The following is a 71618-nucleotide window of genomic DNA, read 5'->3' as shown; positions in this document are numbered from 1 at the left end:
GTGAGGGAAGGCCGACTCTGAGAGGTGACGAGGAGCGGAGTGTGAGGGAAGGCCGACTCTCAGAAGTGACGAGGAGCAGAGTATGAGGGAAGGCCGACCCTCAGAGGTGACGAGGAGCAGTGTGAGGGAAGGCCGACCCCCGGAGGTGACGAGGAGCGGAGTGTGAGGAAAGGCCGACCCTCAGAGGTGACGAGCAGCGGCGTGTGAGAGAAGGCCGACCCCCGGAGGTGACGAGGAGCGAAGTTTGAGGGAAGGCCGACCCCTGGAGGTGACGAGGAGCGGAGTGTGAGGGAAGGCCGCCCCCCGGAGGTGACGAGGAGCGGAGTGTGAGGGAAGGTCGACCCCCGGAGGTGACGAGGAGCGGAGTGTGAGGGAAGGCCGACTCTCAGAAGTGACGAGGAGCGGAGTATGAGGGAAGGCCGACCCTCAGAGGTGACGAGGAGCAGTGTGAGGGAAGGCCGACCCCCGGAGGTGACGAGGAGCGGAGTGTGAGGAAAGGCCGACCCTCAGAGGTGACGAGCAGCGGCGTGTGAGAGAAGGCCGACCTCAGAGGTGACGAGGAGCAGTGTGAGGGAAGGCCGACCCCCGGAGGTGACGAGAAGCAGAGTGTGAGGGAAGGCCGACCCCGGAGGTGACGAGGAGCGGAGTGTGAGGGAAGGCCGACCCCCGGAGGTGACGAGAAGCAGAGTGTGAGGGAAGGCCGACCCCCGGAGGTGACGAGGAGCAGAGTGTGAGGGAAGGCCGACCCCCGGAGGTGACGAGGAGCGGAGTGTGAGGGAAGGCCGACCCCCGGAGGTGACGAGGAGCAGAGTGTGAGGGAAGGCCGAACCTCAGAGGTGACGAGGAGCGGAGTGTGAGGGAAGGCCGACCCCCGGAGGTGACAAGGAGCAGAGTGTGAGGGAAGGCCGACCCCCAGAGGTGACGAGGAGCGGAGTGTGAGGGAAGGCCGACCCCCAGTGGTGACGAGGAGCAGAGTGTGAGGGAAGGCCGACCCTCAGAGGTGACGATGAGCGGGTGGGCATAAGCGGACAAGATGCACGTAGAATGCCAACTCACCCTGTACCTTTGCAGTCATCCACACCTGGGGAACTCCTATGCTCTTATTTTATGTATACGTGTGAGTGCATCTCTTCATATTAAATTCAATGTACTATACCACTCTCTCTTTTCTATGGAGGCATACTGATCACTGAGGACAACGGGATTACCTATACGCTACTCACGGCTGGCAAGGCGGATTAGACCTTTAGAGATAATGGGAGAGAGGAGACAGGAGAGTGTGTGAGTGTGTGAGTGAGTGTGAGTAGTGATATTGATAGTTACTGCACTAATTCTATGCTGTATATTTCAGCACCGGTTTTTTCACTCAGATTCGCTTCCTAATTGAAAACTTGACATTTAGAATAAAACATAAAAAATATGAACATAATGGGGCACTAGATGCTGTTGGACACAGAGGTCACCTCTGAAGGTGGACTTCAGTCCCATTTAAGGGAGTCTAAAGGTACCTCATCCAGAACTGCCAGGCCTGGGAGGCAGCCGGAATGAAGACATACACTTGCCAAAGGGAGAAGATTGGTGGGCGAGAGGCACCAGCTGCCCTGCCCGGCCTTGGTAGCCGTAAGGAAAGCGCATGTGCCCAGCTTTGTATCGGACGGGTGGGGCCTAGTTAGGTGACTAGTTACCCAAGACCTCACACCATATGGGTTTTTCCTACCCTGCGGGTTGGCCGGCAGTTGTGTTTGGGTAATAAAGCTGTGACCTAGCTTACCCCCAGTGTCGTTCTTCTTATTCTGGGGGAGGCAGGCTGCAGGGGTTGCTGGTCTCTGCCGGTTGCGAGAGCACATGGTCAGCACAGCAGCAGCAGCCTGCTGTGCCAGTTCCGTGCTGGGGCACAGGGATCACTAGAACCTCTTAACGTTGAGGAAACACCCTTTGCTACAGTTACAAATTATGCCGGGAATGGCTGGAAATGTTCCCCCGGAGGCTGAAGAATGAGCTACAAGGAGGAAGTGTTAAAGCAGCCAAAACATACGCATTTCTAGACTGAGAGCTCAGGGAACACCGCGTGTGCCCGACTCCAGTCCTCAAGGGCCACCAACAGGTCATGTTTTAAGGATATCCCTGCTTCAGCACAGGGGGCTCAATCAGTGGCGCAGTCGAAGACTGGCCACCTATACTGAAGCCAAAAGTCGAACACTTTTACTGTATTGCGATACAAATTTTCATTTAACCCACATTTTAGTTTTGGTGAAAATTTTAAACAGTCTAAAAAAAAAAAAGTTGTTATTTTGATTTCCATGTTTAAGGTGGAAAGATGTTTCGCTGACCGCGTGCGCTGACCGCACTATCTGGCCGTGCCACACACCAGCCGCGGTGCAGCTTAAGCACAGATAAAGCCTACATCGGGTGTCTCTCCGGTTAGCAAAATGCTGCAGACGCCTCAGGCAGTGAAGAGGTTAAAATGCAACACTAGATTAGAGCAATACCAGGTGAGACGGCGTCGCCGCGCTGACCCACAGCGTCCTGCTGTAATCTGACATGGGATCCTCGCCTTATCTCGCCGCGCTGACCCACAGCGTCATGCTGTAATCTGACATGGGATCCTCGCCTTATCTCGCCGCGCTGACCCACAGCGTCCTGCTGTAATCTGACATGGGATCCTCGCCTTATCTCGCCGCGCTGACCTACAGCGTCATGCTGTAATCTGACATGGGATCCTCGCCTTATCTCGCCGCGCTGACCCACAGCGTCCTGCTGTAATCTGACATGGGATCCTCGCCTTATCTCGCCGCGCTGACCTACAGCGTCATGCTGTAATCTGACATGGGATCCTCGCCTTATCTCGCCGCGCTGACCCACAGCGTCCTGCTGTAATCTGACATGGGATCCTCGCTTTATCTCGCCGCGCTGACCCACAGCGTCCTGCTGTAATCTGACATGGGATCCTCGCTTTATCTCGCCGCGCTGACCCACAGCGTCCTGCTGTAATCTGACATGGGATCCTCGCCTTATCTTGCCCGCTCTGCTCTATAACTCTCTCGCTCTACAGACTCTGGCAAATAACACCGCCCCTTGCACCGGGCGCCTCGGGATCCGAATATGCAACTCATCTCAGCGCCACGTGAATCGCAGCTTCCTGGGAGGTATCTTACACATTACAGCCAGCGAGACTGGCGCTGCGCGGAAACGCCTCTTACTGCAGGGGCGCTCAACACCAAGACCCCCCCAACAGGTCAGGATTCCAGGATTTCCCAGCTTCAGCAAAGGTGATGCAGTCTTTGACTGAGCCTCTGATTGAGCCACCTGTGCTGAAGCAGGGATATCCTGAAAACCTGGATGTCAAGGTTTAGGATTTAGATGTTGGCACACTAAAACATAAACGGAATGCCAGTCCCACATTTTACAGATTACGACACACACAGGGGGGTCCTTCTCCAGAACCCCTTATAAAAGCTGCACCCCGCCCCCCAAATATCACACACGTGTTATTTAGGGAGAGAAACCAAACTAGGTCTCGTGGTGGGAATTTTCTTCTTTCCTAAATCTGGTCCTTTGATAAATAAGTGCAATAGGAGAGAGAAATGGCAGAGCACAACCGGAAATATCCAAAAAAGTTAGGAGGAAAGTGCGTTATCCATAGAAATATTTAATGGTCAAGAATGCAAAATGCCTTGATAAAAGTGCTCTGCGTAGCACGAAACATGTTGGTAGGGTAATGCCTTGCCATTTTTCCATTCTTGACCATTAAATATTTTTATGGATAACGCACTTTCCTCCTAACTTTTTTGGATATGATCAATTCAGGAAATGGTTCTCGGGGTGTGGTGTGTGTGTGTATATATATAAGTAGCTGATATACCCGGTGTTGCCCGTGATTTACCCTTCTTCACAGCTGGCCCATGTTCACAACTCCGTTCCCCTTCACAGCTCCGCCCCCCACTCTTCACAGCTCCGCCCCCCCCCCCTCCTTCACATCTGCGGTCTCCCCTCCCTGCACCCCACATCACTCTCCACCCCTCCTGGCCCCCACATCAGTGTCCCCCGCCTTGCACATCACATCACTCTCCGCCCTTTTCACCTCACATGACTCTCCCCCCCCCTTACACCTCACATTACTGCCCCCCCCTGCATCACCCCCGGCTCCCACCACATCACCCCCCGGCCCCCACCACATCACCCCCCGGCCCCCACCACACCACCCCCCGGCCCCCACCACATCACCCCCCCGGCCCCCACCACAGACTGTCACACACACACACAGACAGGAGTAAGAGGCAGTGTAACACACACACAGTGTAACACACACACACACAGTGTAACACACACACACAGTGTCCCACACACCCACACACACACACACAGTGTGTGTCCCCACACACAGTGTCACACACACACACACAGGGAAAAACACACACACACACGTTACCTCTCCTTCCGTCCGCCGCCATCTTACTCCGCGAGGGAGGAAGGGGGTCCTTCCGGGCTCCGCCATCTTAGGTGCTGCGTGTCCACTGCCTGTCGGAGCACCGGGGGGGAGGTGAGTGGAGCCCCGGGGGGGAGGTGAGCGGAGCCCCGGGGGGGAGCTGAGCGGAGCATCGGGGGGGAGAGCTGAGCGGAGCACCGGGGGGAGAGCTGAGCGGAGCTCCGGGGGGGGGAGCTGAGCGGAGCACCGGGGGAAAGAGCTGAGCGAGCTCCGGGGGGGAGAGCTGAGCGGAGCACCGGGGGGGAGCTGACACGGGGAGAGGAGGAGAGCGCGGAGGCGCGCGGCACGTGCTTGAGAGCCGTGGGGGGTGTCCCGGGCGCTCGCTCCGCTCCCCCGCTGACTGTAGCGGCGCATGGGGGGGGTGAAAGCGGGGGAAACAGGGAGACACGGGGAGAGGAGGAGGTGCGCGCGGGTCACGATAACTTGGAGGGTGTTTGTGTGTGTGTGTGTGTGTGTGTGTGTGTGTGTGTGTGTGTGTGTGTGTGTGTGTGTGTGTGTGTGTGTGTGTGTGTGTGTGTGTGTGTGTCGTCACTCCGCCTCAGGCCAATGAGAGGTGCGGGGGCGGGCGGGCCAATGGACCAATGAGATTTCCCCTAGGGACACAGGAAGATGCAGACAGGCATACAGTGCTTTCACTCATATATAATAAGATGGGGAAAGGCGGGGTTGCAGACCTGCCTAAGACATGCAGATGAGCATACAGTTGTATTTACATTTGCATATTTGCTTTGCTGGGGAGGGTTTTTGTCACTTTTTTTACTCACCATAACTTAACTCAGTATTATGGTTGGCCCATCCGTTAGCTTCTTTGCATACCCAGTTAATCAACCCCACACTGATGAGACCCATTAAGGTCGAAACAGCTGTCTGTGGGTGCCTTGGCCCTTTGGCTTAGATCAAGGCGATATGAATGCTCCTCTCGGCCTGCACAGCTATGACCAAATGCAGTACCATCCTATCTGGGGCTTCAGTAGGAAAGGTCTGTGGCAAGCATTTGGCCCTCTAGCTCGTTGAGAGGTGGTGTCCAGACCGCGGACCACAGAACCCCTGAGCCTTCGGGCTAAGGGGGGATGGCATTCGAACAACCAGCCCTTCGGGGCAGGGGTGCACCCGCACAACCCTCGAAAGAGGGGAGATGATGCGAACTCCCTTGCGGGCCTCAGGCCAGAGGGAGGAAGAGACGGATGTCCTGAATCCTAACGGAGGAAGGCATCAATGTCCCTGGAGACCTAGGCTTTCGGGCTGAAACCTCCAGGGAAACTGTGCACTGAGGGCGGGTTTGACTTTGGTTGGACAGTCCAAGGGCAAGCTCCCTATCCACTGAAGTAGACTGGGACCCGATGAGCGAGAGGGGCAACCCTCTCGGGAGGAAAAAAAAAAGCTGTCTGTGGGTGGTTTTCTGGGTATGCACCTTAACCCTGGCTGTGCTCAAAGCTGTGACCATGCAGCAAGCTTAAGCCTATAGGGAACCATGTTAAAAATGGTTTTTGAAGCAAAAAGTGGCACTGTGTGCTCATTTGCATATTATTTCCCAGAATCACTTGCTGCAGTGGAAGTGCTGTGTGCTGGGTGATAATGGGGAAAGGCAGGGTTGCAGACCTGCCTAAGACATGCAGATGAGCATACAGTTGTATTTACATTTATATTTATATATATATATATATATTTTTTAATATATATATATATACAGTGGTTGACAAATCACCAAAAAAATCTACTCGCCACCTAGTACCAAACGTTTGCTGCTTGGGCCAATAGGCGCTCGCCCGGGGGTTAAATCCACTCGCCCGGGGCGAGCAAATGTGTAGGTTTGTCGAACACTGTATATATATATATAATCAAAAAATAAATAGATGATACCGTTCTGTGGCTAACGAAATGCTTTTATTTGTGCGAGCTTTCGAGATACACTGATCTCTTCTTCCGGCGATGTTACAATGAATGAAGCAAGCAAAAGCTATGCTATAAACAGTGTCTATTGGAATGGTATCTGTGCTGGTCCTTCCCCCGGTGTGGATGTGTTTTATGGCTGGAGGTGTCAAAAGGTTCCTGAAAGCAAGTGATGAAAGAGTGTGTATGTGTATCAGTGTGAATTAACATGAATGGAGAGCCCACAGTATATACAGTGCTTTACAAAAGGTGTGTGTGTGGAGTGGGAGCGGATATAAATGGTGTGGGTGGGTGTGGAAATGTGAGAGTTAGTAGCATAACTAAACGTGTGTGTGGATACTGTGTGGTACCTATTGGTGTATAGGGATGGAAAAACAAGGAGTATAAGTATGTGTGAGAGACAGCTGTGTGTGCATACATATAGCACAGTATGTACAGACATGGCCTATAGCGCTCATGGGAAAAGAGTTCACTTGTGTCAGTAATGACTCATAAAATTTCGATCTCTGTTTAGGCCACTGCTAAGTGTCCCGAACAGTTGCATAAATTTGTATTCATGCAACCGTCTCTCTTTCGGTGTTTTAAGATTACCTTTGAGTATGGCAACCCTCAGATCGTTCATCTTATGGCCAGAGTCAGAGAAATGTTCGCCAACAGGACTGTCTCTTGTTCCGCGTGTGATGCTGTGGCGGTGCAGGTTCATTCTCTTGTTTAGCCCTTGCCCTGTCTCACCTATGTAGTAGCAGCCCCCTGGGCATTTCATGCACATGATAAGGTACACGACATTGCTGGAGGAACAGGTGAACCTTCCTCTGATTTTGTATTCCCGATTCCTGTGTGGTATTTGTATTGTGTCCGCTGTGTAGAGCATTGCGCAGGTTTTGCATCTTGGGTCCTGGCATGGTTTTGTCCCGCATTCAGTTGTACTGCTGAATACTTTACTCCTCACCATAATATTCTTGAGATTATGGGGTTGTCTGTATGATAATAAGGGTGCTTCAGGGAAGACCTGTTGCAGTCTTGTATCTTCCTGGAGGATGGGTTGTAGTTTCCTGGAGATCTTGCGTAGGGCTCCTAGGTGTGGGTTATATGTGACCACCAAAGGTACCCTGTCGCTTGTCTCCTTCTGTTTGTATTCAAGGAGATCAATTCTTGGTATTCTGGTGGCTTTGTGAATTTGCTGGTCTACAATTCTGTGGTTGTACCCACGGTTTACAAAGTCTGATCTCAAGGCTTTAATCCGCTGGTCTCAGTCTGCTGTGTCAGAGCATATCCGGTTGTATCGTATGGCTTGACTGTAGATGGTTGCATGTTTGGTGTGTGTCGGGTGGAAGCTGTTGTCCCTCAAACAGCTGGCTCTGTCTGTAGGTTTGCGGTATACAGAAGTCTGTAGTTGGTTGTTCTTTATAGTAATGGTGGTGTCTAGGAAATGTACTTCATCCGGAGAATGGGTGAGTTTGAGGTTGATGGTAGGGTGGAACGTATTGAAGTTGTCATAGAACTGTAGGAGGTCCTGTTCGCCAGAGGTCCAAATCAGGAGGATGTCATCGATGTAGCGAAGGTATGTAAGGGGTTTCAAGTGACAGGTGGAAAGAAAGTCACTTTCCAGTTTTGCGCAGAACAGATTGGCATACTGTGGCACCATCCGAGTACCCATAGCGGTCCCGGATGTCTGGAGGTATGTGTCATTTCCAAATGTGAAGTAGTTATGGGTCAGAATAAATTCGATGCATTTAGTCACTGTCTCTGTGAGTGGCTCCTGCGGTCCCAGAAAGTATCTGCAGGCTGAAATCCCATCCTCGTGGGAGATGTTTGTATAAAGTGACTCTACATCCATAGTTGCTAGTAGTGTTCCTGTTGGGAGTGGGCCAATGGCATTCAGTTTGTTTAGCAGGTCGGTGGTATCCTGGATATAGCTGGGTGTGTTCCTGACAAGTTTTAGAATGCCCTCCACCCAGCCAGAAATATTCTCGGTAAGTGTGCCAGATCCAGAGATAATAGGGCGCCCAGGGTTACCCTCTTTGTGAATTTTAGGGAGCATGTAGAATGTACCAGGTTTTGGGTTAGCTGGTATCAGGTCCAGAATTTGTTCTCTTGTGCGGATCGGGAGTGTTTTAATGATCCTGTTGAGTTCTCGCATGTATTTTTTAGTTGGATCCTCCTGCAGTTGGGTGTAAAACTTTGAATCAGAGAGTTGCCTGTGCGCTTCCCGCAGGTAGTCTGTGGTGTTCATTATGACCACTGCTCCTCCCTTGTCCGCAGGTTTGATTGTTATGCTATGGTTGGCCTTTAGCTATTCTATGGCTCTCCTCTCCGTCAGATTATACGTTTGTTTCCTTACTTTGTCCAGGATGGTGGTTTTGGTTTCGCCAAAACCACCATCCTGGACAAAGTAAGGCGCCAAAACCACCATCCTGGACAAAATAAGGAAACAAACATATAATCTGACAATGATGGAGAGGAAAGCCATAGAATCGCTAAAGGCCAACCATAGCATAACAATCAAACCTGCGGACAAGGGAGGAGCAGTGGTCATAATGAACACCACAGACTACCTGCGGGAAGCGCACAGGCAACTCTCTGATTCAAAGTATTACACCGGATCCAACTAAAAAATACATGCGAGAACTCAACAGGATCATTAAAACACTCCCGATCCGCACAAGAGAACAAATTCTGGACCTGATACCAGCTAACCCAAAACCTGGCACATTCTACATGCTCCCTAAAATTCACAAAGAGGGTAACCCTGGTAGCCCTATTATCTCTGGATCTGGCAAACTTACCGAGAATATTTCTGGCTGGGTGGAGGGCATTCTAAAACCACTTGTCAGGAACACACCCAGCTATATCCAGGACACCACTGACCTGCTAAACAAACTGAATGCCATTGGCCCACTCCCAACAGGAACACTACTAGCAACTATGGATGTAGAGTCACTTTATACAAACATCTCCCACGAGGATGGGATTTCAGCCTGCAGATATTTTCTGGGACCGCAGGAGCCACTCACAGAGACAGTGACTAAATGCATCGAATTTATTCTGACCCATAACTACTTCACATTTGGAAATGACACATACCTCCAGACAACCGGGACCGCTATGGGTACTCGGATGGTGCCACAGTATGCCAATCTGTTCTGCGCAAAACTGGAAAGTGACTTTCTTTCCACCTGTCACTTGAAACCCCTTACATACCTTCGCTACATCGATGACATCCTCCTGATTTGGACCTCTGGCGAACAGGACCTCCTACAGTTCTATGACAACTTCAATACGTTCCACCCGACCATCAACCTCAAACTCACCCATTCTCCGGATGAAGTACATTTCCTAGACACCACCATTTCTATAAAGAACAACCAACTACAGACTTCTGTATACCGCAAACCTACAGACAGAGCCAGCTATTTGAGGGACAACAGCTTCCACCTGACACACACCAAACATGCAACCATCTACAGTCAAGCCATACGATACAACCGGATATGCTCCGACACAGCAGACAGAGACCAGCGGATTAAAACCTTGAGATCAGACTTTATAAACCGTGGGTACAACCACAGAATTGTAGACCAGCAAATTCACAAAGCCACCAGAATACCAAGAATTGATCTCCTTGAATACAAACAGAAGGAGACAAGCAACAGGGAACCTTTGATGGTCAGATATAACCCACACCTAGGAGCCCTACGCAAGATCGCCAGGAAACTACAATGCATCCTCCAGGAAGATACAAGACTGCAACAGGTCTTCCCTGAAGCACCCTTATTATCATACAGACAACCCCATAATCTCAAGAATATTATGGTGAGGAGTAAAGTATTCAGCAGTACAACTGAATGCGGGAAGAAACCATGCCAGGACCCAAGATGCAAAACCTGTGCAATGCTCTACACAGCGGACACAATACAAATACCACACAGGAATCGGGAATACAAAATCAGAGGAAGGTTCACCTGTTCCTCCAGCAATGTTGTGTACCTCATCATGTGCATGAAATGCCCAGGTGGCTGCTACTACATAGGTGAGACAGGGCAGGGGTAAACAAGAGAATGAACCTGCACCACCACAGCATCACACGCGGAACAAGAGACAGTCCTGTTGGCGAACATTTCTCTGACTCTGGCCATAAGATGAACGATCTGAGGGTTGCCATACTCAAAGGTAATCTTAAAACACCGAAAGAGAGACGGTTGCATGAATACAAATTTATGCAACTGTTCGGGACACTTAGCAGTGGCCTAAACAGAGATCGACATTTTATGAGTCATTACTGACACAAGTGAACTCTCTTCCCATGAGCGCTATAGGCCATGTCTGTACATACTGTGCTATATGTATGCACACACAGCTGTCTCTCACACATACTTATACTCCTTGTTTTTCCATCCCTATACACCAATAGGTACCACACAGTATCCACACACGTTTAGTTATGCTACTAACTCTCACATTTCCACACCCACCCACACCATTTATATCCGCTCCCACTCCACACACACCTTTTGTAAAGCACTGTATATACTGTGGGCTCTCCATTCATGTTAATTCACACTGATACACATACACACTCTTTCATCACTTGCTTTCAGGAACCTTTTGACACCTCCAGCCATAAAACACATCCACACCGGGGGAAGGACCAGCACAGATACCATTCCAATAGACACTGTTTATAGCATAGCTTTTGCTTGCTTCATTCATTGTAACATCGCCGGAAGAAGAGATCAGTGTATCTCGAAAGCTCGCACAAATAAAAGCATTTCGTTAGCCACAGAACGGTATCATCTATTTATTTTTTGATTATTGAAGCGCGGCTAACACGGTACTGATACCTCTACATGTATATATATATATATGCAAATACAACTGTATTCTCATCTGCATGTCTTAGGCAGGTCTGCAACCCCACCTTTCCCCATTATCACCCAGCATACAGCACTTCCACTGCAGCAAGGGATTCTGGGAAATGACATGCAAATGAGCACACAGTGTCACTTTTTGCCTCAAAAACCATTTTAACATGGTTCCCTATAGGCTTAAGCTTGCTGCATGGTCACAGCTTTGAGCACAGCCAGGGTTAAGGTGCATACCCAGAAAACCACCCACAGACAGCTGGTTTTTTTTTTTTGTTTTTTTTTGAAAATTCTTTTATTATGCAGCGAATCTTTACAACAAGATTATAACAGTACATAAATCATTTTCCAAACGAAAAAAAAACTGCGACGTTAACAACGGCGCAGTGCATATCCCACACAACTCACATACATTTTTTTTAATGGTTTCCCCAAAAGTAAAAAAAACTGTGCCGAACACGGCGGTGCAGTGCATTTATACGTATGCACCGCACCACAGACATGACATATCATACACACATTATCTCTAACTTTATTGCACAGAAAAATTTTTGGGGCGGGGGAGTAAGGGGGGGGGGTGGGGAGGGGGGTGTTTAGTCCTCGTCCTCAGGGCCGTCAAAGATGGAATAGTCCTTGAGCAGGCTGTGGAGCAGCCTGCGACAGTCCTGTACCAACATCCTCTTCTTCCCCTTGATCAAACGTTCCCTGGCGAATAGTAAAACGTCCTTGAAACAGCACATTAGACGCCAACCGGCTTCGATTGCATCCTCTGTGTGTGTTCCTGTGAAAAGTCCGTGGAACACGGAGTAGTACGTGACGCACTTCCTCGGTATCCAGTCCTTTAAGTCAGTGTCCAGCGCGCGCAGCAAGGCCTGCGCAAAGGGGCAGTTCCAGAAGAGGTGTATGATGCTTTCCTCCACTGGGTTGCACCTGGGGCAGTGCCTCACGAGGCTGAGTTTACTCTGGTACTTGCCCGCATTCACAGGGAGTCCCCCGTGTATGGCCTGCCAAGCAATGTCTTTGTGTTTGTTCATTAGTCTTTCTGATGCCACATTCCTCCACACCGTTCCAAAGGTTTTGGGGTGGAGACCTGGGACCGATTCCATGATGTCTTTAGCCCTGATCATTTTGTAGATGACCTTGGGCTTCCACAGGTCTGGTTTTACTCCCTCCAGATTGTTCTGCCTCACAAACTTCTTCACGTCCTTGTAGAACCAGGGCGTGCGCCAGCTGTAAGGGATGGAGCTGTCCCACTTGTCCCACCCCAGTGCTCTCCAGAGCGGCAGGAGTAGGAGGCGGGACATGGAGTAGCCAGAGGAGTCTTTGTCGCAGTCTCTCAGTGTGATCCGCACACAGTTGCTTACAAAGAAGGCGTGCAGCATAGTGGGGATGTCGGGGATTCCTCTACCCCCCTTGTGCGGCTCTTTGTACATCACCTCGCGCTTTCCCCTCTCAAACTTGGCCCCCCAGACAAAGCGGAACACAGCCATGGAGATCTCCTGGCAGGTTCTGGTCGAAGGCGGGTATGCCTGGGCCACGTACTGCAGGACAGGGAGGATCTCGTTCAGCAGTACCAGCTTTTTCCCCTCAATGGTGAGGGGTCTGAGGCGCCACAATCCGATCTTCTGCTTCACTCTGTTCAGCCTCTCGTTCCAGCTCTTCAGGGCAGCGGCCTCGCTCCCCACACCAAACCAGACTCCAAGGATTTGAATGAGGCCTGCTCTGATGGGGAAGGGGAGGGGGTCGGCAGTCAAGTTCCAAAGCCCAAATAGCTTGGTCTCTGACTTCCCGCAGTTGACTTTTGCTCCTGAAGCTTTCCCGAAATCCTCGCACGTCTGGACCAGCGTCTTCACCGACCGGCTATCTGCGCAGAAGATGGTGACGTCATCAATGTAGAGCGAGCACTTCACTTCGCGTCTCTGGGGTCCTGGCACGACGATCCCTCTGATCTCTGCGTCTCGTCTGATGCACTGGGCGAAGAGCTCTATACAACAGACAAAAAGGAGAGGTGAAAGAGGGCAGCCCTGCCTAACCCCTGAGAGGACAGGGAAGGGGTTAGTCTTCCATCCGTTCACGATCGCCACACTGCAAATGTCAAGGTACATCAGGTTAACATAAGAACAGAACATCTCCCCCATCCCATACTCACGCAGCACCCTGCCCATGAAATCATGGGAGACACGGTCGAAGGCCTTCTCCTGATCAAGGGTGACCAGGGCCGCGTGTACACGGCGGTCTTTGATGTAGTGGACTGCGTCTCTGATTAGGGCGAGGCTGTCTGCGATCCTGCGTCCGGGGATGCCGCACGTCTGGTCTGGGTGGATTCTCTGGCTGATGACCTTCTTCAGTCTGTTCGCTAGGACTTTTGCTAGGATCTTGTAGTCCGCGTTCAGGAGCGAGATGGGACGCCAGTTCTTGAGGTCGCACCTCTCCCCCTTCCATTTGTACAAGAGCGTCAGCATTCCTTCCCTCAGCGTTGGGGGCATCCTACCTTCTGCTTCCAGTTCCCTGTAAAGCTCGAGCAGGTCCGGGCCGATAAGGTCCCACAGCTTCGTGTATAACTCAGCTGGGATACCATCTCCGCCCAGCGTCCTACCCGTCTTAAAGGATTTGGTTGCAGCGTGGAGCTCCTCCAGCATCAGGGGGGCGTTCATGGCTGCTTTTCCTGCCGGGTCGATGGTGTTTGTAATCCCTGACAGGAATTTGTCAGCCTGGTCTCGGTCTGATGCTTTTGGGGAGTAGAGGTCTTCATAGAAATCTTTCACGACTCCCATGACTTCCTCCTTCCCCTGCTGCACGTTGCCATCTTTGTCTCGCAGCTCCCTCAGGGGCATGTGGGCAGAGTGGAGTTTCTTGAAGAAGAAGGCATTGCATTTCTCCCCCCTCTCGAGGTTCTCCACCTTGGAACGGAAGATGATTCGTCTGGATTCCTCCTCAAAGTGCTTTTGCAGGCTCTCCTTGGTTTCCTCCAGGTCGTCATCCACGTTCCATCCGCAGCGTTTGAGGTCGTGCAGGGACTGCAGCTTGCGCTGCAGGCCCTCGAACTCCCCCTTCCTCTCACACGCCAGGCGTCTGCCCTTTGCCTGCAGGAAGCAGCGGATCCTTATCTTCGTGAATTCCCACCACTCTGCAGTGCTGGGGAAACAGGCCTTTTCTTCTTTCCATGCTGTGTATGCTGTTCTCAGCTCCTCCATGATCTCCTCCCTTTCCAGCAGTGCGCAGTTCAGCTTCCAGGATCCTGGCCCTGGGGGGAAACCTCCTCCCAGGCGCCCCTGGAGATGAATGGCTCTGTGGTCAGAGAAATGTACTGCGACCATGGAGTGCTGTCTGTGCTGTACCTGCTTGGTGGTGAACAGGAAGTCAATCCGAGAACGCACGGAACCATTTGGGTGGCACCAAGAGTAGTTTGCGGCACCTGCTCCCATAGATCCCACTGCGTCCTTCAGGGATGCCTCCCCAATCATCGCCATGAGTAGCCTGGACGTCACATCTATCTTTGCTGATTTGCTGGGGGGCACGCGCCCCCCCCACCTCAATCGTGCAGTTGAAATCCCCACCCATCACCACTGCCCTGGAGGTTGCGAGCCAAGGGCGAAGGTGCTGGAAAAGTTCCAAGCGCTCATTTCTCCGGGGGGCGGCGTACAGATTGATGAGCCTAATCGGCTCCCCTGCCCACGAACCGTCTACGACCAGTAGTCTGCCGCAGACGAGTTCATGGACAGAATCAACAGTGAAACATCCCCCCCGGATCAAAATGGCTACACCCGCGTTCCTGCACCCGTTCCCCCCAGACCAGCTGTGAGACCACTGCCCGCTCAGGTGCCTGTAGGATCGAGAAAAAGGTAAGGCATATTCCTGTAGCATATACACATCACATTTCTGTAAAGAAAGGAATGTTAGTACTCTGGCACGTCTCATCCGCTCTCCTATGCTCCTTACGTTAATGGAGAAAATGTTAAAAACGCCATTAGTTTGGGGATAAAGGGTTGGACAGACATGCAGTGATACTAGTTACCATCCTCGCTGGCGTGGGTGGTCTTGCTGATCTCCTCGCACAGCTGGACTAGCAGATCCATGGTTTGCCCAAGGTTGTCATGGAGGAGGAGGGTCTCTGCTGCCTCTCGCCCCTCTCTTATGAGCTCTTCCACGGTCACCAGTGTCTCGCTAGGTGGCTGTTGTAAAATGGCCGCCTGCTCCTCTGCAATGGCTGCCTCCTGCATCTCTGCTTCCTCCTCCTCCAGGTCGCTTTCAAGGTCACTGTCAGCATCGCTGGAAGTGGGTGAGTCGCCGATTTGCATTTGGGCTCTCTTCTGCTCCAGCCCCTGGTGCGGGCTATCCGTCTCAGGGGCTCTCCTCTTTATTCCCTGCTTCTCCGTTCCGGTCTGGGCTATGAGGGTGGTATCTGTAGCAAGGGAGGAAGAGGGAGGGGGTGCAACAGCCTCGGGGCTGGGGAGAGGTGTTACAGAGGGAGGGGCTGCAGCCTCATGGGGCGTGGGGGGGGGCTGCAGTGGAGGGTTGGGAGGAGGGGGCAAGGGGTGGTGGGTGGGCGGGGAGGGTTGGGGTAGGGGGGAGGGTGGGGGTTGAAGCAGCAGTGGGTGTGGGAGGGAGTGTTGCTGCAGGGGTGAGGGTGGGAAGGGGTGGGGTGGGGGCTGCTACTGAAGGGGCAGCGGGCTCAGGAGCCGCAGCGGGCGCTGCTTCGGTGGCCTCCTTTTCCCTTTGCTCCTTCTGATACTTACCCCCTTGTGCCTTTACGGGTTGGTTTGCAGGGGGCTTCTTGGCTGCCTTCTGGGTTGCTGTCAGGGGCGCGCCCGGTGTTGCGCCTTTCGCCGCGGCCTCTGCGTAGCTCCTGACCCTCAGCTGGCAGCCCCGGAACATGTGGGTTGTCTCTCCGCACAGGTCGCAGGTTTTCTGGCGGGGACAATCCTTTGTTTCGTGTCCGGTGTTCTTGCAGTTTCTGCAGGCTTTCAGGGTGCACTGTTTCCACTGATGCCCCAGGTTCCCGCAATTACCGCAGGTCTGGGGCTGGTCAGGGTAAAAGATCCTCCCTGAGCTGCCCGCAAGTGAAAAACTGGGAGGGAGGTGGTGCAGCCGATCTGCCGCTTCTGGATTTGGCCACAAGCGAACTACCATGCTCCACTTTCCCACCCAGTACCCCAACTTGTCCTTGATCCTGCTCGGCTCCTTCACCACGGTGCAAGAGCGCCGCAGAAAGGTAGCAATATCCTTTCCAGGGATATGGGGGTTCCTCACCGTCACAGTGATCCTCTTCTCGTCCCTCTGGATAGGGCAGTTCACGTCGAACTCTGAGAAGGGGACCTCCTGTTTCAGGGTCTGGAAAGCCTCTCAGTACCTCCTGCAGGCTCCCGCCGTGGCGAAGGTGATGAAAAACAGGCCACCCCTGAGGTCCTGGATGCTCAGGATCTCGTCCGGAGTAAAGCCTGCTTTGCTCACCAGCTCCTTGGCAAAGGTCTCAGCGTCCAATAGAGGGCGCTGTCCGTCGACCTCCCTCAGCTGCATCACCACCGTCTGCCTCATCCAGGGTTCCAGGCGGGGGATCCTCCTGTTGCTGCTGCTCCCAGCTCCAGGGTTGGAGCTGGGGCCGCCGCTGCTGGTGCTGGCAGTGGGGGTGAGGCCGCTGGGGGTGGCAACATTGCCTGAGCCGCTGGAGCTGGTTGCCGCTGGGCCTCCTCCGTCCGTCTCCTGGCTGCTGGGGACCGTCTCCGGGGGTGCCGTGTGCTTCTCCTTCTTCGTCTTCTTCTTCTTCTCCTTGTGCAGGGTGGTCCCGGCGGGCTCCATGGCAACCTCCATCCTCTTGATCTTAGCCAAAAACCCACCCACAGACAGCTGTTTCGACCTTGATGGGTCTCATCAGTGTGGGGTTGATTTTAACTGTTTAACTGGGTATGCAAAGAGGCTATGGGATAGGCTAAACCATAATACTGAGTTAAGTTATGGTGAGTAAAAAAAGTGACAAAAACCCTCCACAGGAAAGCAAATATGCAAATATAGCTGTATGCTCATCTGCATGTCTTAGGCAGGTCTGCAACCCTGCGTTTCCCCATTATCACTCAGCATACAGCACTTCCACTGCAGCAAGGGATTCCAGTTAAAATCAACCCCACACTGATGAGACCCATCAAGGTCGAAACAGCTGTCTGTGGGTGGTTTTCTGGGTATGCACCTTAACCCTGGCTGTGCTCAAAGCTGTGACCATGCAGCAAGCTTAAGCCTATAGGGAACCATGTTAAAAATGGTTTTTGAGGCAAAAAGTGACACTGTGTGCTCATTTGCATGTCATTTCCCAGAATCCCTTGCTGCAGTGGAAGTGCTGTATGCTGGGTGATAATGGGGAAAGGCGGGGTTGCAGACCTGCCTAAGACATGCAGATGAGCATACAGTTGTATTTGCATATTTGCTTTCCTGTGGGGGGTTTTTGTCACTTTTTTTACTCACCATAACTTAACTCAGTATTATGGTGTGTACACACACACACACACACTATAATCCCCCCCCCCCCCCCCCCCCCCGTCGCGGTTTTTTTTCCGTTTGGAAAATGATTTATGTACTGTTATAATCTTGTTGTAAAGATTCGCTGCATAATAAAAGAATTTTCAAAACAAAACATACATACATACATACATACATACATACATACATACATACATACATACATACATACCTACCTACCTACCACACCCCGAGAACCATGGTGAGGAAGTGTGTGTGTGTGTGTGTGTGTGTGTGTATGTATATGTATATGTGTGTGTATATATATATATATATATATATATATATATATATATATATATATATAATATAATATTATAACTAATAAGTATATATTATTAAAAAATAGCACACAATTAACTAAATATAACAAACCATAACGTGATAGTGATAAAGAAAAAGTCCGAAATAAATGTTCCACTTTAACCAAAAAATCCAGAGAGAGAAGAGTCCCAGGTGAAGATCCAGGTAGATAAGAGTCCCAGGTGAAGATCCAGGGAGATAAGAGTCCCAGGTGAAGATCCAGGTAGATAAGAGTCCCAGGTGAAAATCCAGGGAGCTAAGAGTCCCAGGTGAAGATCCAGAGAGATAAGAGTCCCAGGTGAAGATCCAGGGAGATAAGAGTCCCAGGTGAAGATCCAGGGAGATAAGAGTCCCAGGTGAAGATCCAGGGAGATAAGAGTCCCAGGTGAAGATCCAGAGAGATAAGAGTCGCAGGTGAAGATCCCGAGAGATAAGAGTCCCAGGTGAAGATCCAGGGAGATAAGAGTCCCAGGTGAAGATCCAGAGAGATAAGAGTCCCAGGTGAAGATCCAGAGAGATAAGAGTCGCAGGTGAAGATCCCGAGAGATAAGAGTCCCAGGTGAAGATCCAAGGAGATAAGAGTCCCAGGTGAAGATCCAGGTAGATAAGAGTCCCAGGTGAAGATCCAGGGAGATAAGAGCCCCAGGTGAAGATCCAGAGAGATAAGAGTCCCAGGTGAAGATCCAGGGAGATAAGAGTCCCAGGTGAAGATCCAGGGAGATAAGAGTCCCAGGTGAAGATCCAGGGAGATAAGAGTCCCAGGTGAAGATCCAGAGAGATAAGAGTCGCAGGTGAAGATCCCGAGAGATAAGAGTCCCAGGTGAAGATCCAGGGAGGTAAGAGTCCCAGGTGAAGATCCAGAGAGATAAGAGTCGCAGGTGAAGATCCCGAGAGATAAGAGTCCCAGGTGAAGATCCCGAGAGATAAGAGTCCCAGGTGAAGATCCCGAGAGATAAGAGTCCCAGGTGAAGATCCCGAGAGATAAGAGTCCCAGGTGAAGATCCAGGGAGATAAGAGTCCCAGGTGAAGATCCAGGGAGCGTCTTTGCAGCTTCAGATATAAGTGGTACAGCCAACCACTACGAATCTAAGAACAAAAAACAAACAGAAGCTCAAGCTCCATAGCACGTAACTGTTTAAACAATAAAGTACATTTATTTAAATAAACTGCAGCCCAAAGGAAATGCACTTACAAGATTTAAAAAAAGGAACCATACGTGGGAGAGAAATCTCTGTGTGTAGTCATCTGCGGGGGTGAGGGGGTCCCAGATAGGCAGGGTACATCTGCACAGCTTGTAGCCACCACCAACTCCTGTCACAAGTTGGCGCCAAGGAACTGAGTCAATCAGTATCTCCACGTCCTCTGCTCTCAGTATGGAACAGTTGCCAGCACTCAAATTGCAGCTAGCTAGATTGCAGGGACGCCCAGGACTCCGTGTACACACACCCAGAAACGCGATGACGTCACCAACCCTTTAAATAAATGTACTTTATTGTTTAAACAGTTACGTGCTACGGAGCTTGCGCTTCTGTTTGTTTTTTTGTTCATATATTATTTATTTATTATTTATAAAATATTTTACCAGGAAGTAATACATTGAGAGTTACCTCTCGTTTTCACGTATGTCCTGGGCACAGAGTAAAACAAATAATACATGGTTACAAATACAGTTACATAAATGAACAAGGTATACATTATATACAAGACATTGCATGCACAGTTAGAGAAAATATATATTATGGGCGTATGAAACAGTTACAGACCAGATTAAAGTGTGAGACAGCCTTAGATTTGAAAGAACTTAAGCTGGTGGTGGATATGAGAGTCTCTGGTAGGTTATTCCAGTTTTGGGGTGCACGGAAGGAGAAGGAGGAACGTCCGGATACTTTGTTGAGTCTTGGGACCATGAATAGTCTTTTGGAGTCAGATCTCAGGTGATAGGTACTGCATGTGGTAGGGGTGAGGAGCTTGTTCAGGTAGCTGGGTAGCTTGCCCAGAAAGTATTTGAGGGTGAGACAGGAAAGGTGAACTTTGCGCCTAGACTCTAGTGATGACCAATCTAGTTCTTTGAGCATTTTGCAGTGATGTGTGTTGTAGTTGCATTGGAGAACAAAACGACAAATTGAATTGTAGAGGGTGTCAAGTTTGCTAAGGTGGGTTTGAGGAGTCGAGCCATATACTATGTCTCCATAGTCAATAATTGGCATTAGCATCTGCTGTGCAATACGCTTTCTGACCAGGAGACTTAGGGAGGATTTGTTCCTGTAAAGTACCCCTAGTTTGGCATAGGTCTTGGTTGTCAGGGTATCAATATATATATACACACACACACAGTTCCACGCCATAGTTCTTGGGATGGTGTGTGTGTGTGTGTGTGTGTGTATATATACACACACATACATACACACACACACACACACTTCCTCGCCATGGTTCCGCTCTTCACAATGCAGATGTATTCTGCTGCAGAAGAAAAAATTGTTTTTAAAGCCCTTCCATTGTGGAAGCCAATCTGTTTAGAACAGATAGTAAATGGAGATGCTTCTTTTTAACACAAACGGGCTCTGTGTTTATTGAACCTTCTGAGTGAGTGACCTCCATTTATTCCAAGCATTGTATTATATTCTCACCTCCCTCCCTGCAAACAGAAAGCAGCATCTTCACAGGTTGCTGGTGCAGGTGTGGCAATGCTGCACTCTGGTGGCACTTCTGGGTAGTGCACATTGTTATTCTAGCTGCATCATAAACTTGTCAGAAGAGATAAAAAGTCCTAAAGTTCATGTCAAGCTTCTATTTTTCATTTGGAAACCAATCTCAGTGATACCTCTATGGATTTTTTTCTGAGCACAGATCAAGCTGGCTGTAATGAGTTTTTTTTGGCGCCTGAAGTATGAGGGTGCGCCCTCGTGACTTGTTCAACTAGTGCCTTCAAAGGGCTGCAGGTTACATTAATGAACTGCAATAGCATGGGTGTTGTATATCAGTTTGCAGTCAGGGCTAAGAGGCTTATTTATAAAAATGGGAGAGAGGGGAAACAAAATTCAATGGGAGTTTGGAATTTTGCTTTAACCCTTTGCTACATGAGGGGCCAGCAATGCAGCTAAGGGGTTAAAGAAACAATGCATTGCATTTTAGAGGCCGGGTATGTAGCCCTGATTATGGCGTCTGCACCTGTCGTCCGACTGCAGTGGTTGTCCACTCATCTTATAGCCATGTGCCACGCCTCCCATAAAGCCACCATAAAGCCACTATCTTATAGCCATGTGCAACGCCTCCCATAAAGCCATATACCAATCTGCAGATGTTAAGCAACGTCATGTTATGGTTTCATTCCAAAATAACAATGATTACACCCTCTCAACCATCTAAAGGAGTGTGCAACCTTTTTTTTGTTAAGGAACCCTATAATTATATTGTGACATTTAATAGAACCCCAACCCTCTCTAATAGCGCATCTGAGATCTGATGCATTGTAAGGAACCCCAACTCTCTCTAATAGCGCGTCTGAGATCAGATGCATTGTAAGGAACCCCAACTCTCTCTAATAGCGCGTCTGAGATCTGATGCATTGTAAGGAACCCCAACTCTCTCTAATAGCGCGTCTGAGATCTGATGCATTGTAAGGAACCCCAACTCTCTCTAATAGCGAGTCTGAGATCAGATGCATTGTAAGGAACCCCAACCCTCTCTAATAGCGAGTCTGAGATCAGATGCATTGTAAGGAACCCCAACCCTCTCTAATAGCGCGTCTGAGATCAGATGCATTGTAAGGAACCCCAACCCACTAATAGTAAGTCTGAGATCAGATGCATTGTAAGGAACCCCAACCCTCTCTAATAGCGCGTCTGAGATCAAGCAAGCAAGACCAGCTGAACAAGAATTGTAAAACATACATGTCCTGTATGTTTTACAATTCTTGTTCAGCTGGTCCTAGCTGATTGGAGGGTGGCTCCTCCTACCTAGTTGAAGCTCCCTCCCACATTTAAATGGTTAAAAGCTCACTCCATTGCATCTCCCACTCTCAGGGGAACTTGCTTGCTTGCAGTTTGATTGTGACAAATCTAATACAGAGTGCTTTTCCTGGTAATGTACAGGTTAATAAGAGCTTCAATCAGACTTAAAACTATGCAACTAATTTTGACAGATCTACTATATATTTCTCAAAGTGTCCTATGTGTCGTTGTCTGTATGTATGTGTCTCCCAGGCCAATGAGAGTTGCTCCCGTGGCCCGGCCGCCCCCGCACACCTCTCGTTGGCCTGAGGCGGACACACACACACACACACACCTCTCCTCCTCTCCCCGGGTCTCCCGCTTTCCCGCGCTTTTTCCTCCCCCCCCCCCCCAGAGGGGGAGCGGAGCGAGCGGCCGGGACACAGCGGGGGACTCTCACCACCCATAGGCCACTCCCTCACCTGGCGCTCTCCCTCACCCCCCACCCGCTCACCCCCCCACACACACACACACAGAGCACGCGGCTCTCCCCTCACATAGGCCGCTCCCCCCCCCCACACACACAGAGAGCACGCGGCTCTCCCCTCACACAGGCCGCTCCCCGTCCCCAAAGGCGCTCCTCCGGCTGTCTCTGCCTCTCCCCGCGAGAGGCCCAGCACCTCCTCACCGGAGCGTCTCAGCCTCGCCGCGGAGGAGCCTGAGGTGGAGGAGGAGGGCGGCCGGTACCCGCGCGGCCGTGTGCAAGGTGAGTAAACGCAAGGGAAGGGGTTATTTAACGCGTCCCTGACTCCCCCTGCCCTTTGCCCCCCCTGCCCTCCCTCCCCCTGCCCTTTGCCCCCCCTGCCCTCCCTTCCCCTGCCCTTCCTCCCCCTGCCCTCTGCCCCCCCTGCCCTCTCTCCCAATGCCCTTTGCCCCCCCGTCCCTCCCTGCCCTTTGCCCCCCCGTCCCTCCCTGCCCTTTGCCCCCCCCGTCCCTCCCTGCCCTTTGCCTCCCCCCGTCCTTCCCTGCCCTTTGCCCCCCCGTCCCTCCCTGCCCTTTGCCCCCCCTGCCCCTTCCTGCCCTTTGCCCCCCCCGCCCCTCCCTGCCCTTTGCCCCCCCTGCCCCTCCCTGCCCTTTGCCCCCCCGCCCCTCCCTGCCCTTTGCCCCCCCGCCCCTCCCTGCCCTTTGCCCCCCCGCCCCTCCCTGCCCTTTGCCCCCCTGCCCCTCCCTGCCCTTTGCCCTCCCTGCCCCTCCCTGCCCTTTGCCCTCCCTGCCCCTCCCTGCCCTTTGCCCTCCCTGCCCCTCCCTGCCCTTTGCCCTCCCCCCCCCGCCCCCCCTGCCCTTTGCCCCCCCGCCCCTCCCTGCCCTTTGCCCCCCCGCCCCTCCCTGCCCTTTGCCCCCCCCGCCCCTCCCTGCCCTTTGCCCCCCCACCCCTCCCTGCCCTTTGCCCCCCCCCCGCCCCTCCCTGCCTTTTGCCCCCCCGCCCCTCCCTGCCCTTTGCCCCCCACCCCTCCCTGCCCTTTGCCCCCCCACCCCTCCCTGCCCTTTGCCCCCCCGCCCCTCCCTGCCCTTTGCCCCCCCGCCCCTCCCTGCCCTTTGCCCCCCCGCCCCTCCCTGCCCTTTGCCCCCCCCGCCCCTCCCTGCCCTTTGCCCCCCCCACCCCTCCATGCCCTTTGCCCCCCCGCCCCTCCCTGCCCTTTGCCCCCCCGCCCCTCCCCCCCCACCCCTCCCTGCCCTTTGCCCCCCCGCCCCTCCCCCCCCACCCCTCCCTGCCCTTTGCCCCCCCGCCCCTCCCCCCCACCCCTCCCTGCCCTTTGCCCCCCCGCCCCTCCCCCCCCACCCCTCCCTGCCCTTTGCCCCCCCGCCCCTCCCCCCCCACCCCTCCCTGCCCTTTGCCCCCCCGCCCCTCCCTGCCCTTTGCCCCCCCCGCCCCTCCCTGCCCTTTGCCCCCCCCCCGCCCCTCCCTGCCCTTTGCCCCCCCCCCCGCCCCTCCCTGCCCTTTGCCCCCCCCCCCGCCCCTCCCTGCCCTTTGCCCCCCCCCCCGCCCCTCCCTGCCCTTTGCCCCCCCCGCCCCTCCCTGCCCTTTGCCCCCCCCGCCCCTCCCTGCCCTTTGCCCCCCCCGCCCCTCCCTGCCCTTTGCCCCCCCCGCCCCTCCCTGCCCTTTGCCCCCCCCCGCCCCTCCCTGCCCTTTGCCCCCCCCGCCCCTCCCTGCCCTTTGCCCCCCCCGCCCCTCCCTGCCCTTTGCCCCCCCCCGCCCCTCCCTGCCCTTTGCCCCCCCCCGCCCCTCCCTGCCCTTTGCCCCCCCCGCCCCTCCCTGCCCTTTGCCCCCCCCCCCGCCCCTCCCTGCCCTTTGCCCCCCCGCCCCTCCCTGCCCTTTGCCCTCCCCGCCCCTCCCTGCCCTTTGCCCCCCCCGCCCCTCCCTGCCCTTTGCCCCCCCCGCCCCTCCCTGCCCTTTGCCCCCCCCGCCCCTCCCTGCCCTTTGCCCCCCCCGCCCCTCCCTGCCCTTTGCCCCCCCCGCCCCTCCCTGCCCTTTGCCCCCCCTGCCCCTCCCTGCCCTTTGCCCCCCCCCGCCCCTCCCTGCCCTTTGCCCCCCCCCGCCCCTCCCTGCCCTTTGCCCCCCCCGCCCCTCCCTGCCCTTTGCCCCCCCCGCCCCTCCCTGCCCTTTGCCCCCCCTGCCCCTCCCTGCCCTTTGCCCCCCCGCCCCTCCCTGTCCTTTGCCCCCCCCGCCCCTCCCTGCCCTTTGCCCCCCCCCTGCCCCTCCCGCCCCTCCCTGCCCTTTGCCCCCCCCCTGCCCCTCCCTGCCCTTTGCCCCCCCCTGCCCCTCCCTGCCCTTTGCCCCCCCCCTGCCCCTCCCTGCCCTTTGCCCCCCCCTGCCCCTCCCTGCCCTTTGCCCCCCCCGCCCCTCCCTGCCCTTTGCCCCCCCTGCCCTTTGCCCCCCCCCGCCCCTCCCTGCCCTTTGCCCCCCCCCACCCCTCCCTGCCCTTTGCCCCCCCCACCCCTCCCTGCCCTTTGCCCCCCCCAGCCCCTCCCTGCCCTTTGCCCCCCCCCCGCCCCTCCCTGCCCTTTGCCCCCCCCCACCCCTCCCTGCCCTTTGCCCCCCCGCCCCTCCCTGTCCTTTGCCCCCCGCCCCTCCCTTTGCCCCCCGCCCCTCCCTTCCCTTTGCCCCCCGCCCCTCCCTTCCCTTTGCCCCCCCGCCCCTCCCTGCCCTTTGCCCCCCCGCCCCTCCCTGCCCTTTGCCCCCCCGCCCCTCCCTGCCCTTTGCCCCCCCGCCCCTCCCTGCCCTTTGCCCCCCCGCCCCTCCCTGCCCTTTGCCCCCCCGCCCCTCCCTGCCCTTTGCCCCCCCGCCCCTCCCTGCCCTTTGCCCCCCCGCCCCTCCCTGCCCTTTGCCCCCCGCCCCTCCCTGCCCTTTGCCCCCCCGCCCCTCCCTGCCCTTTGCCCCCCCGCCCCTCCCTGCCCTTTGCCCCCCCGCCCCTCCCTGCCCTTTGCCCCCCCGCCCCTCCCTGCCCTTTGCCCCCCCGCCCCTCCCTGCCCTTTGCCCCCCCGCCCCTCCTGCCCTTTGCCCCCCCGCCCCTCCCTGCTTTTTGCCCCCCCGCCCCTCCCTGCCCTTTGCCCCCCCGCCCCTCGCCCCCCTGCCCTTTGCCCCCCCGCCCTTCCCTGCCCTTTGCCCCCCCGCCCTTCCCCCCCCGCCCTTTGCCCCCCCGCCCGCCCTTCCCTTTGCCCCCCCGCCCGCCCTTCCCTTTGCCCCCCCGCCCGCCCTTCCCTTCCCTTTGCCCCCCCGCCCGCCCTTCCCTTCCCTTTGCCCCCCTGCTCTTCCCTGCCCTTTGCCCCCCGCCCTTCCCTGCCCTTTGCCCCCCCACCCCTCCCTGCCCTTTGCCCCCCCACCCCTCCCTGCCCTTTGCCCCCCCACCCCTCCCTGCCCTTTGCCCCCCCACCCCTCCCTGCCCTTTGCCCCCCACCCCTCCCTGCCCTTTGCCCCCCTGCCCCTCCCTGCCCTTTGCCCCCCTGCCCCTCCCTGCCCTTTGCCCCCCTGTCCTTTGCCCTCCCCGCCCCTTGGCCCCCCCCCCGCCCTTCCACTCCATGCCCCCTGCCCTTCCACGCCCGGGCAACGCCGGGTATATCAGCTAGTTTATTATAAATCATTCTTCCTGGTAATGCACAGGTTATTAAGAATTTATATTAGTGTTAGGTACCCTTGAGATGTGGTCTGCCATGTAGTAGCTCAAGGGCTTACAACACTTTGGCCAAAATGTTAAACTAAAAGACCATTTTATTTAATAGATATCTATACATATATATTTAGGCATTGTACCGTGTATAAGTTTCACTGGATGTGCACTGAGCTCTGTCTGTGTTTCATGTTATGTCTCTGGTTTTAAATATATATTGCCATGCTCAGTAGCACTCCTCTGTGACACTTATAGGCTTATATATGTTGTGGTTATTTTGGGGGTTCAATATGAGCTTGTAGGTGTCCTGTATTTTTTACAATTCTTGTTCAGCTGGTCTTAGCTGATTGGAGGGTGGCTCCTCCTACCTAGTTGAAGCTCACTCCCTCCCACATTTAAATGGTTAAAAGCTCACTCCATTGCATCTCCCACTCTCAGGGGAACTTGCCTGCTTGCAGTATGATTGTGACAAATCTAATACAGAGTGCTTTTCCTGGTAATGTGCAGGTTAATAAAAGCTTCAATCAAATTTAGAACTATGCAACTAATTTTGACAGATTTATTATAAATCATTCTTCCTGGTAATGCACAGGTTATTAAGAATTTATATTAGTGTTAGGGACCCTTGAGATGTGGTCTGCCGTGTAGTGGCTCAGGAGCTTACAACACTTTGTCCATTTATTTAATAGATATCTATACTATACATATATATATTTAGGCACTGTACCGTGCACAGGTTTCACTGGATGTGCACTGAGCTATGTCTGTGTTTCATGTTCTGTCTCTGGTTTTAACTAATTATAATATAATGTTCTGTCTCGTTTGTAAACATACATTGGCTCTTGGCAGTAATTACAAATGCCGACACAAACTATGTATAAGAAATGAACTCGCATCCCACTCACTGATCACAAGAGACTATGGCAGCGGGATTACACTCCTGGTGGTTGTTATGGTGTGACGGTTAGAGGACGATGTGGACACCATTTAACATTTGGCCTGTCGTAGAAACCCTGTAACTTCAGATAGCAAGACCCTTGTGAACGACTATTTTTAAAGTGTCAAAACCTTTAATCATTCATTATCAGTCACACTTGTTCATTTGCATGGCTTTTGCTGTCGTGAATAATCTAATCCACATTTCACCGACGAAGATTCCAGCTGCAGACACAGGGGCAACTAGCCATCGTATTCATAAATGTACTGGCTGCAGAACCGTAATGGTATAAAGCAGGGGTGGCTGCTCCAGTCCACAAAGGCTACCAACAGGTCAGGTTTTCAGGACATCCCTGCTGCAGCACAGGTGGCTCAGTCTTCGACTTTGTATTCAGCAGGAATAGCCTGAAAACCAGACCTGTTGGTGGCCCTTGAGGACTGGAGTTGCCCGCCCCTGGTATAGAGGCTCTCCTCCATATAAAGCTGGAGACAGTTAAGTCTGCATTATGAAACTACTTAAGTGGAGTGGCAAGACCAGGTGGACAACTCATCCTCCATTTCTGTGCAATAGCCGGAGCGCCTCAGCATTCCTGCGTTCCTCCAGTTGTCCGCCGCCAGCTGGCTTTCCATTCAATCTGCTAGGAAATTCAAAACCCTGATAGCAGCTTATAAAACAATTTACAGGCAATTTCATCAGTATGGATCTAATGCGGATCTGTACTCCAACAAGCCCTCTTCCATCAGCGAGCAGCCTCTGCCCACTTCAAACTGTTTTCCTCAAGCTCATCTTTCAAATGACATTTCCTTGCCGATTGAAGCTGCCTTCCCGTGGAATCGTCTCTAGCAGCGAGCGTGGTTTTTCGCATTGGAACTGTTGAGCACAACAATTACTGCCGGCATTCACCGAACAGCGTTCTTCACATGCTGATGCTGCATGACAGGGACTTACAAATGTGGCCAAAATACTTAGCAGTGCTAGCCAAACATTACAATGTAACTTCAATAATGGTCAGTGTAACCAGGCAGGAAATTACACGGGAACATTACTCCGCCAGTGTAAGCTTGGAGAGGAAGTCGGTGAACGGGATTAGTCGGTTGAAGTGGGTTCACGTTCTTAGATTTGCTAGTCTTGCAGATCTGGAAGCCCTTTAAAGGGAGGGGGGGTGTATATTACAGGTCTAATGTTCTAGGAACTAGTACAACTTGCAGGTGTAAAATCCTTGAATCATGTACCAGCTCTGAGAATTAACCCCTTAATTGTCAGAGGAGCCGAAACTAATGTGGTTTTCGGGATATCCCAGCTTCAGGTCAGGTGACTCAATCAGTCCCTGCTTCAGCACAGGTGGCTCAACCAGAGGCTCGGAATGACCCACCTGTGCTGAAGCTGTGATATCCTGAAAACCTGATCTGTTTGGGGGGGGGGGGGAGGGGCTTGAGGACTGGAGTTTAGCGCCCTGTGCTACAGGACATATTCACAACGCATTGCAGGCCGCCCTAGCAGGAAACTGGTTCAGTTTATTGCAGATTCACAATAATCTTTGAAAATATCCTTAAAGATCTAGAGTGATTTACAAAGCAGAGTGGGGGACAGCCAGGTAAAATATAGGTTACTTTTAAATCTTATTTCCTCTAAAACTGAACACTACGGGGTATCATTAATATCATTGTAACGTGTATTACTACTGTGAAGCGCTATTTACATGAATGGCGCTATATAAAGACATACATGTTTACACACAACGACCCATCACGTGATCAGGTACACGTGCTGGGATCTGTAACCCATTCAATGCCAGTGCAGCCTTCAACATGCCTGTTATGGGGTTAAACTCAAGTTCATTTGGGCATAAATACTTGATAAACTATACACTTGGAATAGAAGTATTTGGTTGACGTTGCCCTCAGAAGTTTGAATGATACGGATCTTTAACTTGTTTTTCTCCCCTCCCCCAGATTTTAATAGAGTTTGTTGCTGAAGAAATGGGATTTAGACCCAGAAATTCCTAGCCATAAATTCACAGTCCCATGACGCACACACCGATGGTAAACAATGTTATTAGTTTATTGGTTGCCAGATCTATTAATGCAATAAATCTGTTTTTCCTGCCACCCAAACACAATAACTAGATCCACTTTCATCAAGACCAGTATTGTTGCATCAATTATCCGTCACTGCATCGCTTTAAGTGCACCAAGGTGATAAATCAAAGTGGAGCAGTATGTAGCATATCTAGATCTTAGTAAGGCCTGACACTGTCCCACTTATACCCATAATCATATATTATCTGTGACTGTCCATGAAATGTGTGCAGATTGAATGTATATTACCTCTGTTCATTTAAGGCAAGGGGTTTCAAACTTAGTCCTCAACGGCCAACTTTTATGGATATCCCTGCTTCAGCACAGGTGACTCAATCAGTGGCTGTCTTCGACTGAGCCACCTGCGCTGAATCAGGGATATCCATAAAAGCTGGCCTGTTTGTGGCCCTTGAGGACCAAGATTGAGAACCCCGATTTAAGGCAACCATGTATTACCATAACTCTGTGCCCAGGACATCTTTGAAAACAAGCGGTAAGTCTCAATGTATTACTTCCTGGTAACACATTTTATAAACAACAATAACAGAAGGCTGATAAACAAATTGCTATGTTTGGGATTAGATTCTAAGGCGGGTGACACGGATAAGACACATTGGTTGCAGAATAGGAGATCCTTCAGAGGGAAATAAAACCAGTGGCGTGCCTCAGGGGTTTGCACGGGGACCACTGATCTTTAATATCTGTATTCAGGACATCCCAAACAGGGAAGGATGCATTTTTGCAGGTAACACACGGGTGGGGGTATCATGTACCAAAATGGTCAGGAGGAGCTCAGCAACTTGTCATTATTACAGCCGACTTCAAAATAAATAGGCAATGTAAGAAAGCATTAGGGAAAGGCACCATGGTGCTGGGTTATATAGGGAGAGGGATCAGCCGCAGAGAGGGGCAGGAATGCCACATTATAGATAATTGGTGGCACTTCACCTAGAGTCGTGTCTTCAGTTCTGGAGACCAGATTTACAGCAGAAAATAAAGAAGGTCTACTGAAATGGTGTATGGTCTACAGCAGGGGCGCTCAACTCCAATCCTCAAGCCCTCTTTCTCCCTCCCTTCCCCCCCCTCCCCCACAGGTTAGACTTTGAGTCATCTGTGCTGAAGCAGGAATAGCCTGAATCAGTCCCTGCAGAGGCTCTGATTGCGCCACCTGTGCTGAAGCTGGGATATGACCTGTTGAGCCCCCCTGGTCTACATCATAAAACGCGACCCGGGCAAAAAACCTTCTCCCAAGGTCGCGACCCGGGCAAAAAAAAAACCTTCTCCCAAGGTCGCGACCCGGGCAAAAAAAAACCTTCTCCCAAGGTCGCGACCCGGGCAAAAAATACCTTCTCCCAAGGTCGCTACCCGGGCAAAGCGTTATTTAGAAAACGTTTTACAAGGAAATAGTACATTGCTCTTTTTATTCCGCAAAAATCTTTCGCCCGTGTCAGAGCCCATAAGTGATTCGCCCAACGCACGCTGCAATTTCACTTAATATGTTACTTTGCTAATTTCTTTAAAAATCAGTACATTTGCTTAATTAATGCTGAGACTAACTAGCGCGCACACCACGATTCACTCACTGCGATTTCCCTGAAAGATTACGGATTTGGTGACATTAGTAGCTCTCGGGAGGCAAAACGTTTTGTAGGGAATCTAATTTAGAGGGGAAAACCGCCAACAGTTTTGCGACTGAATTCTAGACAGTTTCGCTCACTGCAACTATTCAAAGGCTTATACGGTGGTTAATTTCTCTCAAGCTCTTGCTATATCTCATCTGAGATTTCGACCTGTGAACTCAAAGGTTTGTGACCATTTGTAATCCCCAGGAGTGTCAGAGGCAGCCAACCAAGACATTTATAAATGATAGTTTCCAGTGTTTATTTCTATGGAAAGTCTGTTTACGGTTTGCTTTTCCAGCGGTCTCATTCTCTTCTTTGAAAATCTGTATTTATCAGCGTTCATAATAAAAACAAATTGACATCGATTTGAATTTGGTGTTTGAGCGGTTTTAACCAGAAGTGCAAAACCTACAACCGGAATCCCTATTAATAACGGCCGCTGTTCCCTCTTGCAGAGATAAGAAACTAATGCAGAGGTGGTCTACTCCAGTACTCAAGGGCCACTAACAGGTCAGGTTTTCAGGATATCCCTGCTTCAGCACAGGTGATGCAGTCAAAGACAGCCACCTGTGCTGAAGCAGGGATATCCTGAAAACCTGACCTGCTCGTGGCCCTTGAGGTACCAAGCTCTGTTTGATTCAATGCACTTTTTGCACTTTTGAGGAATGCTTCGATTTTCGGTGTTATTTCCCTAAAAGCGTGCCCCGTTCCCAGTACGTATTAGTGTTGGGAAATGCACTGTACATCAGTTCAACGCCAAGCAATTCCCTCAATGTTAATCGTCAGCAAAACATTTGCTTAACCCCAGTTCTGCGGGAGGGGATAATTACGGGCCCCCCGTGAGGACCCTCGGAGAAGGTTACGGGTTCCCTTTGGCTTCGATCACAAAGTTATCAAACTGTGCAAATTGAAAGGAGTGCGTTCCTATGGCGGCCCAGCCGTGCAGGGGCCCCAGCATGATGACGTTCTTCCACAGAGGGTTACCGTTTAACAGCCCACACGCGTACAGACCCTGCAAGGAAACAGCGCAGAGATAAGACACCATTGCGTCTGGTCACAGAGACCCCTCCATCCCGGCTAACAGTCTGAGGCAGGAAACACAGGACTAACAAAATAAGTTACTTAGTACAATGAACGCTGGGCCTATAGTACTGTACCCCTGCTCCGTATCAGCAGCATTCACCTGATTAAGTAACGCGTCCATTAGAACAGCGAGGCGCCCTGCACAGCGACATTACATTGTGTGATGATCACAGACTTTTCTGGGGGAGATTTCACAGCAGGAATAGCTGCTGTCTTGTATTACAGAATATGAATGTAAACTTCATGCACCAATATGCTCTGAGGGCCGTTCCATTATTAGAACATTTTCATTACTGCATTGTATTTTTCTTGTGTGTTTTGTTTTCTCGTTACTAAAATAACTATGTTAACAAAATGTAAATCTTCATTAAGAAATAAACGCAGTGCAACCTTTGGGTGCGACACGCTGGGTACTAAAGCTGTGCGTACCGGACCGACAGAGTAACGGGTTGCAGCCTATCCGTTTTCCCAAATGATGCCCGGCTGGCAACTACCACACTAAAAAGGGTGATAAACACACAGAAACAAACCATGCCAGTGCGGGCACAAGCGCAACAGGCCGCTGTACCACGTGTCCTATATTACAGGTCCGAGTAACTCGCACAGATCACCCCCATTATAACATCCCATCAATGACATGACTGATGTTGTACAAACTCATTTCCTAAAGCGTCTACTATAGTTTGTACGGTTTATGCAAATAAATAAAAAAAATACAAAAAAACCACGACCACGGCGTGGTTCAAACCACTAATCGCAACTTGTATCAGAGTGAGCGGGTGCCACTTACATCAGTGTGTAGCGTGAGCGTGTGCCATCTTCTAGCTCGAACTCCTGACAGTCCTTTACTCAGCACGATCTTCCCAACTGTGCAAGAAACACGATTATTATTAATTATTATTACTGGGTACCTCTTCATGAACAGATGTACTAAATTGTGTTCGTTTTTAGCACTTCTTCAGACCGTTACCCTTCGTGAACAGCACTCTTTAGCCTTAAGGTGCAGTGAGGTTTAGCACAGTTTAGCAAACTTGGGCCAGAACATCTTACCAACTCCACGAGCAACACGAGGCACGTTTTAATTAAAAATAAAAGGAGTGGTTGATCTTCACCATTCAGACACAGACGTGTCAGCCGTCCCGCGCTGTAACGGAAACGTCACTTACGCAGATCTCCGGTAACTTCATAGGTACCATCAGCAAACACCCAGAAAAAGACCCCTCTAGCCAGGCGAGCAGGGGACCCCCCTTGATTCACTCGAGCAGCAATAAACACTCCCCCAGTGTCAGGAGTCTCAATGTAGATGTCACAGGTTATTGTAACATTGGACCTGGAAAGAGACCGTTATTAGGGGTGTCAGTTTGTTTGTACCCCTACAGATTATAACATCTCTGCACACGGAACAGGACACAGTGCCCAGAGCTGTACTGCAAAACCAGCTACACTATGCCAAGCCATTGTTACACACAAGACAAAGGGGAACAATGATCTCTAACTTTCTCATCGTATCGCTTAGATTGTAAGCTGTCCGGGGCAGGGATTTCCGTTCCTGTTGCCTGATCTTATTCTTGCACTTATTGTATTATAATTCCCTGTGCTGTATCATCTCTGCTGTGAAGCGCTGAGTACACTGTGGGCGCTATATAAAGACATACATACAATGAGGACGGCTACAAATAGCGCATAAGGCACAGGTGTAAAAAAATGTGTGGGTAAGTAAATCCCCAGCCTGGCGAATGCCATGTACCCCTCAGCTACCTGGAGTTATGCACACACAGCGCAGGTGTGCTACAATAAGATGGTGCATCCCTTATCACTCGTCCTGATGAAGAAGTCGGCACAAGTTTAAACATTAGTTGCTCTGATGGCCCCGTAATAAAGACTCGCCGACTGCAATGAACTACATTAACTGAGGTGTGTGTGTGTGTGTGTGTGTGTGTGTGTGTGTGTATATATATAACAAACATAAAAAACAAAGAGTAGCGCTATCAATGTGATATGTGAGTTCTAATGTGTTTATAAAATAATAAAACAAATTGTGATGTCTGTGCAGTGATAATTCTAGTGATAATATACAGTTTGAAAAATAAAATGAGTGTTCAATGAAAAAAAGAGAACAAACCAGTCCAAATGTTGAAAAATAGATGAAAAAAAGTCCAGAAAAAAAATGTATATCAGTCACAGTATGGAGAAGGGCTTCTTAAATGATCTTGCCAGATCACAGAAATCTAAAAGAATGGGAGAAAAAGAAGCGCCAGCTCCATAGCATAATACTGTATGTATATAATATAAATGTATTAAAGGAAAAGAGTGTCCGCCAGGACATGCACTCACTTCCGTGTGTGTGTGTGTGTGTGTGTGTGTGTGTGTGTGTGTGTGTGTGTGTGTGTGTGTGTGTGTGTGTGTGTGTATATATATATATATATATATATATATATATATATATATATAGCGCCATTTATGTACATAGCGCTTCACAGCAGTAATACACGTGACGCAAGGGGAGAAGCGCTTCAGACATAAAAGTGACATTTAGGAAAAGGAGTCCCTGCTCCGAAGAGCTTACAATCTAATTCAGCAGCAAACCTCTATTGAAAGGATCAGCAGCACGCTGTATGCTCAGCAACGGGTCGCTGAACCCATTTAGCACTGAAAGAGTTAATGTCGGCCACGTGCCACCGCACACGTCTGTCACTCACCATTTGAAGTCTCCAATCACGCTGATAGCCTGCTCTGCGTCGCTGACCCAGGTGATGGGTCGCTGAGTGAGCACCTGTCGCAGGGTGAAGACGTGATCTCCCGGGTCCGAGGTATTTGTGAAATATTCAAAAACGCCCGACTGGTCCGCGAAATTAGGCGCTTCGCTGAATGGTGGATTACCTTGGCAAAGAGAGAGTTTCAGCACACTGGTTAAGTACATACTCAATACTCACACCTGCCAACGCAGCATGCAATCTCAGGGGCGCTTTAAAGCAGCCAAACCCCTGTGGTGAGCCCCCTTTTATTCTGCAAACCTATCCCCAAGCACCAGTCCCGCCTCACACAGCCTCCGTATCTGCGCTGGGGATCAGGCGTTTCTGCAGCGCACTTACGAACGTTGAAATCGTCCTGATATTTTAATGGGAAAGGTTGGGACAGAGGAGGATCGGGATAGGAGCCTTTCTGCCCGGTAGTGATGGTTGTTAAAGTGTAAATTTCATCCGCACCCAGCTCCACGGTAAAAGATCCCCCGTTTACCTGAAATGTGAGAAGTTCTTATTCACCCTGGAGAAGCCTGCAGCACCGTGATGCGTTCCTACATTATTGGCTGATTCTTTGCCCCTTTTCCCCCCACAGAGAAACCCTATTAATGTGATCTAATCAATGAGACACACCCCATCATTAGCAGTAGTTAAGCATGTTATATTCCTATAAAACTGGTTACAAATTGAGTTTAAGTATATAATTTACTACAATCTACATTCATACTTACGGTTATCTCAGTGATCGTAAATGTAATTTATTCTTATTCTCTAATCGGTAACACGTGGGGAATTTTGAAGTTGAACTTTTAAGAAAGATTTGTTGGGGGTGGGGGGAACCCGCTATTAATAAATGTAAGGTAAAGATTTATCATGTTGGATTTTTTGTTTTTTTTAAAGAAAGTTACCAAATGTAACAATTTGTTAATATTCTGAAAATGTAACCGTCTCACAGAAAGTATGACTGGGTAACATCTAGTTAACATGCATGCAAGATAAAAAGGAACAGCCAATTAAGCAAACATTGTTACCTTTACAGGGGGAAGATTTCTAAATAAGGTAGGTTTGGTGGAGTTGAGGTCTAGCTGTGAATGCCAAACCTGGAGCGATTTCACACCGTGCTGCAAGAAAACCGACATTCAAGAGAGAGCGTTAATACGGTCTTCAGCTTTCTCACTTCGAGGTATAGGCGGTGAGGCGGTACAAGGTATAGGCGGTGAGACGGTACAAGGTTTAGGCGGTGAGACGGTACAAGGTATAGGCGGTGAGACGGTACAAGGTATAGGCGGCGAGACGGTACAAGGTATAGGCGGCGAGGCGGTACAAGGTATAGGCGGTGAGACGGTACAAGGTATAGGCGGTGAGACGGTACAAGGTATAGGCGGTGAGGCGGTACAAGGTATAGGCGGTGAGGCGGTACAAGGTATAGGCGGTGAGACGGTACAAGGTTTAGGCGGTGAGACGGTACAAGGTTTAGGCGGTGAGACGGTACAAGGTTTAGGCGGTGAGACGGTACAAGGTTTAGGCGGTGATATAGTACAAGGTTTAGGCGGTGATATAGTACAAGGTTTAGGCGGTGATACAGTACAAGGTTTAGGCGGTGATACAGTACAAGGTTTAGGCGGTGATACAGTACAAGGTTTAGGCGGTGATACAGTACAAAGTTTAGGCGGTGAGACAGTACAAGGTTTAGGCGGTGAGACAGTACAAGGTTTAGGCGGTACTGTAACTCATGAAGAAGTTCAAAGTCAGCACCTGCTGATAGATGTCATTGAAAGCAGCAGCAGATGTTTGATTTACAAATATTGAAGTATAAAAAGGTAAATGCAAGAGTAATATGTCTCTACATCTCTGAGCCATTTGGCACGTCCTTTAACCTTTAGGGGTTTCAGAGTGGACTGGAGCAGGGATGCACAAACTTTTTAGTCTGCATCCCCCCTGCCTACTCTCCCCTGTTGCTCGTGCCCCCCCTGCCTTACCTGTTCTTTTGTTTTCTGACGTCACAACATCATGTGACGTCACATTACCATGGTAACGCGACGTCTTATAACCCCACGGTTGCCATGGCGAGGCGCCACCAGAAGCCACCGGAGATCAGGTAAGGGACCCACAGAAGCCTCGCAAGCTCCCCCAGCATTTAATTGAAATGCTTTGAGGAAGAGCGCGCGGCCTCTGTAAGCACTGCGCCCCCTAGAATGTTATTTTTTTTTAAATCACACGCCCCCCAGTTAGCACCCCCTGGACCGGAGGACATTGCTTTGCAATGTAGTGTTCTCCCTGAAGGGAACACAAGAAAAAGCGGTAACATTTAACAACCTGATCTCAACTGTCTGGACTGCAGATGTTGTCATTTGTGGTCAAACGCCGGCTCGGTCTTATTACAAGCGTCTTTTCCTACATTCCAGGGGGATTTTATATTCTTTTACCAGCTGTAGTCTGCAGTGCAAATATTGCCGGCTCAATGTCACTTTGTGATCAGTTACTGTATTACAGTATGTGCAAACCCATCCATACTTACAAAGGAACCTTCCAGGTGAAACGTGGCGTTCTGCGCCGACACGTTGAAGGCCGGCAGTGGCGGGCGGATGCAAATGGAGCTGTTATGAGACTGGAAAGATAATGCAAACGCAGTGACATTGTTACATACACCGACCTGCTTAGAGGTGCGAAATGTTACCTGCAGGAAATGCCCAGTGTGACAAGAAATACACAGCAGCCAACTGACCAAAGACGGCAGATTGCCGAATGCAGAGGTTTTCAACTCCAGTCCTCAAGCCCCACCAACATCTCAGGGTGAGGATATCCCGGCTTCAGCACAGGTGGCTCAATCAGTGGCTCAGTCAAAGACTGAGCCACCTGTGCTGAAGCCGAGATATCCTCAAAACCTGACCTGTTGGGGGGCCTTGAGGACTGGAGTTGAGAACCCCGGCCCTAATGGCTGTTGATTAATGCAAGCTTCCCGGGGACTTCTTCAGAAAGGTCTATGGTGCCGCGATAAGAAGTTTCAGAACTCTTCACATTGGCATTTACTTGGTTATTTTCTAGTTTATTACCATTTATATGAACTATTGCATCTACATCTTTTTATTTTTTAGAGCCTGAGCTGGTACCAGTTCTGATTGGAAAGGATAAGAACCCCCCAATGGACTTCCCAGAAGAAGTTCTCTTTATCTGTTCGTACAGATGTCAGCTACTTACCATGGTCTCAATGATAACCGTGAGGTTTCCCCGTCCGTCTGTCAGAGCCACGTAGCTTCCACCTTTTTCTAAATGTCCTACAGTCCTGAGGTAGAACCAGCCTGGCCGGGTAAACTGGGTGGTGTGTGCTGGACACAACAAAAATAGGTCAAACTAAGAGGACGTTCCGAAAAAGACAGCCCCAACATTTAATGTTTTTATGATAAATGCTGTAGAACAAAGGTTCCCAACCCAGTTGCCAGGAACCACTAACAGGACAGGTTTTAAGGATACCCCTTCCTTGAGCACAGGGGGTTCAATCAAAATGATTGGGCACCTGTGCTAATGAGGCTTGCCTTAAAACCGGTCCTGTTTGTGGTCCATGAGGGCTGGATTTGGGAACCTGTGTTATACAGTGTTTTCTTTTTATATTTACACAATTCTTTCTATTCTTTTGTGGTAATAAGGCGGCCAATCCTACACACATTTGATTCCCTTTGTTGTTTCTGACGCCATCATTAAGCTATCACCTGTTCCAGGGGCGGCCAACTCCAGTCGTCAAGGGCCACCAACAGGTCAGGTTTTCCGGATATCCCTGTTTCAGCACAGGTGGCTCAATCAGTGGCTCAGATAAAGGTGGAGGCAATGATTGAGCCACCTGTTCTGAAGCAGGGAAACCTGTTCTGAAACCTGACCTGTTGGTGGCCCTTGAGGACTGGAGCTGGCCACCCCTGACCTACACATTAGGAACAAAGCGTATGAGATGTTATTGGCCCCAAAGAAAATGGACATTTCTCAAAGAACTTAAATAAGTAAAAGGTTTCCATAAGGGAAATTTAATTTAAACACCCTGATCGGCTGTTTCTATACATACAAATAACAAGGCACTGTACGATGGGTTTGTACGACATATTCTTCTTGGGCCAAAATGAAAAGCTTCCCAGGTCAGCTACAAATTCAGGACAAGCAGCAAGTTACCGGTGATCCAGATGGGAGAGGATACCACGTAGTTACCACTCCACGGTTCCTTGGCCGTCATTAGCCCCTCCCGGCCAAAGGGCAATTCTTCATAATAACTGGCCACCAGATTCCACGAGATGGTCCTGAAAGCGCAGAAGGTAGGAAGTATAACGGCTTTATTTGGTGATCCCCAGGGAAGAGAGACACAGACGGGGAAGACGGCTCATTTTCCAAACGCCGGTTGACGAGTTTGCCCTTGGTAATTGCTTTGAAATACAGGTATTTCCAGAAGAGGGAATGGTTGAAGAATGCAACTTATAGTTATAAATCCCAGCAGTCTAGTTCTGAAGCCCCCAAAATCCCTCAGCAGGATTGATATTTTGATGCAACATTATCTTGATGCAACCTGTTGAAATCGAAATTGCGGGCGTACTCTTGCTTTTCCTGGATATGAGCCCCTTATAAAAGCAGTGTGTACATTTTACGATAATAAATGTGTGATATTTATTATGCTTCTTTTGAACATACATACATACATACATACATACATACATACATACATACATACGGTGTTATCCTGCTATTGGGAATATTTTGTAAGATCCGTTGCGGGGTAGGGCAGCAGATCCGGATTTACCCGCTGTTCATGTCAGTAGCGGTCAAAGTCGGACTGGGTGCAATGGACCTTCGTGAGTAACCCCCAAAGTGCTTTCACTTATAGCTGCAGACCTAGCACTATCGTTTTTCCCCCCGTTTTTTTTAAAATAAATCAGTTCTGTACTACTAGAAAATACTTGTAGCATTTTTTTAAACAATTCTGAATGACATTTTTAATGTATTATAATGTAACAAGACTTTTTTGTTTCTATAGCAACCATTTACAGTCTCACCCCCTTCTTCTGAAACAGGCTCTGGCACACCCCTTTTTGGGCCCTGCCCTTTCTAGTAGTGCACCAATTGTATCTAGTTACTGCCTGGTCACATGAATTTGCATCTTGGGTCCTCTTCTGCTGCACGGACAGACATTTAGTGAACCCCCGAGCCGAATCTTCGCCGATCGATCACAGGAGAACGGATCAATCGGCAACTTAGCTAATTACTTATCCTTGTGTGGATTGTATTAATGCGCATATTAAAGGGGGAAAATAAGTAAAAGAAAAAAAAAACTGCAACTTGGACTGCTGTTTTAACTCAAAAACGCCTTTGCCCTCCCCTTCCATGCCTGGTGCATCGGCCTTACAGATCTGGCCTCTTCTCCTTGCAATGCATGATTAAAGGCCCCGTACTCACGAAGTCATGTTCCCATTCACATAGTTCTGGTTGAGGATCCGAGCCCAGCAGCCTCCGCCAACTTCATCATTGAAAGTGCTGTAATCTTCTGAGGCCCAGAGCTTCTTCCCAGTGAGCAGAGCGTCGGGCACAGTGCGCGTGCCGGGGTAGTGAGCCCTTCATTGGAAACGAGGGAGGGGTGAGTATAAACCACAAGTCACAGCATCCTACAGATCATTTAGTGCTAAACGTAAAGACCAAGCCCTCTGAATCTACATACTGGAATAAAATGCTCTGCCCATCGATTTATATCTTCTTTTCTGAATGTACCATGCTTTATAGGAAATGAAATAACTTGTCAGATATCTGAATGAAGTAAAAAAATTGATTGGGAAATGTAAAGATGGATGCATATTCACTTAACATCCTGCATGGTAGACGGCCATAGTAATTCCTGTAGGTTTGGCGCTTCGAGTGATCCTAAACAGAAATAACCTTACAAATGCAAACATAAAGAGTGTAAACTTTTCTCACAGGCTTAGGGTTGTGTGCTGAAGCTTTAACTCTATTGTATTGATCATATAACCAGGTATCTTTTACTGGAGGATTCTCCTGCAGATGGCACGTAAAACCACGTTTGTTAGAGGCCATTGATCTTAAACAGGCGTTCCCCCAAACATTGCAGATCCAGCCGGTTCAGGTAAACGCAAGCAATTAAATTGACGTTATTTAGGTCTTAACCACCGGCATGTCACTTCCATCCAACCCCTGAAATATGGGTTTTGCTAGAGAGGAGGGGGAGAGGGTTTGGGAGTAGCGCCACCTTTAGGTAAAACATATCAGGTTATTTGAAGATAATGCAAGGCAGTTTAATTGAACCTGACGCTCAGCGTACGCCAAGGAGTTAAACAGTAGCCGTTTTTGCATACAATTAGTCTTGTGGATGTGTGTTTAACTCCCCGCAAAATAACGTTCGTTACTAATTAGGTAATGTCACATTATTTGCCCTGATGTAACAGAGCCTTTTTTTAAATGTATATTCTGGTAATTAAATAAAAGCAAAATGCGGGACGGTCTATGGGAATTCTGCATGGAAAATGCACCCTACACAGGAGGATGGAGTCCCACTTCTCTTCTAACAGACGCTTATCTGCTGCCAATTATTTATTTGGAATTGACACCAAAACTCGAGAGAACTTCCAGAGGAAGAAATACTGATCGCTGAACTCCCGCTGCACAGAATAACGCAGAAGGTTACCTTTCCATTTCATGCCTTTCATTTTATTCTCCTTTTCTGTAAATAAAAGGAAGCTAACACACAACTCCTCACAGGGACATCAATTCGAAACATTTACACCTAGGCTGAGGCCATGGTACCCCGCAGACCGTGCCCGCACGCTGAGCGAACAGACTGCCATCAGGCAGTGTTCGCGTCCATGCAGCGTGCAGGCGCGACAGGCCGGTCATGTGAGCAGCTCGCTCAATGAGGGAGAGTCAGCTCCGTGACACCACTGGCACGCCCCTAGACACGCCCACGGATGGTACGCGTACCATGGCCAAAAAACGTACCCGCATCAAGCAGGTGACGTCACGGCCGTGCACGCCTCCGCTCCGGCGAAGGCACCGTGGCCCCAGCCCAAGAATGGATGTTCCGAGCTCATGGTTTTTATAAATGCAGCGTTTGGCGCACCCCTCCCCATTACACAGGGTTGAAATGTAAGCTTCCGTTTGCATGGCATTGTAGGGCCGGCGACACGACAGTAATACCAAGAAAGCCCTACCCTATCACATCGACCGCGCCGAGGAGCTCAGAATCCCACAGCATGCGATGGGAGATGGGCTGCCAGAGATTATCGCTGGCTATGATCCCCACTTGGTCCAAACCGCTTTTATCCAACGTGTATCTTAATAACTTGGTGTGGAAACCGGGGTGAAAAGCCAGGAAAAGAGGAAAAAGTGAAACAAAAAAAGATCAACTTCAAAAGGAGGTATAATTAGTGAGGGTTTACAAAGGAAAAGAACAGTCTGATTGCGGTCATTATGTGCCGACGTATACACTAGTACAGCAGGAGTGGCCAACTCCCGTTCATGGGCCACCAACAGGTCAGGTTTTCAGGATATCCCTGCTTCAGCACAGGTGGATCAATCAGTGGCTGTCAAAGACTGCATCACCTGTGATGAAGCAATGACTGATTGAACCACCTGTGCTGAAGCACGGATATCCAGAAAACCTGACCTGTTGGTGGCCCATGAGGACTGGAGTTGGCCACCCTTGCACTAGGAGGGCAGTGAGGAGTTTGCCCCGTCACAGGGGCTCACCCATCCTCAGAGAATCACTTTGAGGCAGTTTTACCCATTTTTATAGATTGTTATTTTTTTCGTCTCAAATGTCAAATCAATAAAATCCCTCCAAATGTGCCGACATTCGGAGGAGGAACGGATTCGGCAAGCCGAGCCCTTTAATGCTTCTACTTCACCTAAAAGGTGCATTATAATACTAAATACCAAGTGAGATATTATTTATGGTAGCAGGCAGTGAGAGTATTAAAACATAACTATGTATTTTGTGAGGCCACTTTTTTGCTGTATCTCCATAAAGTTGCTATTATTCGGTATTTAATGAAACTGCTACACCAAACGTTTATTAGAGGTGCCCTCTCCCCTGCATGTTTATTTTATAAAGATTTATTTTTATCCAGAATTACACTGGCCTAGTAAACTTCAAAGAATGTCCTGAAAAGAGCCTTTGTAGTATGTGTGGCAGTCACAGCAATGTGACGCCTGGTGGCGTGGAGAAAATGAGAATAAACCGGAGGCGTCACCATGGAAACACTATACACTGTACTCTAAAAAATAAAATCAAACACAGCTAAGAACAAAATAAAAATAAAAGGACCAGATCCACAAATCAGCGCTAAGCTTTAGCTCACCGTAACTCCCATTCATAGGAATGCCAACGCTCAAGTAATAATAAAAGGAACTTTATTTCATATAGCGCCTTTTCTCCCAATGGACACAAAGTGCGTCACAATGACAGTATAGCGCGCAGTACGCAGGTCATATGATTTTTACAGACATACTCCCTGCCCCGTGGAGCTTACAATCTATGTTGCAGGAGGCACAGGGAAATACAGTGACTTGCTCAAGGTCACAAGGAGCCGACACCGGGAATTGAACCAGGCTCCCCTGATTTAAACTCAATTTAGCACCGTTTATGGATCTGGGCCAAAGTCGGTTAATCTGGTTTTATGGCATTACATTGAGTTCACTTTCCACCTATGTCCTATTTCAGGGGGAGGCGTGCACCTTAGTATCACAGAAGTAATGGAACTGATCAGGGAGTGAGAAAACACAAGGAACAATAGCAGTGACACGAGAAGGGGAATAATTAGTATGCAGGACACCGGAGTGTCGGATGTCTGGCTTTTCAAACAATATTAAGAGAAATCATGTATTATATGACATGCTGGAAATTATTTACATAACACAGATCACCCAGTAGCTGCTACACAACTATACAGAGCGTCCTATATTACTCTATGTGCAGCAGTAACCAGGCGATGCGATTGGTAAAAGGAAACCAGGGGGTGTGATTGTCACAGCAGAATGTGACCGGACGCCTGCAGCCTGAAACCTCTGTGCAGGAATCACAGGACACACTCCTCACGGCCATCGCTAGGACTCATTACTAACACTGCGCTAACCTCTGCTGGCCATGCCTTGAACTAGTTTACCCACACATACTGCAACTTGCCATATTAACAAGACATGCGACCTCAAGCAGGTGGGAACCGCCAGGCCCGAGACGACACACAGCGCACGTGGTATGCAGCTTTTCTGTACTAGTTTATTTATGAGCGATACATTCCTACACCGCCGTGCAACCATTTATAACGGGTAGAGAGATTGGTGATGCGAGTTATGATGGACGTGAATGACGAGGATATATTGTATCGCTTTGTGTCACGCTTTAGCTTGTGACTATAGGGCTGGTGGAAACCACTAATGCTAGAAAATGTATTTTTATAAATACCACATCCGAGTTCTGGCAAAATATAAAATGACAATTGTCCGATTTATTCATCTCCTTTTCAGATGTTTACTCAAGCACCTGATTGGGACGTTTTGCACACATCGATGAAGTTTTTAATATACTAGAGAAGGGGCGGCAAACTCCAGTCCTCAAGGGCCACCAACAGGTCGAGTTTTATGGATATTCCTGCTTCAGCACAGGTGCTCAATCAGTCCCTGTCTTTGACTGAGCCTCTGATTGAGCCACCTGTGGTGAAGCAGGGATATCGTGGAAACCTGACCTGTTGAGGGGTCGTGAGGACCCCTGCACTAGAGCTCAATAGGAAAGGCAATTTTACCTAATCCTTTGATGGTGACCAACCTCTCAAGGGTTAAAAAAGGGACCAGGGAAATAAAAAGAAAGGTTAAGATATCTAAATAAAGCGTCACTTCCTCTGCCAGCAGAATTAGCAGAAAAGCAAGAGCAATGCAAGAAAGGTCCATCAGCGTGTGTCATTTATTCCAGAACTGTTAGCAACAACAAACATGCTCTTACTTCACAAGGTATTAATACATTAGCATGTAGTGTGTGAAAGTAACAGGTACCCCTGCCCTGAAGAGCTTACAGGTCAAACATGCCCAATTTATCTGGTGCTTCAAAATGGGGTCTCCCACTTCTAAGGCTTCAGTCAGTCTTCCCCTCCTGCTCCCAGGATAGTGATACTCATCTGTTGTGGCACCTTCTTCAGGCCAAGGCTCAAACAGGAGCTAGTGTTTGGATGGGGGTATTTGAGAACACTTTCGAGAGTTCACCATTACCAAATCAAGGTGCTCACAAAATCAGGAAACACTTTACCTGCAGAGGTATTGTCTGATAAAATGTGAGTCAATTACTCCACCCTTCTCACACTCCCTCTGCAAGTCCGACAGCAGACCTGTTTCATCTGCATTAAACGGGGGGGCACAAGTACAGACTTGTGTGGTGGTTCTGGAAGAGGCAATCACAAGTTTCTGGGTTCCAGTGCGGTGCAGGGCAATCTATGAACCCTCAAAACTGGATATGCTAAGGATAGGGGTACTATCCCTAATACTATCCCTACAGTGCACTCAGTAGGGATCGAACAGGAATCATCTTGACATTTTCTAAATGTACCCTTATCCTGATCATGACGAGAAAAAGTAACTCTGCTATGCAGGCCTCCTCCGCCAATGTCTGTAACAGACTCATGTGGAAGGGAGATATGACCCATTATGTCTCTAGACTTTTCCCACCATCTGAAGATTAACGGAGAGAACACTGGAAAATGTATTGTGTGTTCATCCAGCTTCTAAGACAAAAAGCCATTGTAAAACAGACTCCACTACTTATTTTTCAAACATACTTCTCATGACGTACTAGCGCCAACCTGTATGAAACACAAATGTGTGAGAATCATGCAAGGGTCACCCAGTCCAGGCTGACAGGTAAGCAAGCCAAGATATGATACCGAGTGAGAGATGAACATGCCAGAATCCCAACACAGATAATAAGATGGTACAGAGGAGGAGAGAGGCAACTCTGACCAAAGCGGAAAGAGACGTACTTATGCCAAGGTCATAAAGGAACTCGATGATGTAAGCATGTCTGTGACAGGGTTTACGTAAAATTACATCTATTTGGGCTCAGAAATGATGGATACACAATTTCTTTGAGTTGCTTTATAACAGTATACGGACATTTATCCAGTGGTTTGGGCGTAAATTTTGTTAAAGCTTTAAATAAGCTTAAAAAAAACCTGATCAAATCAACAATAAATGTACTAAATTGGTGAGTGCTTCTACTTTATTTCAGTATATATTGCTTAGCAACTTTAAAGAGAGGCAAGCACAGTGATAAGGACTAAAGACTATTACCACCACAACCAAAGATGGGAAAGGAATATTTATATCCTTGGAATATAACTTACCCTATAACCTGCACAGACTCATTAAGATAGGGATCAACTACCATGTCGTCTGCAATTTCCCATTGTCCATCTGCAGCGATGATGCCAACGTTCGCTAAACCCAGCCTGTCCAAAGTGTGCCGCAGAACCTTGTGACAGATTTTTAAAAATGCCCATTACTACCACACTATACAAACCCAGGAAATCATCCACTTAATAAAACAATATGGTGCAAGTTTGAGGTTAGCACTCTCCAATAGAGTTCGTCCAAAGGGGTTTTGGAGGGGAAAAAAAAAAAAATCAGTTTTCCCCCCAAGCCCATTTGAAAAGCACAACCTAGGCCTCTAACCATACGAGCCATATTCCTACTTGCTTCCACAAAAACTGTTCCATCAACCACAAAAAAACATTGAAAAAATCTCTGTTAAATAAGTTTGTTTGGAGAAAGAAGGTCATAAGTCTGTAAAATACCAATAAAGGGAACTACTGACCGAAAGCCATGCTCTCTCACACCCTTCCTGAGTCCACCTCCTCGTGTTGATAACGTTGCCCTGTTCCTACAACTTGAAAATGATTCATTGTATACTCGTGGAACTCCTGCCATATCCCCGTTTTGCTTCTCTTTTACGAAGTAGCTCAGTAGGATGAGTGACTTATTGGGGGGGTTAAATATGAGTGTTAGCTCCTTGTGAACTTAAAAGGTCACCGGTGATAACTATTTTATAGTAAGCTCTTGGGGTCAGGGGTACCTGTAAGCTCTACTGTGTATAAGGTCACTTATGTCAGCACCATACAACAATTAACTCTAATTAACAGTGTTAATTTAGTGTAATTATATCACAGTGCCTAATGCAACTTTTTATTGTTCAGAAGAAAACAAACTGAAGCAAAAGCAGTGAAAGTAGAAAAGGGAGTCAGCATAAAAACAGGGGACAACTCGTCGGTGTATGAAATATTTCACTTGTTCCTACCTTTATATATTTGACATCAAATGATCTTTCATTCCAGATCTGGGACAAAAAAAAACCATAGTAGGCATTATAGAAGTAACACACACACACACACACACATACACTACTTAAATGTAACATTGGGTTATACACACACACACGCTCTGTACTTAAATGTAACATTAAGACACACCCACACACTTTACTTAAATGTAACATTAGGTTTTGGGAACAGATGAGGCAAAGCAGCAGGAATAATGAAACGGAATACGGACTACAAACACCCATTTAAAGGCTCTACAAATGTTGATTATCAGTATATAAAAATACTGATTTATATCATAAACGTTTGTATCGGCACATAAAATGCCTGTTCTGAGCTATGGCAATCAAAGCTAGCACAGTTTAACATTGGTATAAAGCCACTCTTCTCTCTGCTTCTTCTAAACCAACTGAAATCTGCTCCCCCTCCCCCCCATACAACACTGGGGGTGCCGACAGGGGGGGGGGGTGCCAGACCAAAATAAGGAGAACCAGGAAAGGTAAGTGACTCCGGAGTTGTGCAATATCTCAACCTCTCTGGGACGCAGTGTGAAATACAAACAAGGCAAGCTCACCACCATAGTTTAGAAGGGACTCTGAATTGTATGGTCATACTTTGTATTGTTTTATTCTCCAGCATATTTAAATACCCAGGGCCCTAATCCTGAACATTGACCCATGAGGCCTTTTAAATTTGTCATGTAAATTATTATATGTATTTTTACATTTAAACAGAGCTCATTTCATGCTGGCGCTAGCTAGTAGCACTTGTGTTGGAGAACTCTTAGGCTTTGGTCCCACTGCGTCCGGCGGTGCGTCCGGCGACGCGCAGGGCCGCATGCGCGTTCCTCACCAGCAGGGGTATCCTTTCCTAGCCGGTCCCAGTCCCCCCTCGCTGCACGGCTCACAACGCGCTGTGACGCGTCAGCCGCCAGGGGATGCAAGAAAATTGCGATCCCGAGCGGTGACGCGTCACGTGGTGCGCTGATGAGCCTATCAGCGGCGGGGGCTGGAGCTGACAGAGAGCTTCCTCCACAAGGTAGGGGGGGGGTGGTGTGTGTGTGTGTGTGTGTTGACCGGGGGGAGGGATCAGCACGGAGAGGAGGGTATTTGTGGGGGGGGAGCCGACCCCCGCTGCAGCCATCCGCTGGAGGGGAGGGGGGGGCGTGGTATCGGACGGGAGCAGCAGAGGGCATGTGGACGGGGGGGGGGGAAGGAGAGTAGCGGAGAGGGCATGTGGGAGGTCCCTCCTGCAGCCCGGGAGACCCCCGCTGCAGCCTTCTGCTGAAACCACGCCCCCCGGATGCCGCTCCCTACAGACCGCATATAGCGGTCAAGTGCCTCTCCACGCGCCGCCTGTCTGCAGTGCGGGCGCGAGGTCTGAGGCAGCGGGGCCTTAGCTTAGCAGGTAATGCAATGTCCTTTGCAGGTTAACACACCCGATGCAGAATTACGCGCCATTCAAGTCAGAGGCAGTTAACGCCAGATCGGGAGCGTTGTCCCACTAACGGACCTTTGTATATATTTCCCTTGATTTCACAGCTAGAACACTTTATATTTGACAGGAAAAGGAGCTTTATAAAGCAACACAGGAAGTATCTGCATAGCATTTCAGAGCAGGTGCAGTAGGTATTGTGCACGGTCTGCATACTGTATACACAAGAAACAGAAACCCATTGCTTCTTTGTGCATTACATTCCTAACAGTGATTGAGAAGATAACGGCGTGACTAGAATAACACACTCACCCCAACGTAATCTATGTCTAAATCATGGTACTGTTTAGCCCCCATAATCCACGAGACGACATAGTAAGCAGTTACGTCGGGAAAATCATAAGGCCAGTTCCTGCCGTAACCAATCCACCCAGGGAATGCCCAGGGTAACCCTGTGAAACGAGATCAATACAAGAAGGTCAGCGAGGGTGTGATATGAAGATAACATGCTGTGCTCCCCACCCCTTACTGAAACACAAACCACACGTACACAGCTCAGGGTTACTCCACCGATTGCGTGAGCTCCAGATCCTATTATCTGAAGATATATACTGACCGACACATTGGTTGCTTAGAAATATGAAACTTACAAGATACTGCATTTGTCATTGTTTTTATACATCACGCTGATCCGTTCTAAGCCCCATGTAATCACATTGGTGCAGGGGACACGTGGGAGAAACTGAACTAAGTGGGGAAGCCAACAATGTATGTTTAGGAAGAAGAAGTTACATATAGTACTTTATACTCAGCTCTGCATATCTCAGAAGAATCAATAGAGGCAGCAGTGGCACTTTGGGGGTTATTCATTAAACAGTCAATGGGAGTTTCAGTGAGATTGTGCCAATCTGGAACTATCACAGAGTAATAAATAACCCAGTTTGTGTGCAGTGACCTTTACCAAACAACACAGATCTACAAACATCACGTGCTATAATGAGGGTGTGTGAACAATAAAAGAACCAAGCCACACAGTGACATGAAGAGAAGAATTATCTACCTATAAGTGTAATATTTGGGTTCCTCTTTTTAGCTTCTTTCATCAGCCACCACTCATAACCTCTGAAGTAGTTCTGGTCGTCTGGGTAATGCATGTGAGACGGCTCGGTACCATCTGGGGAGAAGCAAAACACGGATTCTCATGATGGAACCCTTTAAGCTTCGGTAGAAATGCAACGTAACCCAGTGTTAGGAAACCAAGATTACAGAGGACAACAGATGTCCCTCACACCCCCAAGGGCCGAAGGTGGCTCTGGATCAAACTCTTTATATAAAATAAAAATAAAAAAAACAGGTTTCAAAAGTAATACAGTAATGACAATCTCAGCCTTTCAATACAAAGGAAAAGCAATACAAGTATAAAATATTGCAAATGCTGAATGGGCCAATGGATACCAAACCGCTTTCTTAACTTTAAAAAGTGGCTTTTACCTCTCTTTAATGCGGTTTATTTATTCTTCCCTTTATTTTATTTGTATTTAAATATTTTTTTGGCAGAGTGAAGAAAATGTTTTTTTTTTTATGTAGTACTGGAAATGTTGGCGGTACGATGTGGTGCATAAAAGCCTCTCATTTCTAATGAAGGAATGGATATTGATGTCGTGTTTTTCAGAATATTATTTTTGGGGCGATTGCAGGTTTTGAAAACTTGTAGCGAGATGAAAGGGCTTTAAAGCACTTTTATTTCCTCTTCTTTTCGCCCTGCCCCACATCAGGCAGGAGGAAGCTGTTGCTCCTTTTTCTCACGCTCACGGCATCTGTTGCTCCATTTTCTTGTGGGTGTGAGATATAAATTGTCCGCAGGAAGTGGCTTACGTGACAAACTTTATGGCAATTATAGAAAACAGCCAATGCAGACTTTACTGATTGAAACCTTGTGTTGTATTAAGTGAATGGGTTCGATTATAGGACTGAAGGAGCGGCTCAGTGAGTAAAGACACTGACTGTGACAACGACACAGAGTTTGTAGCAGAGGAACTTGGTTCAATTCTTGGTGTCGACTCCTTATGACTTTGGACAAGTCACTTTATCTCCCTGTGCCTCAGGCACCAAAATCATAGATTGCAAGCTCTACGGGCAGGGACTGTGTCTAACATTCCTATGTGCTGCGCACCGCACGCTATACTGTAATTGTGACGCGCTCCGACTCCCATTGGGAGAAATGCGCTATATGAAATAAAGTTATTATTTTCCATGTTGCCCACTGTTTCCCAATATTATGTTGGTCCCATTAAATGAAATAAGTTTCCCTAATATTCTTTGGTTGCCGGTTTGCTGAAGAATAAGCCACATGAACTAAATTTGCTAACAGCAACTTTTAATGAGTTAGTAGCCTTAAGTGAATGACAAGTTTAGCATTCAGGCTCGCTTGCTACATCAGGAGCAGCCAACTCCAGTCCTCAAGGGCCACAAACAGGTCAGGTTTTCAGGATATCCCTGCATCAGCACAGGTGGCTCAGTCTTCAACTGCACCACCTGCGCTGAAGCAGGGATATCCTGAAAACCTGACCTGTTAATGGCTTTTGATCAATGGAGTTAGCCAGTCCTGTTCTACATACTCAGATGTTACTTGTAAGCAGCCTGAACTGATTTATTCAGAAGCGTTTAAGGTTTTAGAGATCATCGCATTGTACCTGTTGTCTGTGCATCCCCTCCAATCTCTACCTTAAGGATGTGCAAAGATGCACCAAAATTTGGCTAGAATAAAAAGAAAAAATGTTTTAAAGAAAAGTTTCATTGTACCAAGTGACAGCAGCTATTAACACATATTACAGGCAGTCCGCGGTTATCCGACGGAACCCGTTCTGGAAGTAGCGTTGGATAATGAACCCGTTGTAAAGTGAGTCCCATGTTAATTCAGGCGTCGAAAACCGGCCCTCAGGGTTGCATTGTAAAGCGTTGGATATGCCATTCGTTGTAAAGTGAAACATTGGATAGCGAGGACTACCTGTATAGGTGTACAGTATGTACTGTATGCAGTGCACACTGCAGCGACTACACTACGTAACATATATTACATTTGTTGCCTGTGGACAGCCACACCTCAAACTTGTCACAGTCTGTAAACTTTAAGAAAAACAACACACCAGGAAGACAGGTTACCTTAAATAAGTAATCTAAGATCTGGGCTCGGTAAGGCTCTGGGTAATTTACAAGAAGACGCGACGTTGCCTGAAAGAGAAACATATTTATAACAGTCAAACTTTTATTTTTATTGTGGGAAAGTAAAAATAAAGCAGGTGCAGCGTACACCTGCCGACAGTAAATCTGCCTTCACAGGCTTCAGGGAAATAAAAGGAAGCCTGACAAAGATAGAGCCTGCCTGAAAATCCACCAGGCCATATGTCAACATAAAAGGGGATTTCAAGAAGGTAACAAACCTACAGAGCAGCATTTTAAGACATCACAAGCACGTGGTCAAAAATAGTTTTATGAAAGGCAAAGTCTAAGTATACAACGCAAGGACGGAGCGGAGTTACTGGCAGGTGTCTGAAAATCTATGCTATCAACCACAGGATTCGCCAATAACAGAATTACTTTTGCCAGAGGTTTCCTGCACCCATGATCTACAGTCACACACACTCGAACCTGCAGTGCACAGATGAGTTGCACTTGGGTCAGAAAAGCTACATGAGCAGAGACTTGGCATAAAGACGGATTCTAAATTATTTTGAATTTGCAAAGATTAACATTTTTTCCCAAGTGCTAGGATCTGATTATTCTAAAGTTGGCCTGGCAGAGGTGGGCTGGAGAGGGGGGCCTGGCAGAGGGTTGGCCTGGCAGAGGGGGGGCTGGCAGAGGTGGGCTGGAGAGGGTGGCAGAGGTGGCCTGGCAGAGGGGGGCCTGGCAGAGGGGGGCCTGGCAGAGGGGGGCTGCAGAAGGTGGCCTGGCAGAGGTGGGCTGCAGAAGGTGGCCTGGCAGAGGTGGGCTTGAGAGGGTGGCAGAGAAGGTTGGTAAAAGTGGAGACGTAGAATAGAGGGCTAGAGGACAGATTAAACATAAGAGGAGCAGGCAGAATTGGGTGAATGGGCAGGTGAGAGAAGGGGCCAGACTGGGCAGGTCAGAGATGGGGTGTCCATTATGTTTAGGTTACAGGACACGTCACATGTAGTGTAGCCACAGTATAGCACGCGCAGCACAGTACATAACGCACAGAACCCCGGTATAACGCACGGAACCCCGGTACTGCGCTGCATGTAGGCGCCCCTGACACTCACCCCTCCCCCGCTCACTCCGCCGATACCATCGAACAGCCGGCCTAGGCCTCCCCGGTCATCCAGCGGGTACTGCGCCCGGCTCCCCGGGACTCCCAGCAGCACCAGCAGCGGGAGAAGAGCCGCCATCACTCCGCACTGGTCACCTGACCCCGTCACGTGAGACAACCAGGAAGTGTCACGCCTTGCGTTCCAAAACTCGGTTTGGAGCGCACTGGTGAAAAGCATGCTGCAATGGCTGATAGTTCCAGTAGTGCAGATGTCACTAGCTTTAGCTTGTAACAATGTAACATGGATATAGTAAGGTGTTGGGCCATTCATATATTGTAACAGTGTTTGCCAGAGCAGTTCGTGCAAATATAATGGCAAACATATGTCCTACTTGTTAAATATGTTTTATTTATTATGCTGCAAAATAGGAATATTATTTGCAGGGAGTCTCATCTACAGGGAGTGGTTGGTCACTAATGAGTGAATATTCAGAATATGTGGGAGCAGTACTGTATACAAAAAGTATAATAATAGTTGCCTCTCATCAATTGACAACCCTGCCTTCACGTGGCGCCCCTTGTTTCTAACAAAATGGGCTCTGTCGACCCTTGGGCCTAGCGTCCTCTTGGGTATATCCAGCTAAACAACTTCCATGGATATTTTTAAAGTGAAGTTTTCCGTGGAAGATGCCTACACCCTCCGTGGGTGAAGAGGCGGAAAGTAAATTAATAATAATAATTCATTGTATTCATCACTAAAAACTATTAAAAGCTGGATGAAGTGCCGTAAAAAAAACTTTCTTAAAAATAAAAAAATTATCTACATTTATAAAAAAATTGTGTCAAAGCTCTTTGAATATTTCATAAAGATTTAACCAAGATTTATGTTGTAAAAATAGAAAGGTAAGAGGGGATCCCTAAAATATATTCCTTTTTCATTACAAATGAAGTAGAATTGTAAAGTTGTAAATACTTTGGCTGGGGAAATAAAGTAATTAGTTGGATTTCGTACCCCCTAGTACCATCACACTTTGACCACTCATTTAAAGGATACCTACTGCTTTAGGCCAGTCATACAAAAGATTGTGGATTAACAGAGCAGAACCACCTGGTAATTTCCTTCATTAGCAAATAAATACTTACGGGCAGATTCTATATGTGCTGAAGTGGCATATATAGAATTAGCCCTTAGCCCGGGTTCAGTGCTGTGTGCAAAGCTGCAATGCCAGGTGTGTACATCCATGTCAGCACAAACTACATACAGTACAGTAGTTACCAACTGCACTGTACACATATGCATGGGATAGGTACCAAGCGGTTCTGCAGCTAAATTGATGCACATAGTGTCATTTTTTCCCTCTAGTGTATTAAACACTTTGCTCCACTTTTTCCCCCATACATGTCAGATTGCAATTTGTGGAGTGTCAATAAGATGGGGTTGGTAGGAGGTACATGATGCTCAGATTGTAAATCTGCGGTAAAAAAAAACTGCCAAGTGTAAATCGACAAAAATCTGTCTTCTAATAATCTGCAGGAAATGTAAGAAACTAATTGTGTGTCAAAATATTTTGTATTGCATCAAAACACCCTTTCTTTGCTCTTTAATTACCTTGTTCCATAGCCCCCTAATAATATTATATCACTATTTTTTTCTAACGTGCTACTGACCAAGAAACTCAGTACTAGAGCTCGTGTAGTAATTTAGGGAGGGCTCCCATCCCACCTCCCATCTCCCCTCCCATCCCGGCTCCCATCCCCCCTCCCATCCCCCCTCCCATCCCGGCTCTCATCCCCCCTCCCATCCCACCTCCCATCCCACCCATCCCCCCTCCCATCCCACATCCCATCCCACCCATCCCCCCTCCCATCCATCCCCCCTCCCATCCCACCTATCGCAGACCTACAACCGGGATCTATCGAAAGAAAACATATAGGGGAATGATGAGGAAGACCAACAATGGGTGAGAAGCATGAATGGGAGCAGGAAAGATGGCTGCTAGTGTATTACGTAGAGATCGGCGAACCAGTCCAAATACATTTCCGAATTTGCCATTCAAAATCCATTCCACGGTGTAAAATCCGCCGGCGGATTGTTACAATATCAATCCACGCGGAATAATCCAAAACCGCCATTGGATACAATCCGCTGGTGGATTTTAACAATCCATCCGTGGATTCCGCAATCCACATGCGCATTGCTGAATCCGCGGATCGGATTCTTAAAATCCGTCTGCAGATTGCGGAATCCACAAATGGATTGTCATTGTTAAAAAAAAATTTTTTTAAAAAGCGCAAAAGACTGATCCGTGGAAATACGAAGACCAAAGAACCAGCCGATCTGAGGCTGTTGTATGTATGTCTTTATTTATATAGCGCCATTAATTTACATAGCGCTTCACAGTAGTAATAAACAAGACAATCATATAAATAACAAATTATACAAATAACACATAAATGGGAAGAAGTGCTTCAGACATAAAAGTAACATTTGGGAAGAGGAGTCCCTGCTCCGAAGAGCTTACAATCTCATTAAGCTGTTTGCAATGTGTTTGCTGGTACAGCAATAGGATGTCACATCTTGTGGTTATTCTAGTGAATAACTAACTTCCTTTTCTGATACAGTTCCTGACAGGAAAGCAACAGATCTTTGAAGTGTCTCAGTGCCTCATCCCCACGCACTCTAACTGAATTACGACTGCAATCTTTCTTCAGTCAGGTAAATTTGTTTAAGCTGCTAATTATTGTCATTTCTGTAAGTGTGCTTTTTCTTGGGTAGAGAAGGTGTGACTTAGCTCCCACTGTCCCCCCCCCCCCCCCCCCCCAAACATTCTGCAAAGTGGCACGCAAATCAGGTCTGAATTGTCCATCTAGAACAAGGACATTTGTGGGTCTGTTACTTTAAAAATACAGATTTTATAACACAACCTGAAGGGAGAGGAGGAAATTATTTGACTATGGAATGTTCTTAGCTCATTAATATTTCAAAAGTATTTGTATGATAACAATATTAAGTAAAAAAATGCCTTACATAGAACTAAAAAAAAAAAAATGAATTGCCACAAAAAGAATATATGTCTGAAACTGAGATGGTAAGCAATTAGGTAGTCTAGACATGGTGGGGTGGGGGGGCTTAACTCCAGCCCTCAAGACCCCCAACAGGTCAGGGTTTAAGGATATCCCTGCTTTGGCACAGGTGGCTCAATCAGTCCCTGCTTTGGCACAGGTGGCTCAATCAGTCCCTGCTTCAGCACAGGTGGGATTGAGCCTTTAGCACAGGTGAAATTGAGCCACCTGTGCTGAAGCTGGGATATCCTTAAAACCTGACCTGAGGGTTTTGAGGACTGAGCACCCCTGGATTAGATACACCATGTCATCTCTCCCTCTCTTACTGCTATCCATGTATTATTCAAAATAACATATTTAGGTTGCAAACTACATAGAAGCATGACGTGCCTGGGAACAATGTTTTGCTTTAAATATTTAATGTCTCCCTTCACAGCTCATCTGTTATCTGTGGACATTATCTGAAGCATATCTTGATGACATTCAGACTCCACTTTCTTCTCACACAATTAAACGTCAGGGGGAATGAGATGGCGATGCAGGTTTGATGAGGTTTTGTTTGTGACATTGTAACCACAAGTGCAAACAGTTTCTCCTGCTTTGTTTTCAAGACCAGCTACTTGAGACATTGGGTGAGTTAATTATTTGTGTTCACGTACAAAGCGATAGATTGCAATCTCGCCAGGAAGCTTAGAATATAAAGGGCGCCCTGTCAAACACACGGCCCAAGAATGTTTGTAATGGGGCACAGAGGATGGTCGGGTGGGAGGGAGAGAGAGAGATGAGGGGGGAGATGAGGGGAGAGAAAGAGGTGAGGGGGGGTAGAGAGAGAAAGAGGTGAGGGAAGAGGTGGGGGGAGACAGAGAAAGACATGAATGGGGTGGGGAGAGCGAAAGAAAAGGAAAGCGAGAGAGGGGGAAGAGAGAGGTGAGGGGGGAGAGAGATGAGGAGAGACAAGAGGGGGTGGGGGAGAGAGAGAGGAGGTTATAGTGACTATGTGGGACAGTTAGGCCATGGGCTACGTTCTTTTTTTTCCTTCCGTCCCTCTGATGATGCCGCCCCTTTCTTGCAGTCAGATTTAAGAATTGGTCCACTGCGTATTTTAAGTGTGACGGCGCTGGGCTTGAGGGCTGTCTGACATTGGTCATACCGGTCCTCATACATAAGATGTAATGCATCATAATGATAGCTGGTCACACGGACCCCTAGATGGATAAGACATGTACTACAGTTTGGGCTGAACAGTTCCACAGTTTTGTTTTAAGCAAAATAACAACAAGATATAGCAGGAGAATGAATGGAAGAGGAGAAATGGCAGCCCTTGCTTCTAAGGTCATCTTTAAAAGTATAGAGCACGAGTGGCCAACTCCAGTCCTCAAGGGCCACGAACAGGTCAGGTTTTAAGGATATCCCTGCTTCAGCAGGTGGCTCAGTCAATGCCTGAGCCACCCATGGCTGACCTGAGCTGTTGGTGGCTCTTGAGAACTGAAGTTGGCCACCCATGGTATAGAGAGTTAAATTACTTGAACTGGGGTGGGCGGGTTCCCTAGGAGCTCGCCTGCGTGGCTCTAACCACCGGGCATCCACGGGTCTCCAAGATGCAACTACTTTTTGCCACTGGACAAGAATGCTTGCCAGGTGGACACCAAATAGCTGCACCATCAGGCTCTCTCCAGCAGCCAATAGAAAGCTTTAACATCATCACATGGGGGATGTGACATCAGGAGATGACATTGCAACTTTGTATTGGTGACCTCATGGCTATATTTGCGGGGGGGGGGGGGGGTTTGTATCACACACTGACACACAAAATCTCAAACAGCCATGAACCAAGGGGTCCTCAGAGGTCAGGGGACCATAGAACATCTCTGCAGGACCCCCTTTTGGGGTGCAATAAAAGAAAAATATATATTTTTTTTTACATGGGGGCAGCTAGTTTAGAACCGACTTTGGGCTGAAAATCTGAGGAGAAAAGTTGCAGTTCTGAAAAAACACTTTTTGACACCAGGATGATGACACAAAAATGTTGATAAATGCTTTTTTTTTTTTTTCATCCCTGAGAATTAAAACTCCATGGCTTGTAATTTCTATCGTGGGTAGCTCATAGTACATGAAATCAGCAAAAAAATGGGAAAATATATCCCTAGTGGTGCTACGAAAACTTGGCGATTCAGATCAATGAATATGTATATAAGAAAGCATCTAAATAGTTATAATATAGAGTCCAAATATAGGAAAAGTTAGGAACCTTCATGAAAAGTCAATGAATGAAAAGTTATAATCCGTCTGTTCAGCCCGATTGTGTGGGGAGTAATGTGGCAACCATCTCACAAGGTATAAACTACGGAGCATGTCAGAGAAAGTGGGGCGGGGGAAAGAAAACATGGCTCCAACTGCTCACGAGCGAGTGCCACGTTGATAGAGACCCCCTCCTCCGAGCATGAGAATCACTTCCCCCTACTCCGTGTGTGTGAGTGGAAAACCATGACCGCAGTGGCTGCGAAGTACATGTGAACCAGCTGTGTACCAAAGTTCGTAGCTGTGCTCGTGAAACAGCTCGTCCGCGCCTGGCTCCAATGTGCAGGCCTCATCCCCGGGAGAAGATGCAGAGACGTGGTACTAGAGAGAGACTGAGCACCGCAAAACAGATAAAGGGCTGGGGGCAAGTCAAAATGCAATTATTAAATAGGCACATGAGCCACAAAAAGACAAAAAAAGTCCCCAACGCGTTTCTCGATGAGGAGGTTTGCTCTTTGATAAAACGCCTCCACGGCGAGAAACGCGTCAGGGGACCTTTCTTTTGTCTTTTTGTGGCTCGTGTGTCTATTTAATAATTGCATTTTTACTCGCCCCCAGCCCTTTATCTGGTTTGTGGTGCTCATTGTCTCTCTACTGCCACATCTCTGTATCTCATAGTACATTCAATTAAAAGCATTCAATGTATCCACCATGTCCAGGTTTATCCAGAGGAAGGCGGCAATGCCGCATATAACCACAGTATAACAACCGATTAATACATACCTGCACATTGCTTGCTAAAACCCTGTACAAAATAAGATTAATATAATGTTTATTTTTGTCTTCATTATGGAATAAGTTATTTATTTATACCAAAAATCTTCCTTTTCCACCCTTCCTCAATGATCCTCTCCCATTTATTTCGATAAGAAACCTCCGATAAATATAAGCAGACGATTTCAAGCATTCCCCAAATCATCGTATGTTCTGTATTGCTTCACTCTTGATTTGTGGTTTGGGGCGTGGATTGAGATCAGCTTCCTCTATATATCACAAATGCTTTGCCATTTTTGAGACATATTTGGCATTGGCTGTCAATTTGCCATAATTAATATTGTGTACCAAATCTATGCAGATAATTAATGTACATATAATAAAACATATTGTACAGACTGGTGTGTACAAGGTTCATCACTGTCTCTATGTATCTGCATAGTTGCTAACATAAATAAGGAGCTTCTCCTTTCTGTTTGAATATACTGTACACTGTGTCTTATCACTTGCTGGAAAATAACAAACGCTTAAAACGGCATATAAACCCCACAATACAGCAAGGGTTAATTTTATATCCTCGTGTGAAAATCAGGGGTTAAAGAATTCATCAGATTGAGGTAAGTCTGCTTTGATATCTGATAATTACTTTTGGTCTTTCCTTCCTCTTGAAGAAATGTGTTTCCTGCAAAGTCCGCTGTGCCAACGTTCAGTTCTCAAATGTCTGTCATGTCCAGAGAGCTTCAGCTGGAGCAGAGAGAAGTGGTGGCTGAAGACTTCACTTAGCTTGTCGTATGATTATTTAACTAGATGTCAAGCCAGGAAGAAAAAAAATATATATATATATATATGTATATATCGCTATTTATGTACATAGCGCGTCACAGCAGTAATACACGGGACATAATAATATAACACATAATGGGAATAAGCGCTTCAGACACAAAAGTAAGACTAGGAAAAGGTGTCCCTGCCCCGAAGAGCTTACAATCTAAGTGGTAATTAGGGAGAATGTAGAGAGACAGTAGGAGGGTGTTCTGGTAAATGTGTCTGCAGGGGGCCACGATCCTATTGGATTTTTAGATAGGTCCTAAAGGTGGAGAGAGAGGTCACCAGTCAGATATTGAGGGGATGGACATTCCAGAGGTGTGGGGCAGTCAGTGAGAAAGGTTTTATGCGGGAGAGGGCTTTAGATACAAAGGGGGTAGACAGAAGACATCCTTGATCAGAGCGCAAGAGTCAGGCAGGTGTGTGTGTGTGTGTATATATATGGGGGGAGGGGGACAGGGAAGGGGGAGGGAGGAGCGGGAGGGGGGGTCAGGGGGGGGGGAGGGGTGGGAGCGCCGTGGAAGGGTGAGAGCGCCGAGTGAGGGAGAGCACCGGGGAAGGGAGCGGTGTGTGAGGGAGGAGAGCGGTGTGTGAGGGACGAGAGTGGTGTGTGAGGGAGGAGAGTACCGGGTGAGGGAGGAGAGCGGTGTGTGAGGGAGGAGAGCGCCGGGTGAGAGAGGAAAGCGCCGGGGAAGGGAGCGGTGTGTGAGGGAAGAGAGCGGTGTGTGAGGGAGGAGAGCGCCGGGTGAGGGAGGAGAGCGGTGTGTGAGGGAGGAGAGCGTTGTGTGAGGGAGGAGAGCGCTGGGTGAGGGAGGAGAGTGCCGGGTGAGGGAGGAGAGCGGTGTGTGAGGGAGGAGAGCGCCGGGTGAGGGAGGAGAGCGCCGGGGAAGGGAGCGGTATGTGAGGGAGGAGATCGCCGGGGAAGGGAGCGGTGTGTGAGTGAGGAGAGCTGTGTGTGAGGGAGGAGAGCGGTGTGTGAGGGAGGAGAGCGCCGGGGAAGGGAGCAGTGTGTGAGGGAGGAGAGCGGTGTGTGAGGGAGGAGAGCGCCGGGTGAGGGAGGAGAGCACTGGGGAAGGGAGCGCCGGGTGAGGGAGGAGAGCGCCGGGGAAGGTTGAGCCGGGGGGAGGGAGTGGCCTATGGGAGGTGAGAGCCGTGGGGAGGTGAGAGCCATGGGGAGGGTGAGGGCCGTGGGGAGGTGAGAGCCATGGGGAGGGTGAGGGCCGTGGGGAGGGTGAGGGCCTTGGGGAGGGTGAGAGCCGTGGGGAGGGTGAGAGCCGTGGGGAGGGTGAGAGTCGGGGGGATGTGAGAGCCGTGGGGAGGGTGAGAGCTCAGGAAGGGAGCGGCCTGTGGGAGGAGAGAGCAGGAGAGAGCGTGTTCCGGGGGGCCAATGAGAGCCGTGGGGGGCGGGACACAGGGGGGGGCAGACACCGGCCAATGAGAGCCGTGGGAGGGTGGGCGGACCGACGGACCAATCAAATGGTCTCCAGATACTCTCAAACAAGATTTTCGATTATATAGATATAGATATATATATATATATAGAGAGAGAGAGAGAAGAACAGAGAGCGCACGTCCCATAGTGTAAAAAAGTAAATTTAATGTTAAAAAAGAGGACAAGGGGATTAAGGACACTCACAAAAGTACAAGAATTAAAAGCAGTTTGTGATATAATCCCCACCAACAGGGCAACACCGTCCTGGAACACATCAGTTGATCGATCTCCTATCCAGTTCACCTCCAGCAATTTGGATGATTGAAAACACTGTCTCTTTGCATATAATGCGATTTAGAGTTGTCAGCCTCAGATCAGCTCCATGCGCTCTCTGGCCGTAAAGCGCGCTGTGACGATGGGGAGGATTTGGCCCGGGATTAAAGGGGTTACACCCCAATTGGCCACCTCACCAGGGAGACAAGGGGTTAACTGGGCTGAGGTCCAGAAATGTGATTTAACCCTTGTTATAACATAAAAATGTGTATTCCCCTGTTCCCAAGTTTTATTGTTATATCAGTGTCTGCATCACACACACACTAGGATCCATCCGGGAGTACAAGGGTTAATAGTTCTTTAATGATTATAGCCCTTTGTGTAATTTTCCCGCCTTTTCAGGCACCATTTTGCAGGGTCCCATAGGCCGCCATTAGGGCTCAATGCATTCTAATGGCGAATCTTGCTGTTTTGGTCCTGTTTCCTGTGAAGACCAGCAGATGGCATCCGAGAGGAGGAGCGGCGGTTTCCCATTGTAAGTCAATGGGCCCATTGACTTCTATGGAGATTCCTCGAAGGAGCTTTCCAGGAACGAGTTGGCTGCCGTCCAAACCGCAAAACCGCAAAGCGGATACTTTTTCTAAAAGAAAGCTTTGATCACTTATTAGCCAAGTTCAACGACAAGTGGCGTGGGAATAAACAGTTCTAGAGCACTTAGAAATAAAATTCTTTTTGCCCCTAGTTCCTAGGCATCCCCCCACTCGACCACCACCGGGTCCCCGAATCCTGGACCCCCGATAAGGGTCGAACCGAGAAGAGGGGGTCGCGCCATAGGTTCCAATGGCGGCGGCAGAAACAGCTCAAGAAAACAGCTAAGTGTGAAAAGCTGAAATTTAGGAATCCGTAGCTCCGGTTCTGGAGGGTCCAGAGGGCCAGGGTTTGGGGTACCTGTAGTCACTGCTCCGGCATCGCTGCAGAACCATCCTTGACCCTCTTGGACCAACCCGACGGAGTATGGACCCCCTTGAAAGTTCGGGACTTTTCCCATAGACTTCAATGGCGGACAATTTCCGTTGACCGGCTATGGCGGAAAACCCCCATTGACTTCAACGGCGGCGTGGCCCCGTTGAAAGTCTATGGCGGCGGATTCCCATAGCCACCAACGGCGGCGGTTTGCCATTGAAAGTCTATGGCGGCGAAGACCGTTGTTTTCAATGGGGATTTAGTGAAAAACCGTGATTTAATTTACAGCGGAGATTATTGTATTAAAATAGGAAACGGTTTAAGGTGTATTTGTGTAACTCCGGTTCCGAGGGTCGTAGCAAGTCGCAAATTGGACCCTATGGTGTCCCAGTTCCGGCATTGAGAACTGGGAAGTTTGGACCCGCTGGACCTAACGGAACCGGATATTTTAATATGTTTGTGTTTTATCCTTAACACTGTGTCCCCAGGTAGGGACAGAAACCAGAGGGAATTCCTTTGGCCATAAATTAGCAGATGGCCAGGGAAGCGCCCTAATGTCTAGAATTTAAGTGCTGTTCAAAGGAGTTTATCACCTACACTGTTTACAGGAGGGCGGAGATGACTCAAACCAGAGCAGGCTATAAGTGGCCTATTTCACACCTTAAAACAAAGGGTTTCCTGCCAGAAATTCTGTTTAGTAGACTGGCTGGCATTCCCGATGTAAATGTGGGGCTGCAGAAATGAGACCTCAGAGTCCAACTGAGCATGTGCCAACTAGCTGGGGGCATGTATCAAAATGTGTTCCCATGTTAGTGAGTGGCTACGGGTAATTGAAAACGAATCACCTGTACTTAATGTTAAGGATAGGGTTACAAAAGGTTTATAAACGGTTGTCCACCCTTTATCCTGGGTTGTTCTTCTATACCATCTTGATTGCTGAGAGAAATGCTATGCAATGTCTGCATGCAAGGCCTTTTCATGGCTTTTCGTGTCTTGGGATGATGAAGAGTGCTGTATGAACTGCCAGTCCAGATGTGACTGTTTCATCATTTCCATCTTTAAGTAAGTGTCCATATTTTGCCTGTTATTTGTATATTTTGTGTGTTCACCTTTATCAAGGAATAAATTACATTTTATCATATCTAAGTCTCGTACCAGTTCAACCCAGTTATATATATTATATATATATATTTTGGTGTAAATTGCATGAAACGCGTCAGGGTACGTCAGGGTACGTCACCACGACACTACGTCATCACGCAGTGCGCTCTTTACGGCCAGAGAGCGCATGGAGCTGGTCTGAGGCTGTCAACTCTAAATCGCATTATATGCAAAGAGACAGTGTTTTCAATCATCCAAATTGCTGGAGGTGAACCGGATGGGATATCGATCAACTGATGTGTTCCAGGACGGTGTTGCCCTGTTGGTGGTGATTATATCACAAACTGCTTTTAATTCTTGTACTTTTGCGAGTGTCCTTAATCCCCTTGTCCTCTTTTTTAACATTAAATGTACTTTTTTACACTATGGGACGTGCGCTCTCTGTTCTTCTCTTTCTATAGATTTCTGCTGGAATTGGTTATTCCTTCTGAGAGCAGCCGTGGGTCCCTGGCTGTCATCTTGTTCCCTATTTGAATTTTTCTGGACTTGTACCAAGTGTTGGACGTACTACATTTTTGTTTTTCTTTCTTTGTTTGTTATATATGTTATCACTATTATTAGCACGTTAGATTTTTATATGTGTATGTTTTTTTTAGATTGATACATCCTTATTTATATATATATAAATTATTTAATTATTATTTTTATATTGTTTTAATCACCTTGTTTCACTAGTGGCGCTACTGCATTTTTTCTTTTTATATATATATATATATATATATATATATATATATATATATATATATATATATATAAAATGCGAACTGACCTCCTCCTCTAATGACTGCAGGCCTTGCAATTTTGCTTCATGTAATCCATGATGGATTACAAATTTGGACAATTATAGTTGTACTTTATTTTGATTCATTCAATATTTAAATATGGATATGCTCTATATACCATATATGCATAGGTCCTACATACTGTACTCCACTTGTGCCACCAGTCCCCTCCGCCCACATCCCCCATGGAATTGTATTGCATTTGCCACTATTCTTTATTCATTGTCTTTAAACACAACCACATTTGTTTTCTGGTAGTATGGCATCCTGTGTTGCCCGGCAACTGCTCCCCCTGCACCCTCCTCTACCCCACCCCCTGTAATTTTGGCGCCAAGGTTCCCAGTTTTTAAAGGTGGCAAACTGAGGTTGTGTACCACCCTGATGAAGCTCCTCCTGGAGACAGAAACGTTGGGTCTGCATATGGAGTATGTTACAATAATGTCATATCTTGATTCACAATTCTATTTTTGTCTTTTCTGGTGTTGGGATACATTTATTTTTGAGGTGTGTGTGTATACACACATGTATAATAATATTTGTCTGTCTATCATCAGCATGCCCATCCCATAATGACACACTGCCGGGTGAAGCCTCCCCAATTACCTTCCAGGCTATGTGGCTGCAGGACTCTCTTCTTCGCATCACTCCAACAAATGTCCTATTTTCATCATCATTTCATTTATGATAGTATGATAGACCACAAGCCTGTATTCCGTACGTGCTGGGGAAGGGCTTAGTCCCATTAATTGCAAGAGAACAGAACTCCTCTCCAGCACTGGGAAGAAATCTTTACAGCACTTTACAGAGGGGCGATAATGAGACATTTGAGCAGATCATTTAATGTACGCTGGGAGTCGCAAAGCATAATCAGTCCAAGTTTAGGAGAAACACAAACTTCTCTTTAATCAGAATGTAATTGCATCAAAGTGTCATTGGTAGAATCAGAATGCACTGAAAATGTGTTACAAAGCTGTTGTTTTTTTTCACCCAACTTTACATTTTCCAAAGAGTTTTTTGGTTCGATTTTCCTGCTCCTACTGAACAGATAAATCTTGTAGAAAGAATGTACCTTTTCTGGGGCATTTACATTTTACGATTTTATAAAATATCCAGGTAATCGATTGATTGTTCTATTTTTCTTCCAGCTAAAGGCCGCGGAAAGCATCCGCAATAGGGGTTTGCAACCACCAGCCATGTAACTCCCACTATTCATTGGGCAGCAGGACCTTCCGAGGGGGCCAGTTTGGAAGAACTGTACTTTTCAGAGCAGTGCAAGAAAGAACAACTGCTGGATATATACACGTAGCAAGAATAGCTGTTGGATATATAGTATGAATAGCTGATGGATATATAGCATGAATAGCCGATGGATATATAGCATGAATAGCTGATGGATATATAGTATGAACAACTGTTGGGAGCCAGCAGTGATCGTTTCCGGCTGGAATATCCCCAATGGATTAACATGAACATTCTTTCCAGTGAATATTAACAATGTCCATTCTACCACCAGCATCGGATAACTATTTTAATTACTAGTGCTCGAATCAACCCCGGACATTTGATCATGAACAGCTCTGCTCCTGCTCCTAATTGCAGCATCGATCATGATATAGATCACTATTTGTTTCCAATTATTTATGTCACTGTTATTGTGATAGGAATCCCAGCAAACTGCGCCTCCCTGTACATTTCCTACTTACAGGTGAGAAAGAGAAATGAGTTGGGGATCTACCTCTTTAACTTATCTGTTGCCGACCTGCTATATATCGCGACATTGCCTCTTTGGGTTGACTTTACTTTGCATCATGATAACTGGAGGTTCTCGGAATCTCTTTGCTCGTTTAGTGCCTTCCTTATGCACACAAATATCTACAGCAGCGCTGGATTTCTCACGTGCGTTTCTCTGGATAGATATCTTGCTGTTGTTTATCCTCTGAGATTCTATTATCTACGGACCCGGAGAACAGCGGTGCTGGTCAGCCTCATTGTGTGGGCAGTACAATCTGCATCAAATGTTGTTATCCTACTGAAAGACGAGATGTTCATGGATAATACAACACACTTACTGTGCTACGATACATTTCCCATGGAGCCATGGAAAGCCATGTTCAGTATCATCAATGTCTGCTTTGGGCATGTGCTTCCTCTGTCCATTATAGTTTTTTGCTACTATAGAATCTATGTTGCTGTGAAACACAATCAAGCCACAGGTGACAGTGACAAAAAAAAAATTAGACACCTGCTTTTTACCATCGTAGTCACCTTCATCTTAAGTTTCACCCCGTATCATGTTGTGTTGCTAATGCGCAGTATTGGGGAGCCTGGCAGCTGTGAATTTGCTCAATGGATATTTCGTCCATACAAAGTAAGTGTGGCGCTATCAAGCATTAACTGCATCGCTGACCCTCTGCTGTACTGCTTTGTGAGCGAAGCTGGAAAAGCAGATATGAGGAGCATAGTATACTGTTGTGTCCAGCCAAACAAGACTTCGGGAAACCAAGAATACAAGATGTCTGCTACTGTATCTCAGTGAGCAATAGACATGAAAAAGTGTGACCATCCCTTGTTTGAGCCGCCTTTGTAGCTATAAAGAATTATTAACAGCTATGGTGTCTATGTATCAATGCAAAAGTGCTACAAGTTCTGAGAACAAGTTATACCAGATGTATCAAAGGAAAACAAACTCATATTGTTTTAATTAGAAACATTTTTTCTATACATACGGTGCTCAGTTTACCCCAAACCTGCAGTATTGGTGCCTTTCTACTCGGACCCCAACGTTTGGAAATGTAATTCAAATGTTCCAAACTATGGGGTGAGCAGTACAGTGAGAACACTGTCTGATATGTACAGATATGAGCAATATCTCTGAAGTCCAGCGATGTATTTCAACTGTGTGGTAATAGTGAAGATTTGTTGCAGGTAAACTGATCCTGCAGGACCGGGTCGGCAAATAGAGGGGGCAAATGATTGTCGCGGATTTAGATCCGCAGCGGATCGTCCGGTTCCGTTGGTCCGCGGATTTCCGCAGATCAATCTGAAAAAGTGCGTTTTGCGGGTTTTTAATTATTATTACAAATACATTTCACGCAGTGGCATAGCTAGACATGTGCGGCCCCCAGCCCCCAGACCAGTGGCATAGCTAGACATGTGCGGCCCCCAGCCCCCAGACCAGTGGCGTAGCTAGACATGTGCGGCCCCCATCCCCACGAGCAGTGGCATAGCTAAACATGTGCGGCCCCCAGCCCCACGAGCAGTGGCGTAGCTAGACATGTGCGGCCCCCAGCCCCACGAGCAGTGGCGTAGCTAAACATGTGCGGCCCCCAGCCCCACGAGCAGTGGCGTAGCTAGACATGTGCGGCCCCCAGCCCCACGAGCAGTGGCATAGCTAGACATGTGCGGCCCCCAGCCCCACGAGCAGTGGCGTAGCTAAACATGTGCGGCCCCCGAGCAGTGGCGTAGCTAGACATGTGCGGCCCCCAGCCCCCCGACCAGTGGCGTAGCTAGACATGTGCGGCCCCCAGCCCCACGAGCAGTGGCGTAGCTAGACATGTGCGGCCCCCATCCCCACGAGCACTGGCGTAGCTAAACATGTGCGGCCCCCAGCCCCACGAGCAGTGGCATAGCTAGACATGTGCGGCCCCCGAGCAGTGGCGTAGCTAAACATGTGCGGCCCCCAGCCCCCCGACCAGTGGCGTAGCTAGACATGTGCGGCCCCCAGCCCCCCGACCAGTGGCGTAGCTAGACATGTGCGGCCCCCAGCCCCACGAGCAGTGGCGTAGCTAGACATGTGCGGCCCCCGAGCAGTGGCGTAGCTAGACATGTGCGGCCCCCGAGCAGTGGCGTAGCTAGACATGTGCGGCCCCCGAGCAGTGGCGTAGCTAGACATGTGCGGCCCCCGAGCAGTGGCGTAGCTAGACATGTGCGGCCCCCGGGCCCCCGAGCAGTGGCGTAGCTAGACATGTGCGGCCCCCGAGCAGTGGCGTAGCTAGACATGTGCGGCCCCCGGGGCCCCGAGCAGTGGCGTAGCTAAACATGTGTGGCCCCCGAGCAGTGGCGTAGCTAGACATGTGCGGCCCCCGGGCCCCCGAGCAGTGGCGTAGCTAGACATGTGCGGCCCCCGGGCCCCCGAGCAGTGGCGTAGCTAGACATGTGCGGCCCCCGGGCCCCCGAGCAGTGGCGTAGCTAGACATGTGCGGCCCCCGGGCCCCCGAGCAGTGGCGTAGCTAGACATGTGACACACAGCTCACTGACAGGCACGCAGCACAGTGACAGACACACAGCACACTGACAGAGCATACTGTAACTAACAAATGTACACACAAACACACACAGCATACTGACACACTGACAGACTGAAACAAAAGCAGCAAACTGACACACAAATACACACAGCAAACTGACACACAAATACACACAGCAAACTGACACACAAATACACACAGCAAACTGACACACAAATACACACAGCATACTGACACACAAATACACACAGCAAACTGACACACAAATACACACAGCAAACTAACACACAAATACACACAGCATACCTTCTCACAGCAGCACATGGTAACTCTGTCCCCCTGATGTCTCAGAGAGCAGGGGCGGACAGAGCTCTGCAGCTCTCTGCCTTCCCCCCCTCCTCCCCCAGCCTCTGCTGCCTGCTCTCTCCCCCCCCCCCCAGCCTCTGCTGCCTGCTCTACCCCCCACCCAGCCTCTGCTGCCTGCTTTACCCCCCACCCAGCCTCTGCTGCCTGCTCTACCCCCCCAGCCTCTGCTGCCTGCTCTACCCCCCACCCAGCCTCTGCTGCCTGCTCTCTCCCCCCCCCAGCCTCTGCTGCCTGCTCTACCCCCCTCCAGCCTCTACTGCCTGCTCCCCCCCAGCCTCTGCTGCCTGCTCTACCCCCCCAGCCTCTGCTGCCTGCTCTCTCCCCCCCAGCCTCTGCTGCCTGCTCTACCCCCCAGCCTCTGCTGCCTGCTCCCCCCCCAGCCTCTGCTGCCTGCTCCCCACCAGCCTCTGCTGCCTACACCATGCTCTGCAACACCATGCTCTGCAACAACATGCTCTGCAGCACCATGCTCTGTAACACCATGCTCTGCAACACCATGCACTGCAACAACATGCTCTGCAGCACCATGCTCTGTAACACCATGCACTGCAACACCATGCTCTACAACACCTTTCTCTGCAACACCATGCTCTGCAACACCTTTCTCTGCAACACCATGCTCTGCAACAACATGGTCTGCAACACCTTTCTCTGCAACACCATGCTCTGCAACAACATGGTCTGCAACACCTTGCTCTGCAACACCTTTCTCTGCAACACCTTGCTCTGCAACAACATGCACTGCAACAACATGCTCTGCAGCACCATGCTCTGCAACAACATGCTCTGCAACAACATGCACAGCCACAAAGGCCGGCAACACCATGCTCGGCAACACCATGCTCGGCAACACCATGCACAGCCACAAAGGCCGGCAACACCATGATCCGCAACACCATGCTCTGCAACACCATGCACAGCCACAAAGGCCGGCAACACCATGCTCTGCAGCACCATGCTCTGCAACACCATGCTCTGCAGCACCATGCTCTGCAACACCTTGCTCTGCAGCACCATGCTCTGCAACACCTTGCACAGCCACAAAGGCCGGCACCACCTTGCTCTGCAGCACCTTGTAAACGTTATTATGTTTCTCCATATGCTGATTCCTCCATACACTGTCGCTACCCCGTTACCACATTCATCTGAAAATCACGAACAATATATTTGTCCATTGCTTAGCCTTATATGCCTGGATTATCTGCGCACCTGAAGCGTTTTATCTGCATCTGAACAAATTCTCCCGTGTTGGGTGCTGTCCACTAGATGGAGATGTTCCTTTAGTTACAGAAAACGTGCTTACCTGTACATCAGTAATAATAATAATAATATGTTCTTGTATAGCGCTGCTAGTTTTACGCAGCGCCTTACAGAGATATTTTGCAGGCACAGGTCCCTGCCCTGTGGAGCTTACAATCTATGTTTTTGGTGCCTGAGGCACAGCGAGATAAAGTGACTTGCCCAAGGTCACAAGGAGCCAACACCGGGAATTGAACCAGGTTCTTCACCCTCAGTGCCAGTCAGTGTCTTTACTCACTGAACCGCTCCTTCTTTAGTATAGAAATAAAGCAGCAGTCCAAGCTGCCATTTTTTTTAACATTTTATTTCAACCCCCCCCTCCCCTCTTTAGTATGTGTATCAACACAATCCACACAATGGTAAGTAGTTAGCTACGTTGCCGATCAATCCGTTCTCCCTTGATTGATAAGTGAAGATTCAACTCAGGGGTTCACTAAATGGCTGTCAGTGCAGCAGAAGAGAACAAAAATGCAAAGTTCTGTGGGGAAGATCATGTGACGTAATGGAATTTTGGTCGGCTGGAGCATTGAAGGAGCGCGTTGAGCTTATGTGGGAAGGACAGCTAGTAGCCCAGACACGGCCTTTGGTTAAACCAGATTTAAATTCAGTTGTCAGCTCTTTCTGACTTTAAGCAAATGAAAGTTGAATTGTATGAAGAAGTGGTTCAGTGAGTAAAAATAATTATACTGACTTTGAAGCAGCAGATCCAATTCCCCAAAAACAATATATACAACTGCATACGCTACCAGTGCTATATAAGAAAAGAAAATCATTGTTATTATAATGGCCACGAGAATGTATTTCCCTATACCCACAAAATGCGGTTGTGTAACCCTCTGTGTGATGCAAGCGACACACTCACACTGCCCTCTGTGTGATGCAAGCGACACACTCACACTGCCCCCTGTGTGATGCAAGCGACACACTCACACTGCCCCCTGTGTGATGCAAGCGACACACTCACACTGCCCCATGTGTGATGCACGCCACGCACTCACACTACCCCCTGTGTGATGCAAGCCACACACTCACACTGCCTCCTGTGTGATGCAAGCCACACACACACTGCCTCCTGTTTGATGTAAGCGACACACACTCACTGCCTCCTGTGTGATGCAAGCAACACACACTCACTGCCCCCTGTGTGATGCAAGCCACACACTCACTGCCCCCTGTGTGATGCAAGCCACACACTCACTGCCCCCTTTGTGTGATGCAAGCCACACACTCACTGCCCCCTTTGTGTGATGCAAGCCACACACTCACTGCCCCCTGTGTGATGCAACCACATACACTCACTGCCCCCTGTGTGATGCAACCACACACACTCACTACCCCCTGTGTGATGCAAGCAACACACACTCACTGCCTCCTGCGTGATGCAAGCCACACACTCACTGCCCCCTTTGTGTGATGCAAGCCACACTCACACTGCCCCCCTGTGTGATGCAACCACATACACTCACTGCCCCCTGTGTGATGCAACCACACACACTCACTACCCCGTGTGATGTAAGCGACACACACTCACTGCCCCCTGTGTGATGCAAGCCAC

The 71618-nt window shown here is 48.8% G+C and overlaps 2 protein-coding genes across 4 annotated transcripts; one reads left to right on the top strand and one right to left on the bottom strand.

Annotated features, from left to right (window-relative positions):
- Positions 1-29123: 29123 nt before the first annotated feature.
- On the bottom strand, positions 29124-52821 carry GALC (galactosylceramidase). 3 transcript variants are annotated; one of them, XM_075614605.1, is made up of 17 exons: positions 52654-52821; positions 51539-51607; positions 51070-51133; positions 49437-49550; positions 48689-48828; positions 46921-46959; positions 45971-46098; positions 40035-40190; positions 38763-38887; positions 37806-37933; positions 37126-37215; positions 35639-35728; positions 34959-35103; positions 34566-34746; positions 33033-33196; positions 32657-32733; positions 29124-31795 (listed from the first exon to the last, which is right to left on the bottom strand). In XM_075614605.1, exons 1-17 carry the CDS (start codon positions 52777-52779, stop codon positions 31643-31645), a joined length of 1989 nt encoding a protein of 662 aa, XP_075470720.1. In that variant the 5' UTR covers positions 52780-52821; the 3' UTR covers positions 29124-31642. The 3 variants fall into 3 exon arrangements, with proteins under 3 accessions (XP_075470720.1, XP_075470719.1, XP_075470722.1); XM_075614604.1 differs by lacking the exon at positions 45971-46098 and adding an exon at positions 41795-41925; XM_075614607.1 differs by lacking the exons at positions 45971-46098; positions 51070-51133 and adding an exon at positions 41795-41925.
- A 2440-nt stretch (positions 52822-55261) lies between these two features.
- GPR65 (G protein-coupled receptor 65) lies at positions 55262-66750 on the top strand. The gene is made up of 3 exons (XM_075614608.1): positions 55262-55356; positions 56140-56335; positions 65297-66750. Exon 3 carries the CDS (start codon positions 65719-65721, stop codon positions 66685-66687), a length of 969 nt encoding a protein of 322 aa, XP_075470723.1. The 5' UTR covers positions 55262-55356; positions 56140-56335; positions 65297-65718; the 3' UTR covers positions 66688-66750.
- Positions 66751-71618: the final 4868 nt, after the last annotated feature.

Source organism: Ascaphus truei, chromosome 9 (genome assembly GCF_040206685.1).
Source record: "Ascaphus truei isolate aAscTru1 chromosome 9, aAscTru1.hap1, whole genome shotgun sequence".
NCBI classification, from domain to species: Eukaryota; Metazoa; Chordata; class Amphibia; order Anura; family Ascaphidae; genus Ascaphus; species Ascaphus truei.
Note: the sequence above shows the minus strand (reverse complement) of the source record. Positions and strands in the feature narration are given on the sequence as shown.

Coding starts and splice junctions, on each gene's coding strand:
- GALC (XM_075614604.1), bottom strand. CDS start 52,779: ATGGCGGCTCTTCTCCCGCTGCTGGTGCTGCTGGGAGTCCCGGGGAGC. Junction 37,934..38,762: donor CTCTCCCATCTGGATCACCG/GTAACTTGCTGC, acceptor TGTTGTGTCCAG/CACACACCACCCAGTTTACC. Junction 37,216..37,805: donor CGGTTATCATTGAGACCATG/GTAAGTAGCTGA, acceptor TTATCTTTCCAG/TCTCATAACAGCTCCATTTG.
- GPR65 (XM_075614608.1), top strand. CDS start 65,719: ATGAACAGCTCTGCTCCTGCTCCTAATTGCAGCATCGATCATGATATA.